The sequence below is a fragment of the Trifolium pratense genome, linkage group LG1, assembly GCF_020283565.1.
Source record: "Trifolium pratense cultivar HEN17-A07 linkage group LG1, ARS_RC_1.1, whole genome shotgun sequence".
Taxonomy (NCBI): Eukaryota; Viridiplantae; Streptophyta; class Magnoliopsida; order Fabales; family Fabaceae; genus Trifolium; species Trifolium pratense.
In genome coordinates, this window is record NC_060059.1 from 20,175,983 (window position 1) to 20,248,071 (window position 72,089).

Genomic DNA, 72,089 nt, shown 5'->3' on the forward strand with positions numbered 1-72,089 from the left:
TGTCCAATAAAGAAGGATATCAATGGTAAGTTCCTTGATAAAGAAGATGGTACCACATGCATTAGTCGTGTCTAGGTTGGCATGACATTGAATGTTTGGCATTAGTCGCATTTGAGTAAATGTGCAATTATGTGTTATGTGTTATGTGAGTTCTTTGTGTTGTCCGAAACGACGTGAAACTATCTGGTTGTGTATTTGTGAGTATGTGTTATCTGGTGTATTGCTTATTGAGGCATGTGTGTGAGTTAGTAATACGTGATAGGTTGAATATAGGTGCGTTTCTATATTCGTATGTATGTGATTATGTTTACTAACTCTCTACCTATTTGTTATGTGTTGGACCTTTGGGGGTTCAGGTATTCAGGTCGAGGTCTCGATCGAGCTTTAGCTGCAGATCGTTTTGGTGTGGAGCACTTTTGGTGAGGAGCTAGTGTAGGCTACCTTTGTATAGTTTTGTTAAGTTTAGTTGGGTTGTGATGTATATTAGTGCTCTGGTATGTTGTAACATCGAGTCGGGGATCGTTTGTATTCCGTCGTATATCGATGCGAACATCTTAACTTATGTTTTATGTAGATGAATTATCTTTTGAACTATTTTGTTCATTGCTTTGAAAATCCTTTATCTAATGTTTTTCCGCTGCGACGTTTCGTGTCATGTGCACGATCGTTTTGAAAATGTTTTCCGTAGCGCTCCGGCTACTTATCTTTAAAAAGTTTTTAAGATCACGTTTTTAAGGGTAGTTAGTACGGGGTGTTACAATAGTGGTATCAGAGCAGGTCGGTTCATGTGAGCCATTAGGATTTTCGTTCTCTTGTATGAAGCATGTGTTGGGTACACTGTTAATACATTCTAACGTCGAGTTGTGATTCGTTCAGGAATCATGGCTGCTGCTAGGACCAACGCTCAGATTGCACAAGCTTTGACTGCTTTGACTACATTGGTGGTAAGGGATAATGACCCGGGAAGGGATAGTGAGAAAAGATTGGAAAGGTTTATGTCACATAAACCAACTCTGTTTACCGGGGGCTATAACCCGGAGGGGGCTATCAAGTGGTTAGATGAGGTTGAGATCATTTTTGAAGCAATGGGTTGTACTGAGGAGAACAAGACTACTTTGGGAACTTATGCCCTTAGAGAGGAGGCAATTGTTTGGTGGAGGAATGTGAGACTCAGGATAGGAGTGGACGGTGTTGCTATCGTTTGGGAAACTTTCAAAAGGGAATTTTTAAGGAAGTACTTTCCGGCTGATGTGAAGAATAAGAAAGTGATCGAGTTCATGGAGCTCAAGCAAGGAAATTTATCGGTCGCCGAGTATTCGGCTAAGTTTGAAGCTTTGTGTGTGTTTAGTCCACACTACAACACGGTGGGAGCCGAAGAGGATAAGTGTGTCAAGTTCGAGAGTGGACTTCGTCCGGATATCAAGCTTTTGATTGGATTTTCTGAAATCAGGGATTTTCCGACCCTTATGACCAAGGCAAGGATTTGTGATGAAGATAGCAAAGCCAAGACCAATTACTATAAGGTTCTGAATGATAGGAAAGGAAAAGGTTTGGATCGTGGTAAGCCGTATGAGAACAAGGGCAATGGAAGTGGAAAGAAGAAGCAAGGAAGTGGAAGTTGTTACAAATGTGGAGAGCGGGGTCATATGTCATATGATTGCCCGAGGAAAAGCGACAAGTGTTTCAGTTGTGGACAGTTTGGGCACAAGGCCGATGCTTGTCGGGTGAAAGTGTTTTGTTTCAATTGTGGCGAGGAAGGTCACAAGAGTCCGGTATGCAAGAAACCGAAGATGCCGCGTTGAGGGTTCGTTCTCTGTTTTATCTCTTAGGTAATTTCGAGGGCGAAATTCTTTTAAGGGGGGTAGAGTTGTAACGACCCGATTTTTAGTAAATCGATATTTTATATATTTGCATATATTTTGGGTTAGTGTTAAATATTTATTTACGCGACCTATAATTATTTATCGCGAACATAAGTTTGTGAGCGAAACCTTTGTCGTGTTAGTGGGCTTGGGCGTGTGATAGGGCTTAATGGGCCTAAGCCATTGGGCTTGGTTCAAGGTCCATAGAGAGTAGTATAAGTAACCAAGTCAAACCTTGAATAGTATCACAATTTACTTTTCATGAGAAGTTAGAGTTTGTGAGCTTAGAAGCAAGAACCCTAGGAGAGCAAGAAGAAGAACACGAGCAAGGAGAAGAGTTTAGAGGCCAAGAATCATCATTCAATCTAAGGTGAGAGTGGTTAAGCATAAGCTTGGGTGATCCAAGAGAGGGGAGGTGTCTAGCCTCCATTCCCAAACTCTCTCACCCAATTTCTTTGGGGTTTGGGTGAAATTTCTTTATCATAAACATGTCTTTTCATCTTAGTATGCTTAATGAACATCTAGGAGGGAATATGTATATGTTTGATGATGGTTTTGCATGTTTATGCAACTTTGCTTATTTTGCAAGAAATTGACATGATTTTGATTGTTTGATGTATTTGGATGTTTGGAAGGGATGATTAATGTTCCTTGATACCATATATGCTTGAATTAGCTGTTTATAAGAATTTATAACATGTCTAGATGAATTTTTGAGTGGATTCAAGGTTAAACCGCCTTATTGAAACTCAAGAACAGATATTTTTCTGGTGTAGTTCGCTAAGCGACCAGGAGTTCGCTGTAGCGAACATGTTCGCTGAAGCTCGCCAATGCTCGCCATGAGCAGGTGACTTCCTGGTGAGGTTCGCTATGTCTCGCTAAGCCCTCGCTTAGCGAAGGCCTCAGTGACAGCAATTTTTGCTAATGTTTGTAAAGTGTGTGTATCCATGTATTTGGTTTCGTTTTGGTTTGGAATTATTATATGTTTAATAATTGTGTTGTGTAATGGCATTTATATAAAATGTCAAAGAAGTATATGTATGTTTGTATATCGGGTTGTCCGATAAAGAAGAATATCAGTTTGTCTGATAAAGAAGTTTAATGGATTATGTTATCCATGTAATGAGCAGTAGCTTCGTGCTAAGTGATTATCATATGTTTGGTAAATGCATGGCATTCATAAACTCATGCATTATTTAGGGATATCAGACTTGTCTGATAAAGAAGGATATTGGACTTGTCCAATAAAGAAGGATATCAATGGTAAGTTCCTTGATAAAGAAGATGGTACCACATGCATTAGTCGTGTCTAGGTTGGCATGACATTGAATGTTTGGCATTAGTCGCATTTGAGTAAATGTGCAATTATGTGTTATGTGTTATGTGAGTTCTTTGTGTTGTCCGAAACGACGTGAAACTATCTGGTTGTGTATTTGTGAGTATGTGTTATCTGGTGTATTGCTTATTGAGGCATGTGTGTGAGTTAGTAATACGTGATAGGTTGAATATAGGTGCGTTTCTATATTCGTATGTATGTGATTATGTTTACTAACTCTCTACCTATTTGTTATGTGCTGGACCTTTGGGGGTTCAGGTATTCAGGTCGAGGTCTCGATCGAGCTTTAGCTGCAGATCGTTTTGGTGTGGAGCACTTTTGGTGAGGAGCTAGTGTAGGCTACCTTTGTATAGTTTTGTTAAGTTTAGTTGAGTTGTGATGTATATTAGTGCTCTGGTATGTTGTAACATCGAGTTGGGGATCGTTTGTATTCCGTCGTATATCGATGCGAACATCTTAACTTATGTTTTATGTAGATGAATTATCTTTTGAACTATTTTGTTCATTGCTTTGAAAATCCTTTATCTAATGTTTTTCCGCTGCGACGTTTCGTGTCATGTGCACGATCGTTTTGAAAATTTTTTCCGTAGCGCTCCGGCTACTTATCTTTAAAAAGTTTTTAAGATCACGTTTTTAAGGGTAGTTAGTACGGGGTGTTACAATAGTGGTATCAGAGCTGGTCGGTTCATGTGAGCCATTAGGATTTTCGTTCTCTTGTATGAAGCATGTGTTGGGTACACTGTTAATACATTCTAACGTCGAGTTGTGATTCGTTCAGGAATCATGGCTGCTGCTAGGACCAACGCTCAGATTGCACAAGCTTTGACTGCTTTGACTACATTGGTGGTAAGGGATAATGACCCGGGAAGGGATAGTGAGAAAAGATTGGAAAGGTTTATGTCACATAAACCAACTCTGTTTACCGGGGGCTATAACCCGGAGGGGGCTATCAAGTGGTTAGATGAGGTTGAGATCATTTTTGAAGCAATGGGTTGTACTGAGGAGAACAAGACTACTTTGGGAACTTATGCCCTTAGAGAGGAGGCAATTGTTTGGTGGAGGAATGTGAGACTCAGGATAGGAGTGGACGGTGTTGCTATCGTTTGGGAAACTTTCAAAAGGGAATTTTTAAGGAAGTACTTTCCGGCTGATGTGAAGAATAAGAAAGTGATCGAGTTCATGGAGCTCAAGCAAGGAAATTTATCGGTCGCCGAGTATTCGGCTAAGTTTGAAGCTTTGTGTGTGTTTAGTCCACACTACAACACGGTGGGAGCCGAAGAGGATAAGTGTGTCAAGTTCGAGAGTGGACTTCGTCCGGATATCAAGCTTTTGATTGGATTTTCTGAAATCAGGGATTTTCCGACCCTTATGACCAAGGCAAGGATTTGTGATGAAGATAGCAAAGCCAAGACCAATTACTATAAGGTTCTGAATGATAGGAAAGGAAAAGGTTTGGATCGTGGTAAGCCGTATGAGAACAAGGGCAATGGAAGTGGAAAGAAGAAGCAAGGAAGTGGAAGTTGTTACAAATGTGGAGAGCGGGGTCATATGTCATATGATTGCCCGAGGAAAAGCGACAAGTGTTTCAGTTGTGGACAGTTTGGGCACAAGGCCGATGCTTGTCGGGTGAAAGTGTTTTGTTTCAATTGTGGCGAGGAAGGTCACAAGAGTCCGGTATGCAAGAAACCGAAGATGCCGCGTTGAGGGTTCGTTCTCTGTTTTATCTCTTAGGTAATTTCGAGGGCGAAATTCTTTTAAGGGGGGTAGAGTTGTAACGACCCGATTTTTAGTAAATCGATATTTTATATATTTGCATATATTTTGGGTTAGTGTTAAATATTTATTTACGCGACCTATAATTATTTATCGCGAACATAAGTTTGTGAGCGAAACCTTTGTCGTGTTAGTGGGCTTGGGCGTGTGATAGGGCTTAATGGGCCTAAGCCATTGGGCTTGGTTCAAGGTCCATAGAGAGTAGTATAAGTAACCAAGTCAAACCTTGAATAGTATCACAATTTACTTTTCATGAGAAGTTAGAGTTTGTGAGCTTAGAAGCAAGAACCCTAGGAGAGCAAGAAGAAGAACACGAGCAAGGAGAAGAGTTTAGAGGCCAAGAATCATCATTCAATCTAAGGTGAGAGTGGTTAAGCATAAGCTTGGGTGATCCAAGAGAGGGGAGGTGTCTAGCCTCCATTCCCAAACTCTCTCACCCAATTTCTTTGGGGTTTGGGTGAAATTTCTTTATCATAAACATGTCTTTTCATCTTAGTATGCTTAATGAACATCTAGGAGGGAATATGTATATGTTTGATGATGGTTTTGCATGTTTATGCAACTTTGCTTATTTTGCAAGAAATTGACATGATTTTGATTGTTTGATGTATTTGGATGTTTGGAAGGGATGATTAATGTTCCTTGATACCATATATGCTTGAATTAGCTGTTTATAAGAATTTATAACATGTCTAGATGAATTTTTGAGTGGATTCAAGGTTAAACCGCCTTATTGAAACTCAAGAACAGATATTTTTCTGGTGTAGTTCGCTAAGCGACCAGGAGTTCGCTGTAGCGAACATGTTCGCTGAAGCTCGCCAATGCTCGCCATGAGCAGGTGACTTCCTGGTGAGGTTCGCTATGTCTCGCTAAGCCCTCGCTTAGCGAAGGCCTCAGTGACAGCAATTTTTGCTAATGTTTGTAAAGTGTGTGTATCCATGTATTTGGTTTCGTTTTGGTTTGGAATTATTATATGTTTAATAATTGTGTTGTGTAATGGCATTTATATAAAATGTCAAAGAAGTATATGTATGTTTGTATATCGGGTTGTCCGATAAAGAAGAATATCAGTTTGTCTGATAAAGAAGTTTAATGGATTATGTTATCCATGTAATGAGCAGTAGCTTCGTGCTAAGTGATTATCATATGTTTGGTAAATGCATGGCATTCATAAACTCATGCATTATTTAGGGATATCAGACTTGTCTGATAAAGAAGGATATTGGACTTGTCCAATAAAGAAGGATATCAATGGTAAGTTCCTTGATAAAGAAGATGGTACCACATGCATTAGTCGTGTCTAGGTTGGCATGACATTGAATGTTTGGCATTAGTCGCATTTGAGTAAATGTGCAATTATGTGTTATGTGTTATGTGAGTTCTTTGTGTTGTCCGAAACGACGTGAAACTATCTGGTAGTGTATTTGTGAGTATGTGTTATCTGGTGTATTGCTTATTGAGGCATGTGTGTGAGTTAGTAATACGTGATAGGTTGAATATAGGTGCGTTTCTATATTCGTATGTATGTGATTATGTTTACTAACTCTCTACCTATTTGTTATGTGCTGGACCTTTGGGGGTTCAGGTATTCAGGTCGAGGTCTCGATCGAGCTTTAGCTGCAGATCGTTTTGGTGTGGAGCACTTTTGGTGAGGAGCTAGTGTAGGCTACCTTTGTATAGTTTTGTTAAGTTTAGTTGGGTTGTGATGTATATTAGTGCTCTGGTATGTTGTAACATCGAGTCGGGGATCATTTGTATTCCGTCGTATATCGATGCGAACATCTTAACTTATGTTTTATGTAGATGAATTATCTTTTGAACTATTTTGTTCATTGCTTTGAAAATCCTTTATCTAATGTTTTTCCGCTGCGACGTTTCGTGTCATGTGCACGATCGTTTTGAAAATGTTTTCCGTAGCGCTCCGGCTACTTATCTTTAAAAAGTTTTTAAGATCACGTTTTTAAGGGTAGTTAGTACGGGGTGTTACAGACAGATACTTGCCTTGCCTTCCATAATTTGGCCTCAACACAAGCAGCTCCTTTCCTTATTTCTTCTGCTAGTTTATCCACATGTCCATACATGGAATAATACCTACCAAAAAAATCAAAACTAACATTTTTAAGTAAATCTAGCATTGCAGCAACAGGTTAAGGAGGTATCTTTATTTAGCGAAATTGTCCGTGAATTAAAAACATGAGATCAGCACCAGTAGAGAAATAATTATGATCTTAATAAAACACGATCTAAGAAACAAAATACGGAGACAGATTCTTTTACGCTGTGTTCACCATAAATCACCAGTAGAATATAGAAAAGCTTTAAGTTGGGCAGCCATCATTTCAAATCCTGTTGGGGAGCCAAACACAAAACCATCAGCCTCAATGAGTTCATCTGGGTGATGATTTGTACATCACTCTTCGGTGGTGCACTCATCTTAACTAGCACTTTCTCATGGAATGTATCAGGTACCTGGTCACAGTTCATATAGGCGGTTAATTTCATATTAGCAAGTAAGATCTGGAAGAGAATTTGTTTTTTTGTACAGCTAAACTTAGACAAATTTCGCGACAAGTTTTAAAGTGGGTAAAAGAGTTCATATAGCCTGTTAATTTCGATTAGTAGATGTTTAATGGATATTCAATTGTCAGAAACGCATTAACTACGGAATGAGACTTAGCTATTACTCAATTTATTATGTGACGCTACGGAATGCGAAAGGAAATAGAAGTTGCGTAAGACAGATACTTGTCTTGCCTGCCATAATTTGGCCTTAACACAAGCAGCTGCTTTCCTTATTTCTTCTGCTAGTTTATCCACATGTCCATACATGGAGTAGTACCTACCAAAAAATGCAAAACTAACATTTTCAAGTAAATCTAGCATTGCAGCAACAGGTTAAGGAGATATCTTTATTTAGTGAAATTGTCCGTGAATTAAAAACATGAGATCAGAACTAGTAGACAAATAGTTATGCTCTTAATTGAACACGACTTAAGAAACAACATACGGAGACAGATGCTCTTACGCTGTGTTCAACATAAATCACCAGTAGAATCTAGAAAAGCTTTCAGTTGTGCAGCCATCATTTCAAATCCGGTTGGGGTGCCAAACACAAAACCATCAGCCTCAATGAGTTCATCTGGGTGATGATTTGTACATCACTCTTCGGTGGTGCACTCATCTTAACTAGCACTTTCTCATGGAATGTATCAGGTACCTGGTCACAGTTCATATAGGCGGTTAATTTCATATTAGCAAGTAAGATCTGGAAGAGAATTTTTTTTTTTTTTGTACAGCTAAACTTAGACAAATTTCGCGACAAGTTTTAAAGTGGGTAACAGAGTTCATATAGCCTGTTAATTTCGATTAGTAGATGTTTAATGGATATTCAATTGTCAGAAACGCATTAACTACGGAATGAGACTTAGCTATTACTCAATTTATTATGTGACGCTACGGAATGCGAAAGGAAATAGAAGTTGTGTAAGACAGATACTTGCCTTGCCTTCCATAATTTGGCCTCAACACAAGCAGCTCCTTTCCTTATTTCTTCTGCTAGTTTATCCACATGTCCATACATGGAATAATACCTTCCAAAAAAATCAAAACTAACATTTTTAAGTAAATCTAGCATTGCAGCAACAGGTTAAGGAGGTATCTTTATTTAGCGAAATTGTCCGTGAATTAAAAACATGAGATCAGCACCATTAGAGAAATAATTATGATCTTAATAGAACACGATCTAAGAAACAAAATACGGAGACAGATGCTTTTACGCTGTGTTCACCATAAATCACCAGTAGAATATAGAAAAGCTTTAAGTTGGGCAGCCATCATTTCAAATCCTGTTAGGGAGCCAAACACAAAACCATCAGCCTCAATGAGTTCATCTGGGTGATGATTTGTACATCACTCTTCGATGGTGCACTCATCTTAACTAGCACTTTCTCATGGAATGTATCAGGTACCTGGTCACAATTCATATAGGCGGTTAATTTCATATTAGCAAGTAAGATCTGGAAGAGAATTTGTTTTTTTGTACAGCTAAACTTAGACAAATTTCGCGACAAGTTTTAAAGTGGGTAAAAGAGTTCATATAGCCTGTTAACTTCGATTAGTAGATGTTTAATGGATATTCAATTGTCAAAAACGCATTAACTACGGAATGAAACTTAGCTATTACTCAATTTATTATGTGACGCTACGGAATGCGAAAGGAAATAGAAGTTGTGTAAGACAGATACTTGTCTTGCCTGCCATAATTTGGCCTTAACACAAGCAGCTGCTTTCCTTATTTCTTCTGCTAGTTTATCCACATGTCCATACATGGAGTAGTACCTACCAAAAAATGCAAAACTAACATTTTCAAGTAAATCTAGCATTGCAGCAACAGGTTAAGGAGATATCTTTATTTAGTGAAATTGTCCGTGAATTAAAAACATGAGATCAGAACCAGTAGACAAATAGTTATGCTCTTAATTGAACACGACTTAAGAAACAAAATACGGAAACAGATGCTCTTACGCTGTGTTCAACATAAATCACCAGTAGAATCTAGAAAAGCTTTCAGTTGTGCAGCCATCATTTCAAATCCGGTTGGGGTGCCAAACACAAAACCATCAGCCTCAATGAGTTCATCTGGGTGATGATTTGTACATCACTCTTCGGTGGTGCACTCATCTTAACTAGCACTTCCTCATGGAATGTATCAGGTACCTGGTCACATTTCATATAGGCAGTTAATTTCATATTAGCAAGTAAGATCTGGAAGAGAATTTTTTTTTTTTTGTACAACTAAACTTAGACAAATTTCGCGACAAGTTTTAAAGTGGGTAACAGAGTTCATATAGCCTGTTAATTTCGATTAGTAGATGTTTAATGGATATTCAATTGTCAGAAACGCATTAACTACGGAATGAGACTTAGCTATTACTCAATTTATTATGTGACGCTACGGAATGCGAAAGGAAATAGAAGTTGTGTAAGACAGATACTTGCCTTGCCTTCCATAATTTGGCCTCAACACAAGCAGCTCCTTTCCTTATTTCTTCTGCTAGTTTATCCACATGTCCATACATGGAATAATACCTACCAAAAAAATCAAAACTAACATTTTTAAGTAAATCTAGCATTGCAGCAACAGGTTAAGGAGGTATCTTTATTTAGCGAAATTGTCCGTGAATTAAAAACATGAGATCAGCACCAGTAGAGAAATAATTATGATCTTAATAGAACACGATCTAAGAAACAAAATACGGAGACAGATGCTTTTACGCTGTGTTCACCATAAATCACCAGTAGAATATAGAAAAGCTTTAAGTTGGGCAGCCATCATTTCAAATCCTGTTAGGGAGCCAAACACAAAACCATCAGCCTCAATGAGTTCATCTGGGTGATGATTTGTACATCACTCTTCGGTGGTGCACTCATCTTAACTAGCACTTTCTCATGGAATGTATCAGGTACCTGGTCACAATTCATATAGGCGGTTAATTTCATATTAGCAAGTAAGATCTGGAAGAGAATTTGTTTTTTTGTACAGCTAAACTTAGACAAATTTCGCGACAAGTTTTAAAGTGGGTAAAAGAGTTCATATAGCCTGTTAACTTCGATTAGTAGATGTTTAATGGATATTCAATTGTCAAAAACGCATTAACTACGGAATGAAACTTAGCTATTACTCAATTTATTATGTGACGCTACGGAATGCGAAAGGAAATAGAAGTTGTGTAAGACAGATACTTGTCTTGCCTGCCATAATTTGGCCTTAACACAAGCAGCTGCTTTCCTTATTTCTTCTGCTAGTTTATCCACATGTCCATACATGGAGTAGTACCTACCAAAAAATGCAAAACTAACATTTTCAAGTAAATCTAGCATTGCAGCAACAGGTTAAGGAGATATCTTTATTTAGTGAAATTGTCCGTGAATTAAAAACATGAGATCAGAACCAGTAGACAAATAGTTATGCTCTTAATTGAACACGACTTAAGAAACAAAATACGGAGACAGATGCTCTTACGCTATGTTCAACATAAATCACCAGTAGAATCTAGAAAAGCTTTCAGTTGTGCAGCCATCATTTCAAATCCGGTTGGGGTGCCAAACACAAAACCATCAGCCTCAATGAGTTCATCTGGGTGATGATTTGTACATCACTCTTCGGTGGTGCACTCATCTTAACTAGCACTTCCTCATGGAATGTATCAGGTACCTGGTCACATTTCATATAGGCAGTTAATTTCATATTAGCAAGTAAGATCTGGAAGAGAATTTATTTTTTTTTTGTACAGCTAAACTTAGACAAATTTCGCGACAAGTTTTAAAGTGGGTAACAGAGTTCATATAGCCTGTTTATTTCGATTAGTAGATGTTTAATGGATATTCAATTTTCAGAAACGCATTAACTACGGAATGAGACTTAGCTATTACTCAATTTATTATGTGACGCTACGGAATGCGAAAGGAAATAGAAGTTGTGTAAGACAGATACTTGCCTTGCCTTCCATAATTTGGCCTCAACACAAGCAGCTCCTTTCCTTATTTCTTCTGCTAGTTTATCCACATGTCCATACATGGAATAATACCTACCAAAAAAATCAAAACTAACATTTTTAAGTAAATCTAGCATTGCAGCAACAGGTTAAGGAGGTATCTTTATTTAGCGAAATTGTCCGTGAATTAAAAACATGAGATCAGCACCAGTAGAGAAATAATTATGATCTTAATAGAACACGATCTAAGAAACAAAATACGGAGACAGATGCTTTTACGCTGTGTTCACCATAAATCACCAGTAGAATATAGAAAAGCTTTAAGTTGGGCAGCCATCATTTCAAATCCTGTTGGGGAGCCAAACACAAAACCATCAGCCTCAATGAGTTCATCTGGGTGATGATTTGTACATCACTCTTCGGTGGTGCACTCATCTTAACTAGCACTTTCTCATGGAATGTATCAGGTACCTGGTCAGAATTCATATAGGCGGTTAATTTCATATTAGCAAGTAAGATCTGGAAGAGAATTTGTTTTTTTGTACAGCTAAACTTAAACAAATTTCGCGACAAGTTTTAAAGTGGGTAAAAGAGTTCATATAGCCTGTTAATTTCGATTAGTAGATGTTTAATGGATGTTCAATTGTCAAAAACGCATTAACTACGGAATGAGACTTAGCTATTACTCAATTTATTATGTGACGCTACGGAATGCGAAAGGAAATAGAAGTTTTGTAAGACAGATACTTGTCTTGCCTGCCATAATTTGGCCTTAACACAAGCAGCTGCTTTCCTTATTTCTTCTGCTAGTTTATCCACATGTCCATACATGGAGTAGTACCTACCAAAAAATGCAAAACTAACATTTTTAAGTAAATCTAGCATTGCAGCAACAGGTTAAGGAGATATCTTTATTTAGTGAAATTGTCCGTGAATTAAAAACATGAGATCAGAACCAGTAGACAAATAGTTATGCTCTTAATTGAACACGACTTAAGAAACAAAATACGGAGACAGATGCTCTTACGCTGTGTTCAACATAAATCACCAGTAGAATCTAGAAAAGCTTTCAGTTGTGCAGCCATCATTTCAAATCCGGTTGGGGTGCCAAACACAAAACCATCAGCCTCAATGAGTTCATCTAGGTGATGATTTGTACATCACTCTTCGGTGGTGCACTCATCTTAACTAGCACTTCCTCATGGAATGTATCAGGTACCTGGTCACATTTCATATAGGCAGTTAATTTCATATTAGCAAGTAAGATCTGGAAGAGAATTTTTTTTTTTTGTACAGCTAAACTTAGACAAATTTCGCGACAAGTTATAAAGTGGGTAACAGAGTTCATATAGCCTGTTAATTTCGATTAGTAGATGTTTAATGGATATTCAATTGTCAGAAACGCATTAACTACGAAATGAGACTTAGCTATTACTCAATTTATTATGTGACGCTACGGAATGCGAAAGGAAATAGAAGTTGTGTAAGACAGATACTTGCCTTGCCTGCCATAATTTGGCCTCAACACAAGCAGCTCCTTTCCTTATTTCTTCTGCTAGTTTATCGACATGTCGATACATGGAATAATACCTACCAAAAAAATCAAAACTAACATTTTTAAGTAAATCTAGCATTGCAGCAACAGGTTAAGGAGGTATCTTTATTTAGCGAAATTGTCCGTGAATTAAAAACATGAGATCATCACCAGTAGAGAAATAATTATGATCTTAATAGAACACGATCTAAGAAACAAAATACGAAGACAGATGCTTTTACGCTGTGTTCACCATAAATCACCAGTAGAATATAGAAAAGCTTTAAGTTGGGCAGCCATCATTTCAAATCCTGTTGGGGAGCCAAACACAAAACCATCAGCCTCAATGAGTTCATCTGGGTGATGATTTGTACATCACTCTTCGGTGGTGCACTCATCTTAACTAGCACTTTCTTATGGAATGTATCAGGTACCTGGTCAAAGTTCATATAGGCGGTTAATTTCATATTAGCAAGTAAGATCTGGAAGAGAATTTGTTTTTTTGTACAGCTAAACTTAGACAAATTTCGCGACAAGTTTTAAAGTGGGTAAAAGAGTTCATATAGCCTGTTAATTTCGATTAGTAGATGTTTAATGGATATTCAATTGTCAGAAACGCATTAACTACGGAATGAGACTTAGCTATTACTCAATTTATTATGTGACGATACGGAATGCGAAAGGAAATAGAAGTTGTGTAAGACAGATACTTGTCTTGCCTGCCATAATTTGGCCTCAACACAAGCAGCTCCTTTCCTTATTTCTTATGCAAGTTTATCCACATGTCCATACATGGAGTAGTACCTACCAAAAAATGCAAAACTAACATTTTTAAGTAAATCTAGCATTGCAACAACAGGTTAAGGAGATATCTTTATTTAGCGAAATTGTCCGTGAATTAAAAACATGAGATCAGAACCAGTAGAGAAATAATTATGATCTTTGAAATTCCTGGCACACAGTGGACAGGTGTTGCTCAAGGTGTAGCAACACTTGTCTGTTGTAGACAGATGTTGTCACTGGTGCGCCAACACTTGTCTATAAACAGAGCAAATAACATAAAACAATACAAACAGTAAAGTAAATAACACACGAGAGTTGTTAACCCAGTTCAGCCTAAAGCCTACTCTGGGGGATACCAATCCAGGAATGAAGTCCACTATCAGCAGTATTACTTCGAAGCTAAACTCACCCGTTTACAACTTCTCACTTAATCACTACCCAATGACCCTTCTACCTAGGAACTCCTAGATATGAGACCCCGTCCCAATTCCCACCTTAGCAACACAGACAGCGCTGCTATTCAATTACACAAACACAACAGGTGGAGACACACTCCTAAGAAACTAGGATTCACTCTTGCTTAAAAGCTTGCGAGTAAACCACACAACACAATAGAACAATCTCCGTACTTCAAAGCTTAGGAGAAGTTCACACTTACAACTCAATAACACTCAGGTCCTAAGCTTGCATCAATGAGACACAAGAAAGGCTCACAATTAACACTCTAAAATCCCTAAAAAACTCACGCTTTGTAAGACTCGATTTTAGATGCTTGAAGCCATATGCTTGCCTTCGTATTTATAGTAGTAGAATGACTTGGGCTTCAAGACAAAATTAGGGCTTCTAGAATTGCGGCAGCAGTGATATATTTTTGAAAACAATAGTTATATTTTTGAAACCGCAAAAATATATTTTCCAAAAATATAATTCTTTTGGAAAATAAAACTAGGGTTTAGCTGCCTCATGAAACACATTAAACACGTGCGCCTTCCTCTGTAAGAAACCTTGAAACAATTCTTCAAACAGATCTTCAAAAGATTGAGTAGAAAATAAAAACATCCAGCTGGTGCGCGCAGAACAGAGTCAGGTGTTGTTCCAAAGTGTCACAACATTTGTCACAACACTTGGGGTCAGCACACTTGTCTCAACACTTGGCTAAAATATGTTTTTGCAAAATGTAGCCAATATACAAAAACCCAACAATCTCCCCCTTTGGCAAATTTTGGCTAAAACAATATTAGACCAGTATATAGAGAGATACAGTATTCCCTTTCCTTCGAGTCAACATGATCACACAACTAGGAAAGAAAGTAACACATAATAAAAACTACTTCCAGAAGAGTTAAGTAGTATCAGAGGCAATGCAACAGCGGAATAAAACACAACTAGCCTCATGGAACAACACAAGGGAGAAATAAACTCCCAATAGTAGATGCTTAGAAGTAGGAGAAATAAACTCCTAATAGTATAAAACGCATTTCTTCAACGTAAGAGCAACAGGAAAAATAAATTCCCATAAACATCTGAGAAAAATAAATTCTCGGTCATAATAGATAGTGGACTCAATAGTCAGGTGCCATCACACTTGGCACAACATTTGTCATCAAATACATTCAGGCGATCAAGAGATAATTTCACTCACACTCCCCCTGAATTCATGCATACACACACCAGATAGAGAAGGAATATTTTCTACTCCCCCTCAGTACATATATATTACTCACACTCCCCCTCAATACGAGTATACGAACATTTCATGCAAAAACAGTCAACAGTCTCCAGATGTGAGAACATCTGTCCACACACTTGACACACACACACACTACTCCCCCTTTTTAGCCACAATTTAGACAAACATCATGAATAGGAAATCATAGTGTACCAGAGCATAGAGAATATCAGTGTGCAGTTATTACAGACCATAGAGCACACACAGGTGCTAGAAATTCAGGGCCTAGCCCATAAAGGAACAACAAAAGAAACACCAAAAGTACATCAGAAACAAAATCATAAGCAAAACATCAGAGATCAGATTGAAGAACTTTCATCAGAGTCCTCCATCACATCCTCAGAGCCATCCTCAGAGCCACTAGTTCCTTCACCTTCTTGTCCATCTGGCTCACCCTCAGCCATCTCAGCAGCTTCCTCAGCCTTGAGTGCCTCAATCACACGGTCTATTTTCAGCTTTCTGGCCTCAAGAGCTCTGCTGGTCTCAGTCAAGTCTGCAATCATCTGCTTCCTAGAAAGAACACTAGTCTGGACAGATGTGCCAACACCTGCTGCAACATTTGTCCCATCCAGCAGCCTCTGCTCAATCACCAACACCCCTTTCCTTTTACAAGGAACATCAGTACTTCTCAAAATATCTGGGTGTTGCTCGAGTATTATATTGCATAGCAAAGTGGGAAGAGCAACTGGTTTCTCAACAGCATATGTTAAAGCATGGCTCAAAGTTTCTTGAAAGAAATAAGCTCCATAGTCAAAATTAGCCTTGGTACCCACAGCATAGATAAACTTTCCCAATCCTCTTGCAATATCACCTGAGTGAGTGTTGGTACCCAATTATGGGCAGCAATCCTATTTAAAACAGCATAGAATGGTGAGAGGGAAGTTGCAGACAACTTTGCCTTGCTTGGCCACACTTTAATTTTTCCACCAGTGAGGACCTTGCAGATTTCATTATCTGTGGCTTTTAGAGAAGCCACTTCATCAGAACTTCTTTGGAGATATTGGTTTATCACAATAGGAGAGAATTGAATACACTTTCCACGAACAAACACTTGCCTGTATTCAGGACTTGCTGGATCATTACAGTCTGCAGCTACATTGATCAAAAATTCCTTGACAAGCCTGTCATAGCACTTGTCCAAACCAACCACAGTTTTCATCAGACCTGCATACTCAAGAGCTTCTACAATACTAGGACATTCAAGAATATCAGCTTTCAAATTTCTTTCCAGAGCTAACCTTCTATGATACACAAACTTCCACCTTGCAGACCCATTTTCCAGATGAAATGAAATATTATCTAAAGGAGCATAGGGAACAGTTTGGGGAACCTTCTTCCTTCCTATACTCTTTCTAGATGTGCTGCCAGATGCAGCAACATCTGTCTCAGGTTCAAAATCAGAATCACTATTTGGTGGAGCCTTCCTTTTCCTAGTCTCAGTTCTAGGAACCACCTTACTTACAGGTTTTGGAGGTCCATATAGGGGCTTTTTACCAGTAACTTTTTCAGCCCTAGATGGTTTGGGTGTTTGGACAGGTGTGTTAGTAGCCTCTACAGCTTTACCAGCCCTACTTCTAGTCCTCCTAGCCACACTAGCTTCAGAATGTGCAGGAATAGCCTTATCACTAACAGTAGTTTCATTTTCATTAACAATTATCACCTCAGGAGTTTCATTCACAACTTTATCAGAAACAGCTTCTTTATCAGTATCCTTAGGTGGAGGACTCTCATCAGACTCAGAATAGTCCACCAGATTTTCTTGTGCCAAAGATGTGGGAACATCTGGCACCACATTTGGCGCAGCGCCATGTGTTGCAACATTCGGCGCAACATGAGTCTCAGGAGCAGTTTTCTGGAGAGACTCATCAGCAACAGCTTCATTGGTCTCAGTGGAAGCACCAATATTAGCATCAACAACAGTAGGGGGGTTAGGAACACTTTTCCCCAAATTTTCAGACACAGTAGGTTTCTCTAAACCTAGGTTTTCAACAGAATTTGGAACATCAGAGTTTTGATTAAGTGAGTTCTTACCAGATGTGTCAACATCGTCCTTTGTAGTATCAACGACAGGAGTAGGAACATCTTTTGATGGCAGAGGATCAACATGCAGTTCAGACATTGTATAAGACCTTCTCGATTCAGTTCGCGATTTCTTGCTCTTCTTCTTCGTTTTCTTAATTGAAGAGGAGGGAGATGAAGGATTTATGCTCGTTCGTGATGATTTTTCCTTCTTCGCAACTGATTTTCTCCTCATAGTTGGACTTATGGAAGGTATGGTGGTGAGAGGAACAGCATCGATTACCACCTTTTGTAGTGATGGAGTAGCATCTGACTTTGTTGGTGAAGATTTGGCGGAGTTAGACATGATTTGGAATTGAGGTTTTCTGAGAAGAGGAGAAGTCAGAGAAATGTTGATGAGGAAGATAGAGAGTTTTTGAGCGTGAGAGAGAGAATAGATGAAAAGTAATGATTGTGGTTGATGGAGGTTGTGGGAAGTTGAATGAGAACTTCCTTGATTAGCGTGTAACTTAAAGTGGTGAGAGGTGGTTACACGCATTGCATGCTGTAACTGTTATTTGTCTTCAAAAAGGCAAATTCCAAGTTTGCCTCTTAAATTTTCAAAATGACTTGCATCCAACGCTTTAGTAAAAATGTCTGCTAATTGTTCTTCCGATGCAATGTGCTCAAGTGTAACAATTTTTTCTTCTACAAGCTCTCTTATAAAATGATGACGTATGTCAATGTGCTTAGTCCTACTATGTTGAATAGGATTTTTAGAAATGTTTATAGCACTAAGATTGTCACAGTAGAGTGTCATGACATCTTGCTCCACACTATACTCTTTCAACATTTGTCTCATCCATAACAATTGAGAGCAACTACTTCCAGCTGCTATATATTCTGCCTCAGCTGTTGATAGAGATACACTATTTTGCTTCTTACTAAACCAAGATACTAGATTGTTTCCCAAGAAGAAACATGCACCAGAGGTGCTCTTTCTATCATCAGCACTTCCAGCCCAATCTGCATCACAATATCCAATTAAGGTAGAATCATTACCATGAGAGTATAGAATTCCATAGCCACATGTGCCATTGACATATTTGAAGATCCTCTTTACTTGAGTCAGATGACTCATCTTGGGTTCAGATTGGTATCTAGCACAAACTCCAACCGCAAACATGATATCAGGCCTGCTAGCTGTGAGATATAGTAAGCTCCCAATCATACTTCTATAGAGACTTTGATCCACATCAACCCCTTTCTCATCTTTGGTAAGCTTCAAGTGTGTAGGTGCAGGTGTCCTTTTGTGACTACCACCTTCCATTCCAAATTTCTTTACAATGTTTCTTGCATATTTTTCTTGAGAGATAAATATGGTGTCTTCCATTTGTTTGACCTGAAGACCTAAAAAATAAGTTAGCTCACCTACAAGACTCATTTCAAATTCAGATTGCATTTGATGCACAAAGTGTTCCACCATTTGTCGCGACATTCCACCAAATACAATATCATCCACATATATCTGAGCTATCATTAGCTTCCCTTTCTCTTCTCTTACAAACAAGGTTTTATCATTTCCACCCTTCTTGTATCCATGGCTGACAAGAAATTCAGTCAATCTTTCATACCATGCTCTAGGGGCTTGTTTCAATCCATAAAGTGCTTTTTTTAGTTTATAAACATGGTTAGGGAAGCTTGGATCTACAAACCCTTTTGGTTGCTCAACATATACCTCTTCATTTAGATAGCCATTTAGGAATGCACTTTTTACATCCATTTGATATAGCTTGAATTTTAAAATGCATGCCACAGCCAAAAGTAATCTTATGGACTCCAAGCGAGCAACTGGAGCAAAAGTCTCATCAAAATCTACTCCTTCTATCTGGGTGTATCCTTGTGCTACAAGTCTGGCTTTATTTCTAGTAATATCACCATTTTCATCAGTTTTGTTCTTGTACACCCACTTTGTACCAATAACATTTATACCATCTGGTCTAGGTACTAGATCCCATACCTCACTTCTTTTGAACTGAGTTAGTTCCTCCTGCATAGCATTGATCCAGTATTCATCAGTCAAAGCTTCTTTAACATTCTTTGGTTCAATCTTTGATATGAAACATGAATTGGAAATTGCTTCTTTTGATCTTCTTGTTGCAATTCCTTGATTTGGATTTCCAATGACAAGTTCCAGAGGATGATTCTTCTGTGTTCTAGTAGATGGTCCCTTGTTTGGTCTAGGAACCTCTGTAGTAGACTCAGAATGTTGATCAGGTTCAGGTTCAGTTTGATCATCATCAGGTGTTGGGACAGGTGTTATGACATCTGTCTCTTCAGCTGGATCTGCACTTGTTGTATCACTGTCATCAACAACAACATTAATTGATTCCATCATAGTTCTTGTTCTGGAGTTAAAAACCCTGTACGCTCTGCTGTTGGTTGAGTAACCTAAAAATATCCCCTCATCACTTTTGGGATCCAATTTTCTCCTAGGTTCTCTATCTGCTAAAATATAACATTTTGACCCAAACACATGGAAGTACTTCACAGTAGGCTTCCTATTCTTCCATAGTTCATACAATGTTGTAGCAGTACCTTTCCTTAATGTTACTCTATTGTGAATGTAACATGCTGTATTCATGGCTTCGGCCCAGAACTTGTAAGGAACATTTTTGGCATGCAACATTACTCTAGCAGATTCCTGTAAGGTTCTATTCTTTCTTTCAACCACACCATTTTGTTGAGGTGTAATTGGTGAAGAGAATTCATGAATTATTCCTTCAGCAGCACAAAAATCAGCAAATTTAGAGTTTTCAAATTCCTTACCATGGTCACTTCTGATTCTTACAATACCACAGTCTTTCTCTTTTTGAAGTTGTACACAAAGATTTTTGAATTCTTCAAAAGTCTCAGATTTTTCCCTAATGAAATTCACCCAAGTATACCTAGAGAAGTCATCAACAATAACAAGAACATATTTCTTACCTCCAAGACTCTCAACTTGTATGGGCCCCATCAGATCCATATGTAGTAACTCAAGAACTCTAGAGGTGGACAAGTGTTGCAACTTTTGGTGCGACACTTTGGTTTGCTTTCCAATCTGACATTCACCACAGATATTGCCTTCCTGTATCTGTAAGATTGGTAGTCCTCTGACAGCTTCTTCTGATATGACTCTCTTCATGCTCTTCAGGTTAAGGTGTCCTAATTTTTGATGCCACAGCTTAACCTCTTCATTTTTAGTTAAGAGACATGTAGATACATTACCTTCTTCAAGAGGGATCCACAAGTAGCAGTTGTCTTTTGATCTAACACCCCTCATAAGGATGTCTCCTTCATTATTGCTGACCAGACATTCATTTTTTGTAAAGTTGACTTTCATGCCTTGATCACATAGTTGGCTTATACTGATTAAATTGGCAGTTAGTCCTTTTACAAGGAGAACATTTTCAAGTTTTGGTAGACCATGGTCAATCAGTCTTCCAATACCTTTGATTTCCCCCTTTGCTCCATCTCCAAATGTCACAAAACTTGTGGCATAGGATTTTACTTCCTTTAAATATTTTTCAACACCAGTCATGTGTCTAGAACAACCACTATCAAAGTACCAATCTTCTTTTGATGAGGCTCTGAGAGACGTATGGGCAATCAAACTTTTCCCACTGCTTTCAGCTGTATACTCCTTGGTATTGATTGCATCATCTTTTTGCTTCCATTCCATCCTTGGTTTAGTAATGGATGGATCAGACTCTTGAGGAACTTCACTTGGATAACCATACAATTTGTAGCAGTAGGGCCTTATGTGTCCCTTTCTTCCACAGTGGTGACATCTCCATGAGTGGTACCTGCTTCTAGGTCTAGGTATAAATCTAGGTCTCTGCCATCTTTGCTGATGTGGTGCCACATGTGGTGACACTTGTCTCTGCTGTCTAGGAGCCAGGTGTGGCGACATCCTGTCATGCATTTTTGGAGAAGGTTGTTTACTTGTCTCAGGCATATATTTCCCTTCTTTGTTGTAATCCATAATCCTATTAACATTTTTGTATTCATACCTAATGCCTGTTTTGGATCTACTAGGAGCAGGCAGAGTTTCCAGGATTTCATCTAGATCACTTCCTTTGAATAGCCTAAGAACATGCTTCTTTAAATTCTCAAGATGAGAGTTTAATTCAGTTACCTCTTCATTCAGATGGGCTATCTCAGTCAGTTGTTTGATCTTGTCAGCTTCTAAGTTGATGATAGTTGCCTTCTGTTGCTCAATGATCTTTAAACTATCTTCCCATTTAGTACCAAATTCAGATATTCTTGACAAATTAGCAGCTTTCTCAGTTTGCAACTTAGTGATTGTCTCTTTTTGCTCTTCAGAGACTCTGCAGACTTCTGCACTCTTCAGACACAGCTTTTTATATGATTCAGCAAGCTCATCAAAGGTTAGTTCTTCTTCACATGATTCAGTGTCAGATGTGCAAACACTTGTCAATACATGTATAGCTTTTGCAGTATCGGCTTCTCCTTCAGAATCTTCATCTGACCAAGTTACAGTTAACCCCTTCTTTTGTTTCTTCAGAAAGGTTCCACATTCACTTCTGATGTGACCAAACCCCTCACATTCATGGCATTGAACACCTTTATTTGGAGCTGATTTCTCATCTGTTACAGGTTTTCTGAAATTCCTGTAAGTGTTGCGACCAATGTCAGCTGCACCTGTCTTAGAGCGTTTGTCCATTCTCTTTAGCACCTTATTAAATTGTTTTCCCAAAAGAACCATTGCATCAGAGATGCTTTGTTCAGATTCTGTGTCACTCAGTTGATCTTCTTCCTCAGCATTTGAAACAAAAGCAATACTTTTGTTTTTCTTATCCATCTTTTCATTTGTGGCTACCTCATAGGTTTGTAGTGAACCAACCAGTTCATCTAGCTTCATATCTGTGATATCCTTTGCTTCTTCTATAGCTGTGACTTTCATGTCAAACTTCTTAGGTAGAGACCTGAGCATTTTTCTTACCAGCTTTTCTTCAGGTATCTTTTCACCCAAGGCATCAAATTGATTGTCAAAATCAAGTATGGTCATGTGAAAATCCTGAATGGTTTCATCATCATTCATTCTTAGATTCTCAAACTTAGTTGTTAGGAGTTGTAGCTTAGACATCTTCACTTTAGAAGTACCTTCATGAACAGTCTCAAGAATTGTCCAAGCTTCCTTAGCACAGACACACTTTTTGATGAGTCTGAATATGTGCTTGTCAACACCATTATATAGCGCATATAATGCTTTTGAGTTTGCAAGAGCAAGCTCATCTTCTTCTTTGGACCATTCTTCAGCAGATTTCAACTCAAGAGTTGGTTTACCATCTTTGTCCATCTTCACAGGTGGAGTCCATCCTCTCAGAATTGCCTTCCATGTCTTGCTATCAATTTGTTTTAGAAAGGCCATCATGCGGGACTTCCAATAGTCATAGTTTGAAGCGCCAACCAAGAGAGGTGGTCTGGTAACAAAACCTCCTTCTTTGTCCATCCTTGCCAGAAACGATTTCCCTGGAGCTCACCCTAAAATTCAGAACAGGGTGCCTGCTCTGATGCCAATTGAAATTCCTGGCACACAGTGGACAGGTGTTGCTCAAGGTGTAGCAACACTTGTCTGTTGTAGACAGATGTTGTCACTGGTGCGCCAACACTTGTCTATAAACAGAGCAAATAACATAAAACAATACAAACAGTAAAGTAAATAACACACGAGAGTTGTTAACCCAGTTCAGCCTAAAGCCTACTCTGGGGGATACCAATCCAGGAATAAAGTCCACTATCAGCAGTATTACTTCGAAGCTAAACTCACCCGTTTACAACTTCTCACTTAATCACTACCCAATGACCCTTCTACCTAGGAACTCCTAGATATGAGACCCCGTCCCAATTCCCACCTTAGCAACACAGACAGCGCTGCTATTCAATTACACAAACACAACAGGTGGAGACACACTCCTAAGAAACTAGGATTTACTCTTGCTTAAAAGCTTGCGAGTAAACCACACAACACAATAGAACAATCTCCGTACTTCAAAGCTTAGGAGAAGTTCACACTTACAACTCAATAACACTCAGGTCCTAAGCTTGCATCAATGAGACACAAGAAAGGCTCACAATTAACACTCTAAAATCCCTAAAAAACTCACGCTTTGTAAGACTCGATTTTAGATGCTTGAAGCCATATGCTTGCCTTCGTATTTATAGTAGTAGAATGACTTGGGCTTCAAGACAAAATTAGGGCTTCTAGAATTGCGGCAGCAGTGATATATTTTTGAAAACAATAGTTATATTTTTGAAACCGCAAAAATATATTTTCCAAAAATATAATTCTTTTGGAAAATAAAACTAGGGTTTAGCTGCCTCATGAAACACATTAAACACGTGCGCCTTCCTCTGTAAGAAACCTTGAAACAATTCTTCAAACAGATCTTCAAAAGATTGAGTAGAAAATAAAAACATCCAGCTGGCGCGCGCAGAACAGAGTCAGGTGTTGTTCCAAAGTGTCACAACATTTGTCACAATACTTGGGGTCAGCACACTTGTCTCAACACTTGGCTAAAATATGTTTTTGCAAAATGTAGCCAATATACAAAAACCCAACAATCTTAATTGAACACGATCTAAGAAACAAAATACGGAGACAGATGCTCTTACGCTGTGTTCACCATAAATCACCAGTAGAATATAGAAAAGCTTTAAGTTGGGCAGCCATCATTTCAAATCCTGTTGGGGAGCCAAACACAAAACCATCAGCCTCAATGAGTTCATCTGGGTGATGATTTGTACATCACTCTTCGGTGGTGCACTCATCTTAACTAGCACTTTCTCATGGAATGTATACAAAATAGTTTAATACACGACGAATTGAATTATAACAGAAAATCATTAGCTGAGGAACATATTAGATTGATGTCAACTATGACTTCAGAGCAACGTAAAGTATACGACACAATCATGACAAGACTTAACGAAAACAAACCTGGTGTTTTTTCTTTATGGTTATGGCGGTACAAAGAGGACATTTATCTAGAGGGCCATGTCAGCCGCATTACGCTCAAAAGGTGAGATAGTTTTAACAGTTGCCTCAAGTGGGATCACTGCATTGCTTATATCTGGCGTTAAAACAACACATTCAAGGTTTTGTATTCCTCTAAATGTTGACGAGTTTTCAACATGTACCATAGTTCCTAAAAGCCCTTTGGCGCTATTAATACAAAAAGCAAAGCTCATTATATGGGATGAAGCACCAATGATGCACCACACACTGTTTCGAAGCTGTTGATCGAACTTTAAAATATATTCTCAAGTCAGTTGATGAAAAAAATAAACATGTTCCCTTCGGTGGAAAAGTTGTTGTTTTTTGCGGCGATTTTAGACAAATTCTACCACTAATACCCAAAGGTACAAGGCCAGAAGTTGTTTATGCTACTATTAATTATTCGGTTCTTTGGAATTTTTGTGAAGTTTTAACATTGAGTAAAAACATGAGGCTTCTCAGTGGTGCTTCGAGTGCAGACGTTGAACAAAGAAGATTGTTTTTTGAATGGATTTTGGGTGTTGGCGATGGAGAAATTGGAGATGACAACGACGATGATTTAGAACTTGACATTCCATCAGATTTATAGATTCCAAATTCAGGTGATCCTCTTGCTTATATCGTTGAAAACACATATCCCCAACTTTTACAAGACATGAACGATATAACGTATTTCCAAAATAGAGCTATACTAGCTCCTAAAAATTCAATAGTCGACACAATAAATGATTATATGTTGGATTTAATTCATTGTGAAGAAAAAACATATTTGAGTTATGATACTCCACTCACACAAAATGTAGACGGTCAAATAGTGGATGATGTTCATACTCCCGAATTTTTTAACACGATTTCTACGCCAGGACTTCCAAATCACAAGTTGAGACTTAAAGTTGTAGCTCCAGTTATGCTATTAAGGAATTTGAATAAAAAATTAGGATTATGCAATGGAACAAGACTTATTATTATGAGATTGGGAAAACATGGTCTTGAAGGAAAAATTATTTCAGGAAGTAATATTGGTGATCAGGTTTTCATACCTAGATTTTCTCTGACACCATCTGACGTGAGAATTCCTTTTAAATTTCAACGGAGACAATTTCCTATAATGATTTCTTTTGCAATGACTATTAATAAGAGTCAGGGACAATCTTTAAAGCATGTTGGGATATATCTTCCGTCACCAGTGTTTTCACATGGTCAGTTGTATGTTGCAATTTCAAGAGTTACTTCTAGAAAAGGATTAAAAATATTGATCATCGATGACGACGGTGAAGATACGACTAAGACTTCGAATGTGGTCTATAAGGAAGTCTTCCGCAATATAACATAATTTTCTTTGTATGAATATTTTTCCAAAATAATTGTTGAACTATCGTTTAATGTTACTCGACTTTTTTCATATACCTTACATTATTAGAATTATCATATTTTATTTAATCATTATATAACTTACAGCTAATCAGACCCGTGCGATGTTCTGGTTTTTATCAAATAGAGTAATATAGGTTTGTCTAATTATCTGTGAACATAGCAGCGCGATTTCATTTCTAGTACATGTGACTTAACTTATAATTTCAGCTCTATGATAATGGTTTAAGCCCTTAACTGATGCTGCATTCCCCAACAACAAATGAATTTTCAAAATCATCTCGAGCAAACCAACGACCTTCTCTAGCCAAGGTTCACCACACAGGGATCTCGCGCCAAAGCCACAAACAACTCAAAACACTAGTAGCAAAATTGGCTCCAGACCAGATGGAGCAGTTTTTTTAATTGTCAAACATGTTGCATATGCTTAACCATATAACGCAGTTTAAAGTTTTAAAGTTTTGAGGTATTCGCGAATATTTATAATATCTATGAATGGTTTATTTTTCTTTCTAAAATTGATTATTGAAAAAATGTTTTTAACTTTTTTCTGATAATATGTTTTTAACTTCTTTTAAAGAAAAAAAATATTAAAACATAAAATTCATACATTTTGCTTTCTCAATTTAACAGCAAAAGTTCATTTTTTTAATAAATAATATTAAAAAATGGCGATCAAAATACAAGTGGTATAGTGATCACAAAAGAAGAATATAAAAAGTTTTGTATAAAAAAAATTAAAAAGAATACAAAAAGTTTTTTTTTTACCGAATATGAAAAGAAAATCTAAGAATATGAACAAAAAAACTATATTTTTTTCAAGATGAAAATACTAGCTTTTATGTTTAAATAGAAATACTTAAATAATTTTATTAATTTATTATGAATATATTGCGGGCTCACACATGCATCCGTATTCATTAAATATGAATAATTGAAATGTATATTTATTTTATCCGTGATATCCGCCTCATATTCGTGATGCATTTCATCGGCAGATATCAGTATTTTATCTGCAGATATCGGCGGTTACAAGTTATTTTGTCATATGTGCTTACCACACCATGTACTTTTAGTTATACTCCTAGTTACTTAATTAATTAATCAATAATTAATCAATAATCTATCCGTAACTCAATTGATTTCCCGCCACCTGGTACTAAATCTATCCGATAATATCCATCCATAATAATCCATGGCCTCTTTTCTCCACTTGGCGGTTATTCACAATCACAATGTCTCTCTCTGCACTCACAGTTCCCCCCATAACCGTCACTACTGTGAGTATCAATTCCACACTCTCTTTAACCACCAAAACCCTCCCATTTCTCAAACCTAACTTTCCCTTCTATAAATTCAAATCCCTAATCTCTCACTGCTCCATTTCCGATCGTGAAGAACACCGCTGGCTTCGCGAAGAACAACGCTGGCTCCGAGAAGAGCAACGTTGGATTCGCGAGGAGAATCGTTGGAATCGCGAACGCGATGAGCTTCTTAGAGAGATTACCGAACTTAAACACCAGATTCAATCGCTAGAGCGACGAATTGTAGCTTCGGATTCTTCTTCTTCTACGGCTTCGGTTTCTGATGCGGTTACGAATGTTACTACGTTGTTGCAAGTGTTGAAGGATAAGAATTTGGTTCTTGACAGTGGTTCTAGTCAAAGGAGGTTAGTGCTTGAGGAGAAAGATGAAGATGGAGAGGAAGAGGAGAAGGAAACGGTTGAGGTTGTTGAAGAAAAGGAGATTGTAGTTGTTGAGGAACCTATTGCTAGGGTTCAAAAGAGGACCGTTTTGCGAACAGGTTCAGAAGGAGAAGATGTTCGAAAGTTGCAGGTTCGATTGAATTGAATTGAATGTTATGATTTGCGTTTATGATGTTGTAGAAGTTGATGCATTGCAAAATCTTATTTTTGTGATGAATTTTTTGTGTTGTAATAGGAAGCATTGCAAAAATTGGGGTTTTACTCGGGTGAAGAGGACATGGAATTCTCTAGCTTCTCAAGTGGAACTGAGCGTGCTGTGAAGACTTGGCAAGTTAGTCTCTGTTTTTAATAATATATGAAGCTTTGGTGTGAAGAGAATAATAATTATCTTGGATTTATTTTTGTTATAAACTGATTATTTTAGTACTATAATATATGAATCTTTGATATGAAGCTTTTATATTATGTATTGTGATTTTGGGTCTTTTCTATTTTCATGATTTTGATGGGTATATTATATTGTTCAACAGTCTTCATTAGGTGTCACTGAGGATGGGATCATGACATCTGAACTTCTTGAAAAGCTATATTTGGAGATAAGGACTACAGATATAGGAAATGCAAAGGAAACCAAAAAATCTACTACTGTTTTACCAAAGGTATGTTTGTTGCTTATATGAGATGTACTTTTTGCTCTTTGAGTGCTGAGAACATGCCACCATTTTTTGTAGTTACTCTTAAATGTGTTGTCCAAAAACAGTAGTAGCTTGAACACGTGCTATGTAGCACTGCTACTTTGAAAGTGTGTTTGGTATCTGACATGTGTGATTATATTGAATCACTTCTATTTTCTTTACACTATTAGTAGTGTCTACACGTCAGTGTTGCTTTAGATGTCAATGCTAATGTTTCATAGATAATTTATTCCATAGGATTGATCATAGTCTCAATGGAAATATGAATGAGTAACGAAAGATATATGCAAGACCTCAACATGTGAAATATATATTTTTCTTTGGATTTTTTTCACGGCAGAACTTTTGGCTTTGATAGACTACAAAGGCGTTTTCACTAGTTCACAATTATCAAGGTTAGATTCTCCTAGAAGTTTAAGCTGTTAGGTGGACGCCTATCAGTAGTAGGTCTAATCTGTAGAGTTCTAAAATAACGAAGAGATAATATTAAGCTGTTGTATTTGAATCTTCATCATTCTGTGAGTTCTAGGAAGTTGAAAATGGAGCTGCCGTTGCTTCTGCGAGAGAAATTTCTGAGGTTCAGCAAAACGTTGTGGGGGAAGTTGACAAAGGAACAGAATTATCCCATCCAAGAGTTTTTCTCCTTGGAGAAAATCGGTGGGAAGAACCCTCAAGACTTATTGCAAAGGGTGCAGTTGATAGGGTCAAGAAAAAGGATGCAACAACAAAATGCCTTCAATGTTCTGGGTTAGGTATCTTGTTGTGTACAGGTATGTAATTGTCCACATTGTTTTCACTTTTAGTTCAATATATAAGCTCCAGTAAAGAAAGCAGTTTTTGAATATTAAAATGTATTTTTTGAGAGTATACATTTTCCCTAAGGTGGTTTGGTTCCTCCAACCGGAGCTTCTCATAATAGATTTTTGTGAAGTCTGTTTATTTTTCTGCACAATGGCATCTAGTTGACAAGGCCTCTCCAAATCCCATTCACCTGAGTTATTTGAATAGCTCAAGCAAAAAAAGTCATGTGAACCTTGGTCAATCCTACTCAAATTGTCTTAATTAGAGATTTGATTTGTAGACCATTAGAAAACTAACAATAATAATCTCTTCAGTTGGTTAGAGTTCAGTTCCATGTGATAATCCTAATTGTGTGAATTTGGGAATCAGAATCATGATAGTAGTAATCATAACAGCCGGCATGGCTCAATGTTTCCAATGAAGCAGTGAGAGTTGAGGCGGTTTATCCTCACATTTAGGTCTTCGTATAATAACCATTTCATTGAACTGTTGGATAAGTAGCTTTTATCTCCGTAAGAACACATTTCCGTACAGTAGACACACGGAGATGAGTGAAAATCAGAGATCTGAGAGATTAACATCTTTATTGTATTGGTTTCCTAAGTATATTATGATATCAACTTTTGGAAATCTTCTCATTTGTCAACTTTTGTGTCTTTAATTGCAGAATGTGACGGGACTGGTGAGCCAAATATTGAACCTCAGGTAAGGGATAATTGTGCTTTTTATGAAAATTAACTTTCACAGTTACTGTTTTGTGTTGCACAAGCTTTTGAGCTTACAAATGAGATATGTGATGCAGTTTATGGAATGGGTCGGCGAGGATACAAAATGCCCATATTGTGAAGGCCTAGGGCATACAATTTGTGATTTATGTGGAGGCAAAACGATGGTGTAGGTATGACATACGTTTCTTCATTGTTTCATATAGGTATCTATTCATCAATATCAGTGTATCTCAAATTCTTGTATATCTATATTAGTTTATTTATTACTTTCTGTTCCTAATTGTACAGAAAAGTTGTAATCCAAAGCTACAATAGAGTGAACATTAGAGCAATTATCATAAAAATATAGTAATATAGTATGTTAACTAATCATCAAAACTGAGAAATAGAAATTTCATATTGTTAGGTTCAGGTTTTGGAGCTTACAAGCTAAGTGAAACTACTGGGAAATGAATGCAGATTGGGTTCATGTACTTTCTCCAAAATGAATGTGGCCAAATGCAATTGAGTTTTTGCTAAACTGGACGTATTTATTCACCAAATCAATCGTGATAACTTTCTTGAGATTTGGAAAGGAGAATTTTCTGTCATGACTAATTTAGATCAGTTTATGTTTTGAAAATAGCCTCACTTTTGGGAAAAACCTGGTTTTAAAATTTATGACTATGGCTGTAACCCGTTCTTCTAGTTATACTTAAGTAGTTTATGACAAAAAAGCTTGTCTACTACAAGATACATTCAATCTCAAACTTCACAAGTATAGTGTTATTTGACATGTCAAACTAATAATATGGAGTAATTTTTTTTTTATATCACAAGTAAATTATCTTGTGAAGTATTCGTGTTAATTGAAACTAATTAAGTAAATAGGAAACCATCTTATCTTACCAAGAAAATTGATATACTCCTTCATTTATTTTTACCCAAAATAATATCATTATACATTTGCAACAAAATATAATTTTTATTAAAATACTTTCAAAAATTTCATGTCATAATAATAATAATAATAATAATAATAATAATAATAATAATAATAAATAATATATGAGAAGAAAGCCAATAAATTATGACTTTATTACACTGGGAAAGAAGTTTCTAGTGGTTTTGGGTATGGATTCATGGCAAAATGATAAGAAAGGGTAATAAGAAACAGAAAAAGACAAATTTACACTCTAAACAATTTCTGATTTTGCGAGATCAGAAAACAAGAGATGTGATATTTGGTCGGAGTGTTTCATACCTTGAAACAAACACACCCTTAAGCATCCCATAAAAATCAATCATACGTCTCTTTTGTAACATATTAAGCATTTTGAATAATTATATTTATGACAATGAAATCGAAGTTTCTATCTCCAAATAATCCAGAATCTAGTATTTGCCATCTCTGTCGATTAGAAATTGAAATTAAACATGAAATAATTAGGCATTTGCAAAGGTTGCGTTGAAGGAATAAGTTTCTGAAATAATCATAGGTTTCTGAAATAATCAATTCATATACAATTGAGTTCCAATAATGTCGCGGTTCATCATGCGATGAATTTTGATTATATCTTGGGAACTTTAATAAATAAGAATATACAGTTACAGTAAAATGTATCTACAATTATTGAACTTTGAACTTACAGGCTATATATTAGTACAAGTTACAACTGAACCCCCGCCCCCTTGACCACCATTTTTATCAGCTTCTCTACGAGAGGGTTGGTTTAGTATACAATGTGAAGACCTATACAAAATTTTCATGTGCTTACATGTTAACAATCAGCAAGCGCAATTAAACACAGAATTGCTAAAGCATTTTGTTTTCGTTGCAATCTTTCTCACACCTGTTTCGTTATGTAATCCTCCATTGACAGGAGATAGGTGGATTCTGTCCATGAAGTTGATTTTAGGGGCCTCAAGTACTGCCTTTGGAAGAGTTAATGCATATTGCATGCCCCAAATTGACAACGGCCTCATATATATGAGGGATCTATAGTGCCCATCAATTGTCAATGCCTCTGGAGTCTGAAACCAGTATCTGTAATGAAAGAAAGGAATAACTGCATCAATGTAAAAACTTGCACATTACACTAGTCAAGCACTCACAGAATTCGATTTTCATCAATCCAATCGTTTAAATAAAAATCATTACCATGTTGAATAATAACTATGTACAGTATTATGCAACCAAATAATTGAAATTTCTTGTGCGAGAAAAATGCTAGAGTTAACTTTAAGAAACAGATGCACACAAGCATAATATGCATGAAGTACACCAATGTAATTGCATATTTTGTGACATTGACAAATAATCTTCGGTGTAGGAGTAATTCTTTCAAGACATCTAGAAATTTTTCCCTTCTACACATGCACACACACAAAAAAAATAAAATAATGCAGTTGAACCAAAAATAACCATCGATGGCAAGGGAATAAGAAATTACCCGTATCCATCTTCTGACCAGCCTGCAAGAAATATACCCTCAGCAGTTTTGAAGGCCTCCTCCTCCATTCCTGCGAGTATCATTGTTGCAGCAACACCATAGGTCACACCTGTCCATATCTCTCGAGACTGCATACAGGTTTCATCCACCTTACCATTGGGATGCATGCCATTCACAGCACCCATCCTGCCACCTTTAACTTTCATCACATTGAAATCATAAACCTTCCGGAGAGAACTTTTGATCTTGAAATCATCGAAAAGAGAGGGCAGCCCTGAGGATGCTGTATACCATTGCCCAGCCAATTGATCGGCTTGAATGGATTTACTGTTACCACTTGAGCCACTGTCATAATTAAAATACGAACCATTCCACAGCTTTTGTTCAAATACTGGTTTAGCCTTCAGAAACTTCCTTTTGCATGTTTCCGCAAAATCTCTGTCACCTAGTTGAATGGCCATTGCAGCTGCAGCTTGAAGAGCAGCAAGCCAAAGACCACCACAATAAGCACTCACACCATGGACTGTCCATGTATCATATGTTTGATCAGGGAAACCATCATTCTCAATAAGACCATCAGCATCTCTATCAAATTGCTCCATGTACTCCATTGCAGCACGGACAGCAGGCCACACATCAACCCCAAATTGTAAATCACCTGTTGCAGAAAAATCTCGATACACCTGAAGTACAAATTTTGGGTTCAGGTCTTTCCACTTACTGGTATCATGAATGTTATAGGCATTCATTTCATGCCATGGATCATGTGTCCCCAAATCATGTGGGACAGCCCCAAAAACCTTGCGAGTTCCCCAGTTTCCCTCTGCCAGAAACTTTACTCTTCTTCCATCTTCACACAGGACAGCTTGAGCAAAATCCCGTTGTATATTTAATTCAATACGAGGAAAGAGCATAAGAAGTGCAAATGAAGCATAGAAGTGCACATCATATGTGCACCACATGACATATTCTACACCTTCCAAATATAAGAATCTTCCACCATCATCATTATCATCATCTTGTTGTAGGTTCTTTATCGATGAACTGTGCAGTCTGTTAGTAGAGTTTCCATTTCTGTGACTATTCACAGATCCATTTGCATGGGATATATCTCTATAATGTTTTTCATCCAAGTGATTATGTCCCCTAGAGTCCGTAGAATCATAGGTACTATCTGTTGTACACTCGACAACTTCCCTTTTTCTGCAGTCCACTTTAGCTTCAGTTATTCGGACTACTGCATTTTCTGGCTCTTTTACCTGATCCTGGCTATTCCTCATATTTGAAGATAGCAAAGCAGAGTCTGGCAGAAGTATCAAAGCAGTATTAATGGATTTTGAAAAGAATAAATTGTCAACAAACGTCTCATATGATAAGCCAGACATTCATTGAAAATTAAACTACAATACAATAAGTTCATATTTCATACTTACCAATCCAAATTGTTCCTCCAGCAACAAGAAAGTAGAGTTCATTAAATAATGTAAACTTGTACCTGTAAAGAGAAATCTCAAATATGTTGTCAATTTTATCCTAACCACTAAAAGCCAATGTAAGAAGGGCTAAATAGATAGAAGATAGCTCGATAAATAGATGTAGAGCAAAATATAGGAGAAATCTAAGAAAAACCATCAAATGATATTTCTTAAAAGCTAGTTTATGAAACACAATGCTGTATTTAATCCATGCGGCTGACTCAACCTAGTTGGAAATAGGCCTTCTCATTGTTGTTGAATTACCACTCTTTTATAAACAGGAAAAGATAAAAAAAGAGCATGCATACTCATAAACGGTAAAAATAAAAAACATGTATATTTTACTAAATCGTAAAGGAGGCTTATGTAACATGTGCCAACCTATAGAATACAAGTGAAGTTTTCTAACAAGTCCAAAACGCAATTCCTAGCAGAAAAACGAAGCTAAAGATCAGCTAAAGAAACAGTTTTGCTTTATGTTTTGTGCTATACAATTAGATCTAAGAAAAGCTTCAGTTTGATCCTAAAATAATAAATTAACTGGGAATAATCTGTAAGTGTAACACAAAAAACCTGGTGATGATTTAAAATATAGTTTAATCGTTCAACTAATAATTAAGACTAAAAGGTTCAATTTGATCCTAAAATAATGAACTAACTGGGTTGACATGTAAGTGTAACACACAAAAACCTGGTGATGATTTAAAACTTCAATAGTTTAAGAATTACCATTCTGGTAGCTTTTCATCCAGAAGAATAGGATTCTGCCAGTTCTCAATCTCTTCTTCCCACCTTTTATAATCTGTTTACAATTCAGAACACAATATGATTTTTAAATTCTACAGAAAAAGTTTTTAAATCACTTCAGAAACATTATTTTTTTTTTAATGTGATACAATATAAGGGTAATGAAAAAAAAAACCCAGGCTTGAAGAATATCAATTTTTATACGATTTAGGCAACATACGTGTCAATGCATCATGAGCCAAGTCCACTGCAGCTCTATCAGAAGTCCCATAAAATTTTGTATATCTCCTGCAGTAAAAGAATTGAGCGCATTTTACATGATAGAGCAAAAACCGGAAAAGAAATATTGGGTTGTAGTTGTAGGTATATGCTGCATGTCTTGCAACCTTTTGGTTTATAATTCCATATACAGGCTTACAAATCTTCATCCTTCAAGAACATCTGAAGGGTATTAAAATGTTTAGCCGTTCCAAATTAAAGAGTTATATTATTGATTTAAAGAGAAAGTAGAGCTTTATTTCAGATGATATATACAGTATAGTATTTCAAAGCAGGAGAGTAAGAAAAGCTTCATAGAAGCAATAACCGAGGATATAATATCAAGGAATACAATGGCCATTTTGCAATATGTGCCTCTAAACTCGAGTTTACTCCGATAGTGTCCCATTAAAGTATTGTTTGGGAGTTACGAGGGGAAAGGAGGGGAGGCCTTCGGTAGAAAGGGAGGAGGAAATAGAAGGGAAAGGGTTTCCCCACCTTACAAGAGGGGTTTATTTTTCTCTTTTAAGTCCAAAATCACCAATACGGGAGAACTCAAAAAAGGAAATGGAGGACTTTGAAAAATTCTTCAATCCTTTCTCTCTTTTATTAATACTTTCGTCATAAAAAGCACTCTCCCAAACAAGATGGAGGATTCTCCTACATTTTCCTTCCCTCCCCTCCCCTCCCCTCAAAGCCCACCCTTACCTTCCCCTCCCTTCAAACCCCATCCTTACCTTCCCCTCCTAACTTCCAAACAAAGTCAAAATGAACACTCACAAACGTTTCAAAAGCGATATTCACGGAGACATCACAATAACATAAATTAAAATCTTAAATGTCTAAATATTGTATGCGCTACCTATCTAAATCACAAGGGTTCTATTGGAACCAGATGTGGCAGATTTAAAAAAGAAAGGAAAAATTAGGGCTGGTTTGGTTTCATAAAACATATTGTATGCAAAAATGACATCTTATTTTCACTTTTTCTTTTTTCAAAGTTACGTAGAAAACTGAAAACAACTTTTTATTGTTTTCGCCATTTCCTGCACAAGTCTTTGAAAACAGGAAACAAAGTAAAAACAGCATGACATTATTGTAATTAAAACAGAAAATGAAAAAAATCAAATAGTTCCTTACCTACTCAAAGGCACAGCTGCTCTACTAACAAAATAAAAAAATCATTGAAATTTCCTCAAAGACAAAATGCAACCAATGCCACTTCAGATATAGTAGTTAAACCACATTTTGAATTGCATGCAGAAGATGTGTATTTATTATTCAAGATATGGAAAATTCGTCCAAGGATAAATATGTTAGCACACAATGATGATTACCTGTGGAAAGAGCTGCCTTTCACAAACTTTACTTTAGGAGATGACCATGCAAGACTAAATGCAACAGTACATTTTCCATGGGGTTCCACCCATGCAGAAGCTGAAACAGCAGCACATAGTGTCTCTCCAGGTGATGAGGGCATACTGGGTCCAGAAGAGAAATTTCCCCGGTCAAATTGCCCATCCTTAATATACAACCATTTCAATTAGAACTAATCCCGTATACTTTCCGTACTAAAAAAATATGGAAGAAGATAATGGACATAGGTCACTATAAATATCATCTAGAAACCACTAAAACACAAATAACCAGTACCTTCACCATTTTAGACCACATTCCTTTTGCTGTTACGTTACTTCCTTCAGATAGCCCAAAACATGGCAAAACAGAAACACTAACATTCTGTGTTTCACATGCAGCAATAGAAAAGGTAACAGGAGGGTTGTCTTTCGCTGTCCTGAAATATATAATGACCTTAAGAATATATCCATCAAAATCATCATTTAGATAGCAGGTTGAAGACAGAAAACCCAATGTCAATTTTATGCATGCATGTATATGTACATGCACATAAAAAAGAAGTGTTAGCACTAAAGAACGAGATTCCTTAATTCGTTTGATAAGATTATTGATAAATCGTTTATCTTCATCTATTTCAGGATAGCTGCACTTTATCCATTGTTAAATCGTTTGATATTCATTACATATTTTTTGTGTTTTCAGTTTTCTCAAGTTTGGTGGATTCCAAATTACTCCTTCTGGTGGATTCCGGAAGTCTAGTGGATTCTAGATTAGTTACTCTTTCTGGTGGATTCCGGAAATCTGGTGGATTCCAGAACCTTTATCTAAAAGGATTAGCGCTTGCTTTTCCTTCACGCTTCCGTACTGCGTCAGAAGGCATCTTTCTAGTTCGTATCAAGCTCAATTTGTTAATAAGGATAAGCAAGAGCTCCTTTAGACATATCAAACCTTGAACCCGTCGAGCTATTAAGCATTTGCAAATAACCTACAAAGAGAAATCTGCAAACCAACCATCATATATAGCAATAAGGTTTGATAACTTGCTTGTGATATAGAAGTACGCCGGAGACACCATCTTCAGCTCTGTGAATGAAAAATAAAAAAGGAATTAAAAGGTTTCCTTAAAACCCTATTCAATATATAAAGCAAACCCATATCAGAGTTTAGAAGAAAAAATGTACATGAAAGGTTCATTCACATGATCTCCTGACAAGTGAGAGTTTCCACCAATGGAATTCTGCACAAGATTAATCAATGAATAATCATCCATGCCAGTTATAAATATCTGACAAATGAAATCAATACTTCAAACAAAAATAATATCTTACCGCCCAAGTTAATAAAAGGCTGACTTTAGCTCTTTCCTTACCAGTGTTTACCAACTACAAAAGAAAAAAGTACAACTCTTCAAAATTACAGCAAACTATGCTTCTTCACGTCAAAATATAGTGAAACTTAACATGGGTGTAACAGATGAATTACCCACATTAGGCATTTACACAATTTAAAGTATATATTACAAACCTAATTGGAAAAGGCTTGGGGGTGATGGTTTTAAGTAATTACAAGAATAGCTAATAGCTAATCGGTGTGGACATAACAATAGCACCTATTAGCTACTTAACTCTATATGTGTTGTAAATCCTTCAATTCTAACGAGTATTCACCAACAATACCAAACAATGAAGAATTGATTCTCGACAATCACCATACATAACATGGATATCAGGGGAAAGAGACTTATATAGCCTATGAACCAGCAAAATTGTCGTTGTAATGAATTCTATACTATAGTACATGGTAGCTCAAACAGAAGACACTAGCAAAAGCTATGCTACTTTGACATAAACTAAGAGATACATCCAGTCATGGTTGTCAAATTAGAAAGCTAAACAGAATTTACCAGTCTGCACTTTGTTTAAAATAATACAATGTAACACATTTCAAAATAAAATAAAAAATTAAGCAATAGTACAGACTCAGTCATTTCCTTTTCTGACAGATGAATTTAAATAACATTAATAGTTGAAGAAAATCACACACCGTATACACAAAAACAGCGGCAGGTAGACTGCTTTCTCTGTAATTATGTGGTATGAAAGGGGATATCTGCCGACATGATATTTTCAGTTCTGGGTCTGGCTCGCCTAAGAATATCAGAACTTTTATTACACAAGTATTTGTAAGGAAATACACATTTAGAATAAAAGAACTACAAAAAATGAAAATACCATCATAAACAGTCCAAGCTCTTGGAAACAAAGCATGGTAAGTTGAGTGCTGGCCATTTAGATTCCATCCCCATGATGATATACCCTGTTCATCAGCTTTCCTGCTAGATCTGAAACAAAAAATCAGGAAAAATATGAGTCCATGTATATGCATCTAGATATAAGTGTCTAGCTAGATAGATGAAAAATAGTTATGACAAGCAGAGTTCAGATTATAAAAGTAAACATCATGTTAACTTAGCCACCAATCTCCATATGGGTGTTATATGGACAGCACTTAACAGTAAATTAGCCAAACTTTGTAGAATATTGAACTTTAATCTGGCTTAGAACCAAGCTACTTCTCATGGATAAAATGTGCATTTTTATACCATGTCCAATATGTATTCTCCGGGCAAGGAGTCCCAAGATTACCCTTTCACCAGAAAGAGATGTCCGTAGTTATCACCTAATTTACTTGCAGTGACATGAAGTAGTAACAGTGGCATAAAATAGTGCATCCAAATTTCATTAACTACATACAAAGTTATATATTAAATATACCGTAGAAATGTTAGAGCCTGTTTGGTTTAACTAAATTTTTTTGTTTTCATTACCTATGTAATTATAAAAAGGAAACATTGATTTCACCTTGTTTTCCTACACTCAAATATACGCACAGGAAACTGAAAACAATTCTTAAGAAAGATTAAAAACCAAACAAGTCCTTATACTTAAAAGACTGTTATCCAAAATTATTCTTTCTTACCCTAAACCTTCATGCTGACCAGGAGCCAAAACTGATGCAAAACTTTTGTTTCCTCCCTCTCTACTTACAAAAATCTGCAATTAAATAAACCAGATATTCTGAATATAAGCCACAGTTATGAATGACCCTAAACAGTAAATAAATATTATTCCAGATTACAGGCGAATAAACCATAGGTTTTACCTCTACAAAAGAGAACCCTCATTCCCCCAACCCATTAAAAAATCCTCATAAATAGAAGGAAACATGACCCCACAGATATTCTGAATATTCCAGAAATTAAAAACTAAGTTCTGCACTTCTGTTTTTCTACTTTGGATAAAAGCTTTGGGCACTATCTCGTCATGACGAAACATCGATACTAATAGAGTTAAGAAGCTCAAGTACCAACCGAAATTCAATAGAATTAAAATTGATCAACTTCTATCCATATTTCCATTTCCATAACGACACTGGCTCTATCTATTGTCGACCTAATTTTTAGACGTGTTCCAAATTACGATAAGATTTGTAACTATTTTACATGATGAATTTCAAAACTTTATCATCATACACTAGTTAGAGTTGTAGGGTTCTTGGACACCACACAAAAAAAAATCCGGATAAAATACTGATTTGTAATATTGACCCAGCCTTTGCTGACTCTAATCTCATATCTCTGCCCAATCAAAACGATCAAGGAACTATGCACACAATTATATGTGTCAATTGAACAAAGTATAAGCCTGTGTAAAGCCATACAATTAGATAAGAGTATAGCAGATTGACAGAACGTGGGAAAACGGAACTTACAGAGAACTGATTGGCCATGACAGGCGATGGTTCACATAGACCAGGAATGATTTGCCATTGTCTGAACTCACCTCTAAATCCTCTTGATATGCTTCCACTCCTGCGTAGGTATATAATCACATCAAACCAGTACAAGAAGAAAGAAATGGCTTACTTTTTCCCAAAAATCGCTAAAAAATGCCATTTGAATGGTATGCAAGATTAACCAGTCAAGTGATTAATTGGAAGTTTTAAATTGGACTATGTCATACCCCATCCCTCCAAGTGGAACACCTTGAGATGCAGATGGCTTGCAACTTTCTCTAGTGAAAGGATCTATAGGTGCTTTCTGCAGAATTCAAGCCAACAAACTGAAATCTTGAATCTCTACTTTCAACACACTTATCCAATATATAAATTTATAAACTCTTCATTTATATCACAATAAAACACACACAAAAGAAATTGATGACCAATGAATGAAGGAAAATTTGAAATTTACCCTTCCATGAGAAGCCTCTTCCCTAACATATGACCACATACGTATACCTAATCGAACCTGGAATTTCAATTTTCAATACAGTTAGACAAGACATACAGACATGAATTTAAAATTACAAAAGAAAATGCCATAAATCACAACTATCTTAATTAATAAGTATATGCAAAGGATTCCAATATATTAAACTAGTAAATCCATATTGTAACTTGTTATCTAGAGCGAGAAATAGAAACCACTTGCCATTTTTATAGCTTCCACAAAAGTTACTCTAAATTCTTTAAGAAGATTGGCATGGCTATTTAATCTCCTTCTCCAAGCTTGTTCAGGAGGAGCAGCACTATCAAAATCAAACTGCAAAAAAGGTACAAGAGACACATATTAGTAGGACCTACAAAATTCACCCACTTCACATTCCTTTTATTTTCCTTCATTCAATGCTAATACCCTAATAGGTACTAGTAACTATATATTCCTTGAAGAAAAATCAAGATACCAACTTCAAAGTTTTTTTAGTATTAACCCTCTGGTTCCCGGAAGAGGGTCTGGTTCCATAGTTAGGCCGCAAGGTATGTAAAGTTTGACCAATAATTATCCCCACCAGGAATCAAACTTGAGTTCTACTTAATGATTTGTCCTAGGGGAGCGTTAATGAGCCCAATTATTACTTTGGTTAAATTAAAAAAACTAGAAACTGCAAATTCCGATCAACTTAAAATTAAAATAGAAAATGATTGAATCTCTTAGTGAACCAAATAATTAACATAAAGTTCTGAAGAATTAAACAGAGTATAGAGAAATTAAAATGATAGCATAGCATACCAACTGTAAAGTAGTTTTATTGATATACTCTTCAGTAGGCCATGAATTCTTTCTACAGTGAAAAATGTTGCCGCTAACCATGGCGTCAAAATCTCTCTATATCCACAACACCGGTTACAAAATTCTACTCGAAGATGAAAAATAAATTATCAGGAACCGATCCTCGTCAAATTAAACACTCTCTAATTGAATTCAATCCAAACGAACCGAAACTAGATATTGAATTGAAGATCTTGAAATTACGATTATGGAAGCAGAATCTAGAAAATCAACGCAGAGCGAAAATTAAAGTGAGTTGAAGTTGATGATGAAGTGCGTTGGAAGAGAGAGAGAATGATGAAGTGGTAGGTAGTTATGAAATCGCGAGATATTGGATTGGATTGGGTGCAGAAGTATGATGGCGTGGCGAGATGAGGAATAGCCGCCTGTAACACCGAGTCAGTATGGCCAACTCGTTTGATTTGATCAATGAGTTACCAACTCGGATCGCCACGGTGAGAAATGAAGGAAAGTGAGAGAGAAAAGTATATTATTAACATAAATAAATAAATAAATTCTCTATTTGTCTTGGCCATGCCTTTTAAACCGTCATTTCTCTCTATTTTATTTTATTTTTCTAATTCTAATTATATTTTATTTTCATGAAAGTAATATAATAATAATAACGTATAGTTATTTAATTTTATATATTCTGTGTGAACAGGTTCTGTTTGGATTGAAGTTTACTGCACTATTGTCGGTCTCATCAAAGTCTTATATAAAGGTCCACTTTGGTGTCGGTATTCTAGACTTTAACATTGAGATCCATCTTAAAATATGAGGTAGTCATTTTGATTATATACATTATTTATATATTTTACTTTGATTTTATTTTTTCTACTAATAAATAAAAATAAATATTAATATATATTTCTTCCAGACACAAATATAAAAAAAAATAACGGTTTACGCGGTGTTTAAAAAATTTAGTTAAGTGTAGTTAATTTTTTTGATTTAATGCAAAACATGAATTAAGTTTACTATAGGCAAAATTACACTAGAGGTCCTTTATCTTATTTATTTGTAACAGATTGGTCCTTTATCTTTTTTTTGTCCCAAATTGGTCCTTTATCTTTATAATTATGCACATATTAGTCCTTTTTTTCATTTTTTAATAAAAATATGATGATGTGTCTAGCCACGTAGGATAATATTATTTCTTCAATAATTTTTTTAATGAAAATTTAAAAATTTCAGAAATCATATGAAATTGTTCATCATCTTCTTCATCATATTCATCCTCTTTTTCATTACACTTTAACAAAAACACTCAAATACACCTCAAAATTGTATAAATCTATGTATTATGTTTACCTCGATCTTTTTTTAAACTCCAAAATCAAAGTTCCCAATTCTTATTAAATCCTAATTTACCAAATCAGATCTGTGTTATATTTACATCATGCTTCTTTTTCCCTCACCAACTGTTCCACGAGCAAAACAGTTCTGTTCTTTAAAGTTATGTTCTTCATTTTTTTTTTTGATTTCTTTAAAGCTCTTTTCCAGAATTTCTTTAAAGTTTTGTTCTTCATTTTTTTCTTGATTTAATTTGAAGGGTGGTTCTTTAAAATTGGTGGTAAATAAAAATCCAAGCTTTGTGAGATTTGATAGGAATAAAGCAACATTGTAGTAGAAAACACGGTGAGAATTGGAAGTGTTAAAACCCAGAACATATTTTGGGTTATTTCAATTTTAAGATTTTTTGGGTCGATGAAAACTCATATTTATCATCTCATATTTTTTATTTGGTAATTTAGGGTTTAATAAGAATTGGGGAATTTGATTTTGGAGTTTAAAAAAAAATTGAGGTAAACAAAACACATAAATTTATATAATGAGGCGTATTTGGGTGCTTTTGTTAAAGTGTAATGAAAAAGAGGATGAATATGATGAAGAAGATGATGAACAATGATGAATCTTCATATGATTTCTGGAATTTTTAAATTTTCATTAAAAAAATTATTGAAGAAATAACATTATCCTACGTGGCTAGACACATCATCATATTTTTATTAAAAAATGAAAAAAAGGATTAGTATGTGCGTAATCATAAAGATAAAGGACTAATTTGGGATAAAAAAAAAGATAAAGGACCAATCTGTTACAAATAAATAAGATAAAGGATCTCTAGTGTAATTTTGCCTTTACTATATTACCCTTTGAAAAGTGATTTATGCCTTGAAAATCACATAAACTTTTGAAAAGTGAAATGATTAAATAATGTTATATTATGAGTATTAATTAGTTTAAAAGTAGTTGGCTTTGCTTATATTTGTGTCAAAAATTTGAAGTGTTTTTTTTCTTATATTTGTGTTTAGAGGGAGTAAAATATTGTTGGATTTTTCTCGATAAGTATTTTCAAAATATCATATTTTTGTAATTTTTTACTACTCTATTCAGTCTTATATATAAGGAACACTTTGAATATTATTTATTTTCCTATCTTTTAGATTATAAGCTTGTATACACAAGCAAATCCTAAACCCTAATTTGTTTTCTCTATTTTCCCTCCATTTTATCTTGCAATTTTTATTAAAAAATAATACCTTGACTAGGATTCGAACCCACAACCCTTCAATGCAAGGCAATATTTCCAACCACTATGTATATGTTTGGTTTCAATTCTGGAGTATCCAGAATTGATTCTGGACGTGTAGAATTGATTCTGACTTGTTTGGTTTCTCAAAAGTAGAATTGATTCTGCCTTCAGAATTGATTCTACTTGAAGCTAGAAATCGTAGCTTCTGATTCTAGAATTGATTTTTACACTCAAATTTTTTGTTCAACTCACTTTTTCATGAATATATCCAAACATAACCCACTTCAGCTTAAAATCAATTTTGGCCAGAATCAATTTTACAGAATCAATTCTCCCAAAATCAATTCTCTCCGCCGCAGAACCAAACACACGCATACAAATATACCAATTGTGATTAAAATTATCTGCAATAATTGATAAGTACCATCAATTATTGTTGACTATATTACTAATCACGAAATATTTTTATGTCTTTCCTGATGAATGATTTTTTTTTCTATCAGATCATAAATTTAGAGAATAATTATCATGAGAGATTTGAAAAGTTATTATCACGTGTGATTTGGAAAGTTATATATATATTCTCATATTATAACACCTTCAACAATATTGAAATCTATTAAAAAAAAGCATCTTTCACATTTCAATGTCATTATGTAACCTTGCTTATATCACTTTTTAAATTATTTATTATGTAGTTTATTAAAATTGGAAAAAGAATTTTGTCAAAAAAAAAAGGAAAAAAGAATTGATATTTTTTATAAATACCCTTTATTTTTACGTTAATGTATCCAAACATAAATCAATTATGTTTAACTAACTTTTAACCAAAAACAAATCTATCAAACTCAATTCTGCTAAATCAAATTTTTTTTGCAATACAATCAAACACAACCATAGTCATGTCACTAATCACATTCATTATTTTGCTTTTAACATTGTAGATTTAATATTAACCGATAATTAATTGATATAATATTCACTAGCATATATTGAGATGATGTTACGTAGTTGTGGGAAGAGTTTAAAATATTATCCTTCAATGCCTAGAGCAGACACATCATTAGTTCCTGATATACAAAATAGTTTAATATACGAAGAATTGAATTATAACAGACAATCATTAGCTGAGGAACATGTTAGATTGATGTCAACTATGACTTCAGAGCAACGTAAAGTATATGACACAATCATGACAAGAGTTAACGAAAACAAACCTGGTGTGTTTTTTCTTTATGGTTATTGCGGTACATGGAAGACATTTATCTGGAGGGCCATGTCAGCTGCATTATGCTCAAAAGGTGAGATAGTTTTAACAATTGCCTCAAGTGGGATCGCTGCATTGCTTATACCTGGCGGTAGAACAGCACATTCAAGGTTTTGTATTCCTCTAAATGTTGATGAGTTTTCAACAATCATGACAAGAGTTAACGAAAACAAACCTGGTGTGTTTTTTCTTTATGGTTATGGCGGTATAGGGAAGACATTTATCTGGAGGGCCATGTCACCGCATTACCCTTAAAAAGTGAGATAGTTTTAACAATTGCCTCAAGTGGGATCGTTGCATTGCTTATACCTGGCGGTAGAACAACACATTCAAGGTTTTGTATTCCTCTAAATGTTGACGAGTTTTCAACAATCATGACAACAGTGAACGAAAACAAACCTGGTGTGTTTTTTCTTTATGGTTATGGCGGTATAGGGAAGACATTTATCTGGAGGGCCATGTCAACCGCATTTAGCTCAAAATGTGAGATAGTTTTAACAGTTGCCACAAGTTAAGACTTAAAGTTGGAGTTCCAGTTATGCTATTATGGAATTTGAATCAAAAATTAGGATTATGCATTGGAACAAGACTTATTATTACGAGATTGGGAAAACGTGCTCTTGAAGGACAAATTATTTCAGAAAGTAATATTGGTGATCAGGTTTTCATACATAGATTTTTTCTGATACCATTTGACGTGAGAATTCATTTTAAATTTCAACGGAGACAATTTCCTATAATGATTTCTTTTCCGATGACTATTAATAAGAGTCAGAGACAATCTTTAAAGCATGTTAGGATATATCTTATGTCGCCGGTGTTTTCATATGGTCGGTTGTATGTTGCAATTTTAAGAGTTACTAAAAATATTGATCATCGATGACGACGGTGAAGATACGACTAAGACTTCAAATGTGGTCTATAAGGAAGTCTTCCGTAATATAACATAATTTTCTTTGTATGAATATTTATCCAAAATTATTGTTGAACTATCGTTTAATATTACTCAACTTTTTTCATATATCTTACATTATTGGAATTATCATATCTTATTTAATCATTATATATCTTACGGTTAATCAGACCCGTGCACCGCACGAGTCGATGTTCTAGTATATAAGAAACACTCTTTAAATTTAATTAAATAAGTCATTCCTTTTATACCCTTATTGAATTGTACCGTATAAGCTTGTATATACAAGCAAACCATAAACCATAATTTGTTTTTCCTGTTTTCCCTCCATTTTATCTTGCAATTTTCATTAAAAAATAATACAATTTTGTCTTGACTAGGATTCGAACTCGCAACCCTTCAATGCAAGAGAATATTTCCAACCACTATGACAAGTATACCAATTGTGATTAAAATTATGTGCAATAATTGATAAGCACCATCAATTTTAAAAGTATATCATATCAAAATTATTGTTGACTATATTATTCATCACGAAATATTTTTATGTCTTTCCTGATCAATGATTTTTTTTCTACCGGATCATAAATTTAGAGAATAATTATCATGTGAGATTTAGAAAGTTATTATCACGTGTGATTTGGAAAATTATATATATATATATATATATATATATATATATATATATATATATATATATATATATATATATATATATATTCTCATACTATAACACCTTTAACAATATTGAAATCTATTAAAAAAAAGGTATCTTTCATATTTCAATGTCTCATGTTAACAACTTCACCACAATTCGACTTAATTTACTCAGAGGTGTGTATAAAGTTTCATTCTGTTTTGTGATTTATTATCTTTATTCCTGAAATTGATATTGTTTTAAAACATTATGCTAACTTTATTTATATATATATATATATATATATATATATATATATATATATATATATATATATATATATATATATATATATATATCTTTTATATTATAAGCTTGTATATCCAAGCAAACTCTAAACCCTAATTTGTTTTCCCTGTTTTCCCTCCATTTTATCTTGCAATTTTTATTAAAAAATAATACAATTTTGTCTTGACTAGGATTCGAACACACGACCCTTCAGTGAAAGGCAATATTTTCAACCACTATGACAAGTATACCAATTATGAGTAAAATTATGTGCAATAATTGATAAGCACCATCGATTTTTATAGGAAAAATTTCATACAACAATTAAACACCATCAAATTACGTTGCACAGTTTAAACAATTAAAAACCGCTAATTATAAATCTAGCAAATCATCAAATCATACATTTTCTTAGGGTTTTGTTTTTCGAAAAAATTTACATTTTTTATCCTAATTCAATATTTTTTTACTAATTAACTAAACATGTTAACCATTTTCTTGGTGTGTTTTTTTTACGGAAAGAAAAAAATCATTGGACTTAAAAGTTACTTTTTTAACTAAACATGCTAAGAAAAATATACTTTTTTTTTATATCTTTCTGAATTTAAAAGTTTGTTCATGTTGAGGGGTATGGTTGATCGTATTACTGCAAATATATCAAGGTGATATTTATGCAAATAGTAGTTGACTCCAAATATATATCAACGTGACTATATTATTAATTACCAAAAATATCACAGATTCACATTTGATTATTTTGCTAACAATGTATCATAACCTTTCAGGATCAAAGAAGATTGTTTTCTGAATGAGTTTTGGTGTTGACGATGGAGAAATTGAAGATGACAACAACGATTATTTAGAACTTGACATTCCATAAGATTTATTGATTCCAAATTCAGGTGATACTCTTGCTTCTATCGTTGAAAGCACATATCCCCAAATTTTACAAAACATAACGTGTTTCCAAAATAGAGTTATATTCGCTCCTAAAAATTCAATAGTCGACACAATAAATGAATGATTATATGTTGGAACATATTTGAGTTATGATAATTCACTCGCACAGAATGTATATGGTCAAACAGTGGATGATGTTCATACTCCCGAATTTTTTAACACGATTTCTACGTCGAAACTCTCAAATCACAAGTTGAGACTTAAAGTTGGAGTTCCTGATATGCTATTAAGGAATTTGAATAAAAAATTAGGATTATGCAATGGAACAAAACTTATTATTACCAGATTTGGAAAACGTGCTCTTGAAGGAAAAATTATTTCTGGAAGTAATATTGGTGATCATGTTTTCATACCTAGATTTTCTCTAACACCATCTGACGTAAGAATTCATTTTAAATTTCAACGGAGATAATTTTCTTTAATGATTTCTTTTGTGATAACTATTAATAAGAGCTATGGACGATCTTTAAAGCATGTTGGGATATATCTTTCGTCGCCAGTGTTTTCACATGGTCAGCTGTATGTTGCGATTTCAAGAGTTACTTTTAGAGAAGGATTAAAAATATTGTCATCGACGATGACGGCGAAGATACGACTAAGACTTCGAATGTGGTCTATAAGGAAGTCTTCCGTAATATACATTTATTTGTATGAATATTTACCCAAAATTATTGTTGAACTATCGTTTAATGTTACTAAAAAAATTTCATATACCTTATATTATTACAATTATCATATCGTAATTTATAATTACATATCTTACGGTTAATTAGACCCATGCACTGCACGGGTCGATGTTCTAGTTGCAAGTAAACAAAGAGTCACACGTAAATGGTCTACCATTCAATAAAATCTATATATTCATGTAAGTTCTTTTCCCTCCATTATTCCTATCTTTCTCACATGAACATGGACATGGAATCTCATAACTTTAATGAAGATGACTTCAAGTCTCATGGTGGGAAACTGAAAAATCTTTTTGATTTGAACAAGCTTTCAGAAATTGAAGATTCATTTGAAATTGAAAGTGAGATTATTGAAGATTCACTTGATGATAATGTAATTGTTGAGGATTCACTTGATGTTACTGAGATTGTTGAAGAATAGGATATTGAGAGTGACGAAGAAGGAAGACAACCGGTCATTAGAAGGTTATGATATCCGGTCAAAAAAGTTATGTTTTTAGTGGTTTGGTTTTTGGCTCGAGACCCAAGCCCAATTATTCATAAGTTATTAAAACCCTAAAAATTGATATATGAGTAAAGCTTACATACAGCGCCGACTCTGAGATTTTGGAGGTCCAGAGCAAATAATAAAAATGGACCCCTAATAAAAAATGCAATTTTTTTTATAAAAAAACATCATTTTAAAAAAATGGATCCCTTATAATGAAATAAAAATACTAATAAGGTATAGGATATGAATTATATGATATAGCCATAGCGAAGAAAAAACTTGTTCTGGGTTTAGTTTTCTGCGAGCAGCAAGGAGTGAAAAGAAGAGGTGTTGCCGACTAGGAGTTGGATACAATATATGCTCGTGTGAGTGTTTAACCCATTAAATGTTAGCCATTAGATTAAATCAAATCAATGGATATGATTTGATGTCAAACTAATTTTGACACCTTAAGTCAATTGATCCTATCCCTAAAAGAAATGTCATATTCCGCAACATTGAAATCGAAACAATAAATAAAAAATTAAGAGATAATTAATAAATAAAATTAACATGTACATGACAAATAAAATAAATAACAAAATTGATATTATTTTGATGATCTAAAAAACATTGATAGTGTTTTCTTATAAAAATTACAAAATTACAATTTAATTTTATAAATTAATTCTTTATTTTCAAAGAAATAATAAAATGTAGTTTTTTTATATAAATAAAGTAGTAAAGTTTTTTTTGACCAATAATAAAGTAGTAAAGTTAATTATGAGTTATAAAATAACTTTATTTACAGAAAAAATCATCATTTTGTAAAAGGAAATAATTTTTCAGTTTTATTTATAAGTTTTATGGATGGTATTGATTGTCATTTGTTGAAACATGATCTAATTAAATAAGACAAACAAAAATATGGCAAGGCTGGTAATTGAACCCACTCCATCCTGTTTCGAAAAATCAACAAAGACGCGCACAACAACTAGTTTTTTGAAGGCCCTAGGCTCGAGCCCTGCTTGCCCTGGCCGAAAACCGGGTCTGCATATAACTTGCTTCCATCTTGTCCTTCACACCTTAAAGAATTTCACGTGCCCTTTAAAATTGTTAAGAACAATACATGTTAACGAGAGAGGATCCTCTCCAATGCAATTTTCTGTCCAGTAACATCTCAAGCTTACATTTTATTATCGGTTCAATTTTAAATTTTTTTATTTAAAAAGTGAATGGTTGGATTCCACACTGGACCTCCTGCAGTGAAAACTGCACGGGAGGCAATCCAGTCCCACATGTTAACAATATGAATGATAAAAACTATAGTAATTCATAGAGGAAAAAAAGAGAGAAATCATTAAAAGAGACTATCATCCAAATAGAATGCAAAGTAATGAATAATTATTTTTTTATATATGAAAAGTGTTAAAAATATATATACCAAGTAATATACATTAATAATCCCTATTTGAACTTATTTTTAAAGTTTATTTTCAAACATCCAGCAAATCAGAGACAATAAACCAATATAGAGGAAAACAAAATAATATAGTGACTTTTTATAAAAATGAAGGAGGCAAAATAAATTGAATATACCTAGTGAAAAGAAGACTCGTGATTGCAGAGAACTCCACACAATTATTATGTTAATCCAAAGTCGACAAAGCTTCTTAAATAATATTTCAATCGAATAATAAAATAAGTCAAAATCATTAATTAGATATTTTTTTTTTTAGTCAAAAACAAATTGAAGTTAAAATCTAATATCTCATATCAAATATTTATTCTAAAATATCTAATTAATATATAACTAGAGGGTCAGGCAGGCGCGTTCCACGCCTGACTGTGTCTAAGTCTTATGTTATGATGAGTTTGTTAATAAAAGACTAAAAAATTATGGCTCTATAAATAAAATAAAATAAAATAAAATTAAGGATATTGTCTGTATTATGAAAAATCCACACAAAAACCCATGTATCATATTTATATATAGTATAAATATAGTATAGATAATATATAATAATACAAGTGTTATTAGAAGCGTAAAAGCAAAAATATTTTCATTGATATTGTTCCTCACAATCAAATTACAAAGGATGGTATATATACAATCAAAATGCAGCTGTCAATCTTGGTGCAAATAAGTGCCCAACTGTCAATATTAACTCTCTAATAAAAACTATTAACTAGCTAATAAAAAGGAGTTTGACTACTAATATTGCACACCTGTAAAACTATGAGTTAAATCCTAACACCCCCCCTTAAGCTGGACAGTGAATATTCATGACTCCCAGCTTGGAGTGAAAGTTACAAAAAGGTGTAGGTTCAAGAGCTTTGGTGAAAAAAATCAGCGAGTTGATTTGCAGAGCTGATAGGAAGTATATGAAATAAACCCGCCTGAAGTTGTTGTCGTACAACGTGACAATCAATATAAATATGTTTTGTTCTTTCATGAAAAGTAGGATTTAAAGCAATGTGCCGAGCAGACTGGCTATCACAGTAGAGAAGAGCCGGTTGATTGAAAGAGACCTGGAGATCTTGAAGTAGATAAGTGAGCCATTGAAGTTCACAAGTGGTAGATGCGAGTGCACGATATTCAGCTTTCGAAGAGGGCCGTGAAATTGTGGTTTGCTTCTTAGAACGCCAGGAGACTAAGGATGAGCCAAGAAATATGCAAAATCCAGTAATGGAATGTCGCGTGGTTAAGCATGAAGCCCAATCAAAATCACTAAAGGCTTTGAGCTGAAGAGAGGATTCACTTGGAAAAAATAATCCTTGTGCAGGAGCACTCTTAATGTATCTTAAGATTCGCATGACAGCTTTATAATGATGAATGGTGGGATGTTGCATAAATTGACTAAGTTGTTGAACAACAAAACTAATGCCAAGTCTTGTGTTTGTGAGATATAACAACTTGCCAATAATTCGACGATAAGCAGTGGGATCATGAGGTGGAGCCGAATTGTCATATAAAAACTTCGAATCTCGAACCATAGGAGTAGAGCACGGCTTAGCAGCAAGCAATCTCATCTCGGAAAGGATATCTAATGCATATTTTCGTTGACAAAGATGAATTCCTTTGTGGGACCATGACACCTCTAGTCCGAGAAAATATTTTAAATCTCCAAGATCTTTAATTTTGAATGTAGCATGTAGAAAAATCTTGACATATTCAATACTGTTAAGGGAATTTCCCGTAAGTATAATATCGTCGACATATACCAACAATGTTGTGAAGGAACCATTTTGAGATTTGGTAAACAAGGAATGATCATATTCTGAATGTCTGAAACCAAGAGAAACTAGAGAATTTGACAATTTTGAGAACCACTGTCTACTTGCTTGACGTAAGCCATATAAGGACTTTTGTAGTCGACAAACTTGGTTGGGAAATTCAGGTTGAAGCCCTGGTGGAAGTTTCATATATACTTCTTCATTTAAATCACCATGTAGAAAAGCATTATCCACATCGAGTTGTTTAAGAAACCAACCGTGTGCCACTGCAATAGCAAGTAACAAACGCATGGTAGTAAGTTTAGCAACGGGAGAAAAGGTGTCAAAGAAATCTACCCCTTCTTGTTGGGTGTAGCCTTGAGCTACTAGACGGGCTTTATATCTTTCAACAGTACCATCAGCCTTGTGCTTGATTCGGTACACCCACCTGCAACCAATAGCAACTTTGCCTGGAGGCAATTTTGTTAGATGCCAGGTATTATTAGCAGCAAGAGCTTGTAATTCAACATTCATAGCATTGATCCATTCCGAAGACAAAATGGCTTGTTTGTAAGATTTGGGTTCAACAGAAGTGGAAAGAGCAAGAGTATATTTTAAATGTTTAGAAGACAAAGAATTATAGGACAAAACAGAAGACAGAGGATACTTGATGTTACCTGCATTAGAAGATGATGATGAACTTGCTGAGCAATGAAAGTCCTTCAAGAAAACTGGTGCTTTGCGAGTTCTTTCAGATTTTCTAATTTTGGGAGAAGAATCAAATGTAGGAGTTGTATTGTGCACATAATCAGATTCAGGAGCAATGGAAATAGTAGTTGAGGAGGGTGGTGATGTGGGTGTAGGTGTATTAGATGGAATGTCAAATAAAAAGTCAAAATTTTGAGATGAATTTTGTGCATTATGTGGAGTGGTAGAAGTAACAGCACCACTGGAGGTAGCATAAGAAAATATGGATTCATGAAAAATTACATTCCTAGAGAGAACAATTTCTCTAGAATGTAAATCAAAGCTAAGATACCCTTTTGTGCCATACCTATATCCCAAAAAAATACACTTTCTTGCTCTAGGATCAAGTTTAGTGCGATGTTGTTCCAAAGTAGAAACAAAACACAATGAACCAAAAACTTTTAAATCCAAAAATACAGGTGGTTTATGATATAACATTTGAAAAGGGGATTTTTGATGCAGAACCGATGTAGGTATTCTGTTTATTAAATAGATTGGATGAGATACCACATATGACCAAAAGCATTTTGGTAGACATGCATGAAAAAGGAGGCTTCTTGCCACATTCAATATATGACCATGTTTCCTTTCAACTATTGAGTTTTGTTGAGGAGTCTCCACACAAGACAATTGATGCACAATTCCAAAAGTGGTATAAAAATCAAGATAATTAAACTCAGCACCATTATCTGATCTTATTATTTTGACCAATGCATTGAATTGAGTTTTAGCAAAATTAAGAAATGTGTGCATCAGTTGTCTTGTTTCAGACTTTGCTTTCATTAAAAAAATCCAAGTGTGTCTAGTGTAATCATCAACAATAGTAAGGAAATATTTGTGGCCATGTAAAGAAGGAACAACAACAGGTCCCCATATGTCCATGTGGAGTAATTCAAAAGCATGAGAAGAAGTAGAAGTACTAGATGAAAAGGACAATTTGGATTGTTTAGCCAAATGACAGAAATCACAAACACTTTTATTATTGAATTTGATATATGGAAAAACATTACAAATGTTTGTAAGAACTTTATGTGATGGATGGCCTAACCTAAAGTGCCAAATATCAAAATGGGAATTAGGAACATTCAAACTAGTAGTATTGACACTGTGAACACGTGTGGCAGAAAATGAAATAGGAATTGAAGGACAGCTTGGATCTTGAAGGTAGTAGAGACCATCACAAAGCTTAGCAAGCCCAATCATCTTCAAACTGGTAGCATCCTGTATATGGCAAACAGAATCAAGGAAAGTGAGTTTACAATGTAAGGTGGATGTGAGACGATGGACATAAATGATGTTAAGTGTGAAACTAGGTATATACAGAACATTATATAATTGGAAATCATTAGAAAAATGAATGGTGCCTGAATATTGAGCAACAACTTTAGAACCATGGAAGTAAGACATTGATGGGTTTAATACATCTAAAAGTGGTAAAGTGTTCCTTGGAGGATGTGACATGGTCAGTAGCTCCAGTGCCAAGGATCCAAGGAATAGAAATACCTGAATTTTCATGTTGTTGAGTAGATGACTCAATAGCATTGGTGTAAGATGTATTGATTTTGGAAGAAGCATTTTGCTTAGATTGACCAGTGCTAGATTGTTGTAACATGTTCAAGATCTGCTTTAATTGTTCATGACCAAGTAGGTCACCTGGTGCATCATGTGAAACTGCCTTAGGCAAAAAGGCCTCAGCATTAGATGAAGTGTTTCCTTCACTTGCAGTAAGACTGTTGGTGCTAGAATGATATCGTGATTTATAACCCGGAGGAAAACCATGTTTCTCATAACAATCTTCAACAGTGTGATTATCTCTGTAACAGAAAGTACACTTTTTCGGAGGACCGCGACTTCCTGGACGAGATCTACCTCTTCCGGCATAATTATTGGAAGGACCACGACCTCTTGAATGAGAAATACCTCTGCCATGTGTCGATCTTTCACTTGCATTATACATAACTCTAGAGTGATTGGTTGCAGTACCAGGCAAATGATTTTCTTGTTGAATAATAAGAGAGAAAACTTCACCAATTGAAGGTAATGGTTTCATGAGCAAGATTTGAGATCTGACTGTGCTATAAGCATCATTTAACCCTTTTAGAAAACAGATGGCATACTCAATATCATGTTGAATATGCATAATTTTGAAGGCATCACAGCTGCATCTAATGTTACAAGAACAAATAGGGATTGGACGCAGAGCCTCTAAATCATCCCAAACAATTTTCACAGTGAAAAATTCATTAACAGACTGTTCTCCTTGTTTCATGGAGTGAATTTCTTGAAGTAGATCAGAAAGTTTGAAATGAGTACCTTTGGTGAATCGATTGCACAGTTCGTCCCACAAAACATTAGCATTATCGATATACACGACACTTTGAGCAATTTGCGGAGAAAGTGTGCGAGTGATTCACGACACGACCATGATATTACAGCGCTCCCAATAATCAAACATTGGATCGTCTTCCTCTGGTGCAGGTAATTTGCCGTTGATAAACTTGAACTTGTTCTTTGATATGAGTGCACGTTTCATGTTGCGGCTCCATGAATGGTAATTTGTGTTATTCAATTGAAGTGAAATTAAAACGGAGCTTGGGTTTTCACTAGGATGAAGATAATAAGGAGATTGAGTAAAATCATGTGGTTGGTTTTGAATTTGAGAATTGGAAATCGGTGATGATTCCTCTGATTCAGAAGAAGAACCAGCCATGGTGTGAGATTTTAGGGTTAACAATGAGAGAAAAGGGAAATTTGGGAAAAAACTATAATATATTCTGATACCATATTAGAAGCGTAAAAGCAAAAATATTTTCATTGATATTATTCCTCACAATCAAATTACAAAGGATGGTATATATACAATCAAAATGCAGCTGTCAATCTTGGTGCAAATAAGTGCCCAGCTGTCAATATTAACTCTCTAATAAAAACTATTAACTAGCTAATAAAAAGGAGTTTGACTACTAATATTGCACACCTGTAAAACTATGAGTTAAATCCTAACACAAGTTATAAAATGTAACTCACATTTTTTTGTACAGTTAAAAAAATATCACTCTTAAAATGATAATTCATGAATAATATTTTCAAGATATTTTGACACACTTGCCAATATATAAATCCAGATTAATTAGATATTATTCATGACGTGTTCACTGGCAATAAAAATTCCTAAAAATAAAAATTCTTAAAATTGTGAGTTGTGTCTAATTTCATTCTATAAAATTGGTCCAATAAATCGTAAATAAAACTCTGATAACATATTAAAATTAAAAGTTAGGTCTAACTCAATTTTATAAAACTGACTTATAAAGTGAGAATTTTTCTCTTTTATAAATACATATTCCGACTATCTCGCGAACCAATTTTGTTTTATCTTGTTTTCAATATTTACAACCAATTGAAAAGAGACATATAAAACAAAGGAAAAGTATTTTGTATAAACTATAAACTTCAACTTCAACCAATCTAAGTTAACTATAGAGAGAATTTATTATAAGTTTAAACATTTATAAATAAGTATTCAGACTATCTCGTAAATTAATTTTGTTCCGTCGTGGGTGTGGTTATAATGCATAAGCCCAAAAGTCAGTCCAAGTCCAAAATTAGGCAATTCATTACTCGCGCGGGCCCCATATACTACCCCATTACTTGCGCGCTCCCCATTTGTTTAGCGCACCCCCATTTTTTTCCCTTTTTTCCCTAGATTTCTTGTGAGCCCCCCAAATTTTTTTTCCTCTCCTAGATTTCTAGCGCGCCCCCAATTTTTTCCCCTCCTCCAAACTTCTGGCGCGCCCCCCAAATTTCTAGCGCGCCCCCCATTTCCAATTAAATAATAATTTTTGTTCCTTTGAAGTATATATTATAAAAATCCATTTTTAATTAATTTTCGTCATACACCCCCTCGAAGCCCAACATAATAACGAATGGTTCATGTATATATAAAGTATACTTGTCAAACATACAATTTAAATAAAATCTCATAATCACAATATAAATAAAATCTCATACATTATATATATATATATATATATATATATATATATATATATATATATATATATATATATATATATATATATATATATATATATATATATATATATATAGTTTGGTCCCTTAAAGACATTTAAGGTTTCATAATGGTCCCTTAAAGAAAAAAAAGTTCGGAATGGTCCCTTAAAGACATTTCCGTTAATCATTTTGGTCCCTTCCGTTAATTTATCAACCATAAATGTATTAGGTGGACCAACATTGAAAGTGGTCCACCATAAACCTCATTAAATTTCTAATTATCACCATTTGATCTTTTACTTAAATCTATACCTTTAGATCTTGAAAATCCATGATATCTAATAATGAAGCACAAACACTTCATTCCCTCTCTCCTTCTTCATCTTCATCACCATCTTCATTCAATTCATAAAACATCCAGAAAAATCATCATCAACAAAATCTAGAAAAAAATCACAAAAACAACTCAAAAATTCATTAAAAAAAAATCAACAACAACAAAATCCACCATTCCCAAATTTGCACATCATTCCCAAATTTACATTTCATCTTTCCATTAACTGAGATTTGAGAAAAAAATTGCAACCACAAAAATTTTCACGCCTTTCTCTCAACTTTCTTTCTAGCTCTCCATCCTCTCTATTTCCATTTCATCTTCCCTCCCCCAACAACAGCAGCGATGAAAGTTTGGCGTATAGAGATTGTGTGTGGTTTGCGGTGGTTCACGACGAATTCGCGACGGGGGAGGTGGTTGCGGCGGTGTGCGGCGGAAACCTCTCCTTCTTTACTTTCCTCTGCTTCTTCTTGCTTGTTCTGATTTATGTTCTTTGATTTTGATTGTGTTTGATGGTTTTTTATGTGAGTGAATGGTTTAAGGTGGTCGTGATTTGTTGTTACAGTGGTGGTTGTTGTTGAAGAGTAAAGTCTAATGGTAGAGATGAAGAAGGTGAGAGGTGATTAAGGTTTGGTGTTGTAAGAATGGTGGTGCTGGTGCGTGATTTATTTTCTGCTTCTCTGCCTCACTATTTTCACTATTTTTTGGAAGAGATGAAGAAGGTGAGATATGTGTCGAAATATTAGTGGTTGGATTAATCTGACGGATCAAAACAGTTGAAAGGTAGGATGCAGTTCCCGGAAAAAGTAGAGGATCTCTTCCTTTTGCCACATGTGCAAAAGTTAACGTTTTTTTCAAAAAACTGACGGAAGGGACCAATTTGGCAAACAAAAATGTTTTTAAGGGACCAATCCGGACCTTTTTTTCCTTTAAGGGACCATTGTGAAACCTAAAATGTCTTTAAGGGACCAAAACACTAATTAGGCCTATATATATATATATATATATATATATATATATATATATATATATATATATATATATATATATATATCGATTTTTCTTTACAATAAAAAAATGATCGACTCCAATATCTCATGCATACTATCCAGTTTTTTTTTAAACTAAACTAACCCTAATTGCTTTATATGATTTTTTGCTTTATGTAGCATGGTTTTGTAAAATGGTTATGTGATATTTTACTTAATAACAATGGTTTCAGTTTATAACATCTTGACACTAATGCCTATATGAAATCATTTAACTAAAATAATGGTTTCAGTGTATAACTCTATGAAACCATTTCACTAGACTAATGGTTTCAGTGTATAACATCTTGAAACCAAATAACATGACTAATGATTTTAGTGTATAACGCTATGAAACCATTTAACTAGAATAATGATTTCAGTGTATAATGTTATGAAACCATTTAACTAGAATAATGGTTTCAGTGTATAACAGTATGAAACCATTTAACTAGACAAATAGTTTCAGTGTATAACATCTTGAAACCAATTAGCAAGACTAATGGTTTCAATGTATAACATATTGACACTAATGCTCTTATAAAAACATTTAACTATAATAATGGTTTCGATGTATAACGCTATGAAACCATTTAACTAGACTAATGATTTTAATGTATAACGCTATGAAACCATTTTTGTTGTGGAATGGTTTCAAAGAGTTGTTCTCCAAAATCATTCGATGTACTTAATAGTTTTAGATGTACTCCAACACTCAATTAGTCATTCACTCTATCAAAACAAAAGCCTACTACTCCTCTTACCAGTACCCCAACCCAATTAACTTGATTTTAATTTATCGACGAAAGTACATATTTTAAATCAACTTAATTAATTGTGAAATAAATTTAAATTTTTAAGACGATATAAAACCAGATAGAGTGAGGTATCCCCAACCGTTCCAAATAATTCAAAATACCCTAAATAAAATTTTGGGAACATTTTATTAATACCTGATATTTATAAAAGCATATTTACCTCATTTAATTAACCAAAAATAGTTCCAGGTCTCAGAAAATACCTACCTGGTCTCAAAATTCCCAGAAAATTATTTATTATTTTTCTGTAAAAACAATAAAAAAATTGGAGTCTCCTTGTCACCGCACGCGCTCCCATGCGCCGCCAGTGAGAGTGGGCGTGGAGACGCGTCACTCATTTTATGTAGAAACGGGTCGCGACGACCCGGGTTGTTCTCCCTCAATAATTAACGAAACTCGACGTTCTTTATACCGTTTAGATCGTCGTTCGATTTTATGAATGTTTCCGGTATTAGTTTTCGAAATTGGTGATCGAATCGCATGTAAAATGTGACCAAAATTGAGCAAGCAAAAATAAAAAGTTCTTATTATTACACGTGTAAAATCATCTAATGGCTGTGAATGACTTATGTACCATACATAAGAATAGACTTATGCATATTAGCTCTTGCCAATCTATTTAAAAAATCTTTCGTTCGATTCCTTGTCACAGATCTTCTCTTCCCTTCAACGTTTCTTATCACAGATTTTTTATTCAAAAATATTCGATTTTCCTTCAACATATCTCCCTTTTTTGTTCCATTCATTCAAAAAAACTCTTCCTATGACATCTTTGCATTCCAACCACGGATCTCATCTTTTGTTCCACACTTTTTTTATTGGAAAATGTTTCCATCAATTTTCCTTCAACAGATCTGACTCGTTCTTTACAACCACAGATCTCATTCCTTTTCACATATGAAGATGGAAAGCGATTAAAGAATCAACGCGTTGCCTTCCTTCCCTTCAAGGCCAATCAGATCTGCCACAATGAATTTTAGGTAAACGTTGTTTAAGTTTTCTTTATACTCCTTCCTTCAAGAATGATTTTTTTTTTTTAATTGAGCAATGTTTCCATCGATTTTCATTCAACAAATCTGGAATTTTTTATTTATTATTTATTTTTTTAAATTCACGGTCAGTTAAAAGTTTTTTTCCGCCGTAAAAGTTTTTTTGTGGGCAGTAAAAGTTTTTTGAGCAATATTTTATATTTATTTCTTTAAATTCATGGTCAGTCAAATTTTTTTTTGGACCGTAAATGTTATTTAAAGAAAACAGTCAGCCCAGCCAAACATTAACCTCCAACCTCTCTTAAATTTATTTATTATTTATTTCTTTTTTTTCCTTATATATAAATCATTTATTTTTGTGCATCCATTCGCAATTTCTGTCTCTAATTTCACAATTCATTCATCCATCTAGATCTAGGTAAATTTTGATGACATTCATTCATTTTCAAATTCACCATCCCACTCTTAGGTTTCATTTGTAATCTAATCTAGTTAGATCTAGGTTTCAATTTTATTTTCCTTAAGTTTGTGCTAATTTCACTCAACCCTGGATTTCATAGTCTATCAAGTGTGCAATGTGTAGATAATTGACTTTGTTGATTTTGTTATTTAAGTATAGAATTAGATGATATGTTTTCTGATTTTGTGTTTTCAATTTGGTTTCATTCATTTTTGCTTAAGTTGGTCATTTTTGTTCATTCTCATTTAGATGTAGGTTTCAATTTTCTTTTCCTTAATGTGTTAATGAACGAGAATCCTTGACAAATTTTTTATTTCTACTACTTAGTTTTGCTGATTTTGTGTTTTCAGCTGTTATTTTAAATATAATTTTCCTAATTTTGATATTCTGAACTGTCAGTAAAAATGAAATGCTGATTGGGAGGTGGTTGTTAGGCTACAGAGGGTCAAATTCTTCTTCGGCTGAAGTAGGGGCACAAAGGTACATCTGATTACCAATTAACATGATATTGTATATTTAAGTATAGAAGAATCTGTGTTATTTAAGTATACAATATCATGTTAATTGATAATCAGGATGTACCTCTGTGCCCCTACTTCAACAGAAGAAGAATCTGACCCGATGTGCCATCAGTGCTAACTACCACCTCCCCAATCAGCACTGCTCATTTTTCCTGACAGTTCAGAATATCAAAATTAGGAAAATTATATTTAAAATAATAGCTCAAAACACAAAATCAGAAAAGCTAAGTAGTAGAAATAAAAAATTTGCCAAGGGTTCTCGTTCATTAACACATGAAATTTTTTTTTGAAACCTACATCTAAATGAGAATGAACAAAAATGACCAACTTATTCAAAAATGAATGAAACCAAATTGAAAACACAAAATCAGAAAACATATCATCTAATTATATACTTAAGTATGTTGCGGAGGTGAAATACAGAAAAGCAGGTGTAAGGAAAGGAAGATATGTTGTGATTCATGGGATACAATCAGACTCAAAGGCGTCAATGGAGTCTAGGGGTGATTCTTTTCTGATAGCTTGCTAACCCTTGAAGTGTGGACTGAAATTTCAGATGCTGTAAGGTATGAATTGTTTCCCTCAAAAATAGATCTTGTCTTATGCATGCCATCCATTAATTTCTGATGACAAAATAACAATGGTCATAACATAAGTTACAGTAATGTCAGCGATAGAAGTTGTGGCATTGGTAATTGCATACTGAAGACAATGTGTACAATAGTTATCAATGACACCATCTTATTCATTCATAACCCAAAATATACTCTTAAGTCTAATTAACACACACCCATGATGCCCAGGGTAAGACGTCTTGAACGTGATCTAAGTGGCTGATAGCAAGTGCGAAATGGAACTTGGATAGACCCTAATACCACCTTAAAATTTGGGTTGAGCCTAACTCAACCCTATAAAATTGGTTTGTAAGGTAAGTAAGGGATGCTTCCCACTTATAAATACATTTTCAGGTCATATCTCATTCAATGTGGGTCTCTTAATAATTAATAAAATTGACCCCCTAAACTCCAATCATACTGTTGCAACAGAAGCACCTTGACAAGTGCATTATAGCAGTATAGATAATGGAAACGGTGCAAGAAATCATCAACAAAAAGCTAGGAATCAGTAGTATTGATCCTTTAGAAACGACAAACATTGAATTGAAACCTACTCAGATTGAATTGTAGGGAGAGGTAAGATAAAAATTCCAAACATGAAATTCAACTGTGTTCTGTGTACCATTAAACTGAAACTAACATGCCTTGCAATGTGATAGACGCGTAGTTAATTCTATCATAAATCATAAATTGTACAAAAGAAAATACGGAACCTAGCAACATTAGTTGTGGTGTGTTTCTTTTATACAAAATTGTTTTATCGCCAACCTTTGTGAGTATTCCATTTGCTGATATACAAGTAACAAAAATAGTTCGGTAGGGAAGTACCTTTTGTTGATGCAGAACGACAAACGACACAAAGGTCAGAGAGAAGTAAAGTGGGAATGTTTTTTTAAATGTTAATGATGTTGCATTTACTTCGTGAACTAAACATGAACTTGTTCCTGCATGAATGATGGAACAAGGAATAATAGAGGGAAATTCTTCCAAATTCACATAATCAGATTTTCCTTTCCGAGATAAGTAGGCATGCAGCGAAGCAACATAAACTGGATGACCTCTACAGCTATCCCTTACAGCCCTGTATACAGGCTCTGCAACTGGTCCGGTCTTTTGAATGAAATCTTGATATGATTTCGGCAAGATCTCAGGACGCATTACAAACACATACATAACCTGAAATAGTTTTCTTAGTAATAACATTACTAAAAGTATTCCAAAAAGTAGGATGTATATAAAATTTAAGATTTACAAGAAAACCATAACCACTAGTATTTCAAGAAGTCTCGGAAACCATAAAGTATTGCACTAAAAAGATTCAAGTTGAAAACATTAATCACTAATTTACTAGTCACACAAAAGGTATATTATATTTTATACTCCCTCGAGAATGAATTATAAGCAAAATGGGTATGGTATGTGAAAGGTTGGTGTTTGTGGTTTAAAATTAAGACCAGATACATCAACTTTTCAGATACCTGTCTTGCTTATATTTCATTCCAGAGGGAGTACTTTGCAAAGACTATATGAACATTAGCATAATCGAAGAGCTGGCGAGAGACTCATTTATTGAATCTCTGCACAGGGCTTGACGATAACAATTAAGAAACTTCAAACCAGGAAAATCAAAATCTACACCAGGTCAGTCTTAGAATGGTTGACCATCTCGTGGTGCTTTGGTATATTTATTCTACAAGTTATACATTTTCATTTATTTTCACAAACTGGTTTATTACATAGCACAAGTGCACAAAGGAAGCCTGAAAAATGCTAATACATTCCACAAAATTTGACTCCATGCTAGATATAAAGTTCAAAGATCCTCAAAATAGAGTTAAGAAAAACTAAAACCCTTTGTTTAAGAAAGAATTTTGGGACAAGGATAGATAATTCATGTTATAACTAGATAAAATTATCTACTTTATAAGTTGAAAGAGCACAATTGAACAAATTGGATATTTTTGTAGGTTTAAAAGAACAGAGGAGAATTTAATCTCATAAAGAGTATTTGTTATACTCAAATTCTTATTACTTACTCCAAGGAGTACTTTTGTATGATTAATATACATTACATGATTTACAATTGTACTCAAATATAATGTAATATGGGAAAACTAATTTACAGCAAACCAAACTACACATACCAACAGAAAAGTGCATTGAGAATTGAGATGGGGATGGGTACTATAGTACCCTACCCATCCCTAATCAAGTGGTTCCAACCCCCTCCTCATTGCAATTGCGGGGAATCAAATCGCGATCCTCCTTACCAAATTGAGCGTCAATCACCTGACGATTGGTTGACTTGACAAACTTAATCTAAAGTTACAAACTAGCCGTAGGTTATCCTTTAGTTTTCAAGTTCTTTTAACAGATCCGAGACACGTGGAAAACACATTATCCAAAGGTTGAAATTAAAAATTGAAAAAGCACCAGTCTCAACGACCCTCTCCTTTCTTCATTCTTTCACATTACCGCTTCTCCATCTCTCCGTCGCCGATTCCATCTCTCCGTCGCCATAGCTAGAGAATTAAAACCCTAAAACAACAAACTCAGCAGCTACATCAAACAAGTTGGAGAATCGCACTTAATTCAACTCGCCAGAAATTGGTCTTCGGCGCCACAAAAAGTAAGAAGCATTTCAGGTTTTCATCTTTATTTTATTTTAGCGATTCTTTTTTTCCCCTCTGCGAGGATCCAATTCCAGCGCGATTTGCGGCCGCGATAGCCGCCACTTCGCCGGTGATTCAACTCCACTCCGGCATGCTCAACTTTCGATTTTCAGTTACCGTTTGCATTGGTGTTATTAGTTAACTAGGGTTTAATAGGAGTATTTAATTTGATTAATTCGGATTTTATACCATGAGATTGAAATCAATCAATTAATCTTTCTGCAGCAAATTCCTAATCTTTTGGGATTGCACTGATTAATAGGATTTTGGATTAATTTGCATTTTGTGCTGTAAACAAACTCTCTCTCAGTGTCGAAGGGTCTGTTTGGATTGACTTATGTGAGCTTATATACTAGCATAAGCAGTTATTTATGAGACAACAACTTATGGCATTTTCAGTAAGGTGTTTTCTGTTTATTTTCACAAGCTCTCCAAGATAGCTTATGAAAATGGCTTATAGCTTATATGAAAAAAGTTTGACTTTATTTTATTTTTTATTATAAAAATAGTTTATACATAAGAACTTATGCTATAAGCTGCAAAATAAGCTGTTTATCCAAGCGGCCTAAATCAAGATTGTGCCTTGTTGAATAATGAGAGTAAATAGTTTAATTAAGCACATATTCAGTAAATATGTATCATATACTTAATACTTCATGTAGTATAAGCTAGTTTTACAATCGAAGAGTAAATGAGGAAAACTACTTTGTACTCACTCTTTTAGAAAAGCTGTTAATACTTCATGTCCCATACTAAGGTTGTATTGTAGCACACTCTTTTAGAAAAGCTGTTAATAGTGTAGATTTTATAAGAAGTGTTGTGTAGTGTAAAGTTATGCCCTTTATATCTCCTCATAAATAGGTAGTATTTTATAATGGGTCATGTTAACATGTGCACCAAGGGCACATGTTAAGGTATCTAAAAATAGAAATTTGCATTTAATAACATAAAAGAATTTAATGTTTCAAAAAGCGCAATAAAAATGACCAAGGGTAAAATTGGAAAATGGGACGGAGGGAGTATTAATTACTTCACAATACTGATCGTACAATGAACTGCTACTAGGGCATACTTGCTTTATTTCTATGTTATTTTGCTTCTCACTCTAATTTCAAATATCAATTGAATTTCATTAGGGACTTGTGGATTTTTTATATGGTTGGTTTACTTTGTTATTTTCACTAGCATTGGGAACATGGACAAAATCTTATATTTCTTTTCATCTTGCTTTCATTGTTTGAACTTAAGTTAGTTGAGGCAGAGCTAATAAATTTTCAGAAACATTTATAAACTTCATCGATTTAATCTTTTCTGTTCCCGTCACAGGTTTTTGGTGAACTTACCAATTCATATTCATGGCTAATAATCCATCACAGCTTCTTCCATCAGGTTTTTGAATTCACTATCTCTCTCCAACCAATTTTTGTGTAATCCAATATAGCTTTGAACAAAGTTTAAGATAACATATCATTTTGTGCTTAAAATATGCAGAACTGATTGACCGCTGTATAGGTTCAAAAATATGGGTGATAATGAAAGGTGACAAGGAGCTTGTTGGTACTCTTAGAGGCTTTGATGTGTATGTCAACATGGTCCTTGAAGATGTTACTGAATAGTAAGACCTGCACTACTACATTTTATGCTTTTATCTGCAAAACTTTCTGATGTTCTGTTTTTTATATTTATATTTACATTGTGCACATTTGATTGTTTTTCTGTTAAACACGTGTTTGTTGGGTAGGAAGATAGAATAGGACCAGATATACATGTTTGTTTAGGGATGCATTTATTTCATGCGTGGACTTGATGCCCCGAACATTTTTAATTACACTTCTAACTGGAATTGTTATACTACGTTAATTTCGATAATGAACAGTTTTTCCCCAACTTTTGTGAGTGTTTACATTTAGTTTGAATTGGCATGATGTCGGAGAAGTTAATTATACTTTTTTCCCCAACCTTTATGAAAGTAGGTTTCCTTGCGAAGAAAAGATGGTCAAAACTGAAATTAATTTTAAACTTGTTAGGAATGTGTGTTATTACATGTGGATGCAAATATAGAACACTAACAACGGCGTCTTTTTTATCATTGGGTGTGTTTTGATACATGGGCCAAATGGCATCATAATGCCTCTGTCATGTACCAAGTTCATAGATTATTTATATCTAATTGCCCTTACAGAAGACTTTCTCACTTTTGTAATGGCTTGGCTTTTGTGTCTGTGTATGATTTATGTTAGTTCTCTATTCTTTCACGGTGATGCCTTGGGCACATAATAAGTTGATTTGATTTTAAATTCATTCAACAGTGAGATCACTGCTGAGGGGAGAAGGGTTACTAAGCTTGATCAGATTTTACTCAATGGAAACAACATTGCCATTGTAAGTGCCAAATACTCAATTGTTTTCTATTTACCTAAATTCTATGGATTATTATTAATAAATCTTTTGACTTGGCAATTTCAGAAAACGGTGACAGTAGTCTCGCATGTTTTTTAGTTTTTACGGTGTCATAGTGATACTAACAATATGTGGTGTGCAATGCAGTTGGTCCCTGGTGGTTCACCTGATCCAGAATGAATAATGCTACTTGGTTACCTCTATTTTTAACTATTAGTTTTTGCACAAGGCACATATTTCCTATATTTAAAGAGGATTCTGAGGCAAGCTAGGGTTCTTTCTTCCGAAAGCTTGTTTTAAGGATACATGATGGTAGTAATTATTAAACCTTTATCATCATGTTCAATCATGGATTGTCAAGCAATGGTATTGATTATAACAATTAACTGTGCACCTTCATATTCGTGTTTCTCTTCCATTATTACTATCAAAGTTCACTCGTGTCTACTATAAGCTGATTGGACTCCTTTCCTGTTTATCTGGTAGTACCTGCTATTAGTATTTGAAGCTTGAACATATAATATAATGATATTTTTTGACAAACCTAGTAAAAGTATATGCATTGGGACTATAATACAACAATGAAGCCGGTTATTACTATATAATAAAAAAATTGGTTGCATAGGACTACTTGGCTACTGTTAATAGAACTACAAGTTTATCCATATGTTTGCAAAGATAAGTACAGTTATTTGCATTGTATTGCTAGTGTTTAAAGGTCATCGTGCCCTAATGACGAAAGGCTTCTTTTACATAGTATCCTTACAATCTTCAGTCTTTTGGTCCAACTATGAAACTACTATATGTCTATATGCTAGGATATTTAGGCCCCAACTTAAAATATTTTGTCCTTTCATAATGTGTTCTGCTGAGATCGAACATCGGTTCTCCCCAAGCTCCATCTCCAGCATAACTATCTCATAACCTCATGACCGAATTCCGAATTACTATGACCCCTTCTCCTAAAAATCAGGGGTTAACACTAAAAACAATTGTGTTCCCATAAATGTAAAAATATCATTTCTCATAATTGATTCATAGTTTGTTGGTTCAATAAGCTGTATAAACAGAGCAATATCTCACCCATATGTATCTTTGATCAACAAGTTATTATCTAACTCAATCAAGCTTTCAAGTTATAAGTTATATGGTTTCCTCTTTCTGATTCCTTAGATTGATTCTAGACATGAATCATTGTGTTATGTTGGAGTTTGAGATTAAATTAAGCACGTCTTGCTGCCCTTCCTCTTGTCACGGATTTTAAATAGAGCTCCTCATATTGTGCTGCTGAAGAATCCCAGCTAAAATTTATGTTCATGTCCTTCTGAACAAGTTGCTTCCAACTCTCAGGATCGTTCTGGTAGAGATTAATTGCACGTACTAAGGCACCATTTATTCCCTGTCAAAATTGTGTCAATTAGTATTGAAATATTCCCTTTACTGATTTCTTCTTGCTGTTCTAGGACTGAGTATAATACAAACCACTTATATGGTATCTACCATGTATCTTTATATCAAATAATATTTCAACTAAGTCTCTACCATATTAAAAGTTACAAAATTACCTCAATGTATAAATTGTTTTTAATTTTAAGGGTAAATAGTGTTATACCCCCCTGCAAAATAGACGAGTTTTGCGTTATCCCCCTGCAAAATATTTTTTTGAGATTACCCCCCTGCAATGTCAAGATTCTTTGCGTTACCCCCCTGACTTAACAAGTGGGCATATGACATGGAAGAATCTTGACATGGCATGACACGTGGAAATTAATTTATTTTTTATTTATTTTTAATTGTCAACTCATTAATTAATGTGGGTTTTTAATTAAAAAAATGAAAAAAAAACTTAAAAGTTGTTATATTTTTATGAACTTACTTAAAAGAAAGTTTTGTTTTTTTTTTTTGACTAAAAGTTGTTATTATATATAATAAAAAAATTCTTATATAAATATAATAACTAATAATAGAGTAACCAACAAAAAAAAACGAAGATGAAAAAAAACTAATAATAACAATAATAGTAACCAAAAAACTAATAATAATAATATTATTATTATTAGTTTTTAATAATAATAATAGTAACCAAAAAACTAATAATAATAATATTATTATTATTAGTTTTTTTTTCATCTTCATTTTTTTTTGTTACTCTATTATTATATATAAAACAAAAAATTCTTATATATAAAAGTTGTTATTATATATAAAAAAAAATTCTTATATATAAAAGTTGTTATTATATATATATAAAAAAAAATTCTTATATATATATATATATATATATATATATATATATATATATATATATATATATATATATATATATATATATATATATATATATAATAACTAATAATAGAGTAACCAAAAAATAAACGAAGATGAAAAAAAAACTAATAATAATAATAATAATATATAATATTATTATTATTAGTTTTTTGGTTACTATTATTATTATTAAAAACTAATAATAATAATAATATTATTATTATTATTTTTTTGGTTACTATTATTATTATTTGTTTTTTTTTTCATCTTCGTTTTTTTTTGTTGGTTACTCTATTATTAGTTATTATATATATATAAGAATTTTTTTTTATATATAATAACAACTTTTAGTCAAAAAAAAAAAACTTTCTTTTAAGTAAGTTCATAAAAATATAACAACTTTTAAGTTTTTTTTTTTATTTTTTTAATTAAAAACCCACATTAATTAATGAGTTGGCAATTAAAAATAAATAAAAAATAAATTAATTTCCACGTGTCATGCCACGTCAAGATTCTTCCATGTCATATGCCCACTTGTTAAGCCAGGGGGTAACGCAAAGAATCTTGACATTGCAGGGGGGTAATCTCAAAAAAATATTTTGTAGGGGGGTAACGCAAAACTCGTCTATTTTGCAGGGGGTATAACACTATTTACCCTAATTTTAATTGTGATTGTAAATCAATTAAAATAAAAACTTCTCTGTTCATCACCCGCGTTCATCAAAATTACTAAAATTGAAACTTCTCTGTTCATCACATGCGTTCATCACCTGCGTTCATCAAAATCCCTAAAATTGAAACTTCTTTGTTCATCACCTACGTTCATCATCGTTTTCGCGAACGAAACTCCATTCGACGGTGAGATTAAAAAATAAGTTTATGTGTGGTCGTATTGAAAAGACAATTGCTAAGTTAAATACGAAACTCAAACGTTTTTTATATTTATGTGTAATTATTTATTAAGAATCAATTTGATTTCAATTTGGGAATTAGGGTTTATGTTTTAATTTGTTTTATGTATATAAATTTGATTTTCAATTGTGTTAGATACCTTTCTTTTTAATTATGGAATTATGAAGTATTGTGATTGATGGTGAGAATTTGTTGTCCGTATATAAATTTGTTTTCGATCATTTTCGTTCACCAATGGAAGAAGTTCATGAGAGTCTATATGTTAATTCCAACATCCAATTTATAACTAGTGATGAATAAAGAGAAAATGTCATCAACTAAGTAGAAAGTAAATATGTGTTCAGTCTCACAACTCAAGTTTGATAAATGAGGCGATTAACAAAAAGCCAAAAATTACAAGTTCATATCATCCAGCTGGCATCATTCTGCAACCCAAAAAAGGACTATGAGCTTTTCAACGATAATGAAGCCAATTTGTTTTTTGTTCGCAAATTGTAAATGAATATTTACTTTATGGGGGATTCATATGCAATAAATAAAAGTTTGTTAAAAAAAAAAGACCCACCATAGACTTGCGCTGATGTGAGAATTAAATTGAATTCTACTGATCAAGAAAAAAGACTGCACCAAAACAGTCCAAAAACGAAATGCGCCATAGAATCTCCCTTATTTAATATGATAAGCAACATGGACAGGTACTATTCCCTCCATCTCAAATTATTATTAAGTGGTATTTAAGTTTACATATACTCTTCTTAAACACAAAACGAAAAATTGAATTATAAACAAAAAAAAATTCTGTACACATTTATTTAGATATGTATGGATACATTTGTTGTTGAAATTGACACAATTGTGATAGATTTATAAATAGTATTTATTAACTTTTTTATATTAAACATTATTTTTGGACTTATTAAAATTGCTTACTTCAGCAGTGTACCGTTACTTGTCTAAATAAGACGTGTCCCGGAGTGTTAAAAAAAAAGAGGTGATATACCTAAAAGATTGATATTAGTAAAGCTAACTGTTACAATAAATTGTGTTATATTTGTGGAGTTATATAAATGTTAGGTTTCGATCAAAAGTGGATTTGGGTAAACAATGTTATTTGAACAATAAAATCTTGATATTGTATGTGATATATATTGCACATATTCATTTTAAAAAAAAATTATCAAGTAATCTAGTGGGTAGAAATTCCACTTTAAGATAGATATGTGGAGTGTTTGAAGTTCGTGTCCTGATCGCCACATATAAAATGAAATATGTCTATCAACTAAATTAAGCTCACGGTTACATTTTAACCTTTTCCTACTTTATACTTTCGACACTTGCACATATGTCAAAATATACACAAAAAATAATTGTCAACAAATTTGACGATAAAATTTTAATGACTAAACAACACCTCTCTTTGATAAAAAAAAAAAAAACGATTAGGGTGTGGGTGGAATCAGTTTCCTACATAATTTTAATTTATAAAGACCAAACTAGCCTTATAATAAAGAGATCATCTTTCTCCATTCTTATTCATCCCAAGTACTAAAGGATTTTCAACTCTTATCCAGCAAACTGAGAATGAGGGTATCATCAATGATGGCAAATTTTGTTGATGAGCTCCTATTATATCTAAGGATTAAATATGTTTTTAGGTCTACATTTTATCCTACAATCAAGAATAGTTTCTACATTTTTTTTATGGTGAAAAAAATCCTATAATTATTTCCATTATTAAAATTGGTCTTTGCCGTCAATTTGTGCCGTCAATTAGTTTCTACATTTTTTTATGGTGAAAAAAAATTCTACAATTATTTTCGTTATCAAAATTGGTCTTTGCCTAACGTGACACAGTGTGGGCCTATTGTTTTTAGGGTTAAATATGTTTTTAGTGTCCACATTTTACTTCATACTTAGGGATGACAATGGGTAGGGTATGGGTAGGGTACTATAGTACCCATCCCCATGGCCATACCCGCGGATTGAAAAAATACTCGTACTCATCCCCATACCCGCGTGGGTAACAACTTTTGCCCTCGTCCCCATACCCTATGGGTACCTAGGTACCCATACCCGTTACC

General features: G+C 34.4%; 3 protein-coding genes across 17 annotated transcripts; 2 read left to right on the forward strand and 1 right to left on the reverse strand.

The window, feature by feature from the left end:
* Positions 1-27,132: 27,132 nt before the first annotated feature.
* On the forward strand, positions 27,133-30,682 carry LOC123899153 (protein disulfide isomerase pTAC5, chloroplastic-like). 3 transcript variants are annotated; one of them, XM_045950237.1, is made up of 7 exons: positions 27,133-27,778; positions 27,884-27,979; positions 28,179-28,307; positions 28,873-29,113; positions 29,812-29,849; positions 29,947-30,075; positions 30,279-30,682. In XM_045950237.1, the coding sequence occupies exons 1-6, from the start codon at positions 27,179-27,181 to the stop codon at positions 30,040-30,042; spliced, it is 1,200 nt and encodes a 399-aa protein (XP_045806193.1). In that variant the 5' UTR covers positions 27,133-27,178; the 3' UTR covers positions 30,043-30,075; positions 30,279-30,682. The 3 variants fall into 3 exon arrangements, with proteins under 3 accessions (XP_045806193.1, XP_045806186.1, XP_045806177.1); XM_045950230.1 differs by having other exon boundaries at positions 29,947-30,042; XM_045950221.1 differs by lacking the exon at positions 30,279-30,682 and having other exon boundaries at positions 29,947-30,184.
* Positions 30,683-31,319: 637 nt separating this feature from the next.
* LOC123902825 (non-lysosomal glucosylceramidase-like) lies at positions 31,320-41,838 on the reverse strand. Of its 4 annotated transcripts, XM_045952645.1 has the most exons (19): positions 41,215-41,787; positions 40,636-40,746; positions 40,396-40,452; positions 40,166-40,242; positions 39,915-40,014; positions 39,123-39,196; positions 38,375-38,484; positions 38,187-38,290; positions 37,472-37,525; positions 37,325-37,380; positions 37,188-37,226; positions 36,438-36,579; positions 36,122-36,306; positions 34,747-34,814; positions 34,509-34,581; positions 33,738-33,799; positions 32,305-33,607; positions 31,705-31,898; positions 31,320-31,604 (listed from the first exon to the last, which is right to left on the reverse strand). In XM_045952645.1, the coding sequence occupies exons 1-19, from the start codon at positions 41,293-41,295 to the stop codon at positions 31,585-31,587; spliced, it is 2,910 nt and encodes a 969-aa protein (XP_045808601.1). In that variant the 5' UTR covers positions 41,296-41,787; the 3' UTR covers positions 31,320-31,584. The 4 variants fall into 4 exon arrangements, with proteins under 4 accessions (XP_045808601.1, XP_045808594.1, XP_045808587.1 ...); XM_045952638.1 differs by having other exon boundaries at positions 31,320-31,898; positions 41,215-41,838; XM_045952631.1 differs by having other exon boundaries at positions 38,187-38,484; positions 41,215-41,761.
* Positions 41,839-59,800: 17,962 nt separating this feature from the next.
* Positions 59,801-67,227, forward strand: LOC123922078 (sm-like protein LSM5). Of its 10 annotated transcripts, none has more exons than XM_045974862.1 (7): positions 59,822-60,149; positions 60,773-61,705; positions 63,342-63,397; positions 65,755-65,817; positions 65,920-66,043; positions 66,738-66,810; positions 66,976-67,227. In XM_045974862.1, exons 4-7 carry the CDS (start codon positions 65,784-65,786, stop codon positions 67,006-67,008), a joined length of 264 nt encoding a protein of 87 aa, XP_045830818.1. In that variant the 5' UTR covers positions 59,822-60,149; positions 60,773-61,705; positions 63,342-63,397; positions 65,755-65,783; the 3' UTR covers positions 67,009-67,227. The 10 variants fall into 10 exon arrangements, with proteins under 10 accessions (XP_045830800.1, XP_045830818.1, XP_045830783.1 ...); XM_045974827.1 differs by having other exon boundaries at positions 59,823-60,149; positions 63,342-64,385; XM_045974840.1 differs by having other exon boundaries at positions 59,823-60,149; positions 61,552-61,705; positions 61,943-64,385.
* Positions 67,228-72,089: the final 4,862 nt, after the last annotated feature.

Coding starts and splice junctions, on each gene's coding strand:
- LOC123922078 (XM_045974844.1), top strand. CDS start 65,784: ATGGCTAATAATCCATCACAGCTTCTTCCATCAG. Junction 66,044..66,737: donor CTTGAAGATGTTACTGAATA/GTAAGACCTGCA, acceptor TTCATTCAACAG/TGAGATCACTGCTGAGGGGA. Junction 66,811..66,975: donor ATGGAAACAACATTGCCATT/GTAAGTGCCAAA, acceptor TGTGCAATGCAG/TTGGTCCCTGGTGGTTCACC.
- LOC123902825 (XM_045952627.1), bottom strand. CDS start 41,295: ATGGTTAGCGGCAACATTTTTCACTGTAGAAAGAATTCATGGCCTACT. Junction 40,243..40,395: donor AAGAGGCTTCTCATGGAAGG/GTAAATTTCAAA, acceptor TGAATTCTGCAG/AAAGCACCTATAGATCCTTT. Junction 33,608..33,737: donor TGGAGGAACAATTTGGATTG/GTAAGTATGAAA, acceptor TACTTCTGCCAG/ACTCTGCTTTGCTATCTTCA.
- LOC123899153 (XM_045950237.1), top strand. CDS start 27,179: ATGTCTCTCTCTGCACTCACAGTTCCCCCCATAACCGTCACTACTGTG. Junction 27,779..27,883: donor AAGATGTTCGAAAGTTGCAG/GTTCGATTGAAT, acceptor GTGTTGTAATAG/GAAGCATTGCAAAAATTGGG. Junction 28,308..28,872: donor CTACTACTGTTTTACCAAAG/GTATGTTTGTTG, acceptor TGTGAGTTCTAG/GAAGTTGAAAATGGAGCTGC.